The sequence below is a fragment of the Wolffia australiana genome, chromosome 1, assembly GCF_029677425.1.
Source record: "Wolffia australiana isolate 7733 chromosome 1, ASM2967742v1".
NCBI lineage: Eukaryota > Viridiplantae > Streptophyta > Magnoliopsida > Alismatales > Araceae > Wolffia > Wolffia australiana.
In genome coordinates this window covers 16,782,778-16,854,866 of record NC_135835.1, presented here as the reverse complement: position 1 = coordinate 16,854,866, position 72,089 = coordinate 16,782,778, and the positions used below count along the sequence as shown (strand labels likewise).

Sequence of the window (72,089 nt, the reverse complement as noted above, 5' to 3'; positions counted from 1 at the left end):
AGTTTCCTCCAGAAAATATTTAAAAGTATTATTCATATCTTCCATTGTTTTACAAATCTTGCCCATGTCTCTTTCCAATTTATCCATTCTGATCTCTGGTTCAACTGCTTTGGCATCAATGATTCCTCCACGCTTTGGGCCTGCATTTCGGTTAGTGTACAAAAAACTGTGTCTACATGTCCAATCTTCCACTAACTTTTCCATAAGTTTCATCGATTCATATGCATGAGTATCTAGGAACATTCTTCCACTAGATATATCTACTAGATGTCATTCCTGATCATTCAATCCCCCATAAAAGAATTGAACTAACTCATGAGATGGAATTCCATGATGTGGACACTTCCTAGTAAGGCCATGAATCTTTCCCACACTTCTCCAAGGGTGTCAGTTCCTTGATAGAAATCTCTTATAACCTTCCTAATTCAAGTGGTCTTTCCATAAGAATAGAATTTCTTCAAAAAACTAGATTGCATCTCACTCCATGATTGAAATTCTTGACCTATTCCTTTGAACCACTCTTTGGCACTATCTTTCAAGGCAAATTGAAATAGCCTAAGTTTGAGAATTTTGAGGAACACCTGCATAGCTATAAGCAGAACATATATGGTTATACTCTTTTAAAAACTCATAAGGTTCCTCATTGAATCGTCCATAAAATGTAGGTAGTTGATTGATCTTATTTGGGTCAATTCTAAAGTTGACATTTTCAGGTAGAGGAGCAGAAATTTTGGTGTAAGTTTCACTCTCTTCAGGATCAAAATACTCTCTCAATCTCATTCTTCTCATTCCTTGTTCAGCTCTACAATTTTGGTTGTCCTCCATTCTCTCAACAATTTGTTGATTTTCTCCTTTGGAACTCTCAAAAATATTATCGATACTAGGACTTCTTCTACTGATTGTCTCAAGATTCATAAATAAGGATTTAAAGATCTCCTACCATTCATGGAATGTCAATCACACAAATAATAAAGACATTCAGCTTAGACGAACGAGAGAAATCAACATAAGAGAGAAAGAAATGACAAATTTGCAATTTTTGCTATGCGTTTAAAATTTCAAAAGTAAATGCAAAATTGAATTGAATAAGAGAATGTATCAAAAACAGTTTAGCACATTAGATAAAAATATTCTTGATGTATAAGTGGTAATACTTACTGCGCTTCCCCGGCAACGGCGCCAATTGATAAGCCTAAAATTAATACGCAATTACATCGTTGTTTGGGCTTTTAGATTATGCAATAAAATTTATAATAACCCTTAATCACTAAATAATATATATAGAGCAAGCAAGGGGTCAAACCACAAGAGGGCACTGAGCAATAATTTTTATCCAATTCAAATCAATTAATACAAGAATAAATTAATTTTGCATTTCATAGACCTTAGTTATGTTTAATTATGTTTATAATTAATCCAAATTGAGTAGAAAATTAATTTTCATTTTAATATTTTCGGCCAAGACACTTGGATAGGATAATTTTGATTATAGGATCAGATTAATTCGGATTACCAATTTCCCAATCAAAAAAATTTTATAAGACAATTTTTATATATTTAAAATTGGGAATTAATAAGCACGAAAGGGGGTTTTCAAATTGGACATGAAGATGGAAAAAAAATTTATGAAATTTTAGATTTCAGTGTTTTATATGTTTAATTGAATTTCTAACAACAAATTTTAAAATCTAGAGAGAGAAAATTGGAGATCTAATCTAGAGAGAAAGTAGAAGAATTTGGGGAAAAAGTGAAATTCGACCCTAATCTAAAAATCTAAAAATGCAGAAATGATCCAAATAAATGTAGAACTAAAGATTAAAAATCAGATCTTGAATCAAAATCAAAATCCAATGCTAATTCCATTTCAAAAAAAATTCCAGGGCATGTACATTTCGCCCATGCCATGGCATTTTAGAATCTTTCAAGAAGAAGTTCCAAATACAAATTAGAAACTTACAACTTTCAATGATGAATCAAGATGTGTCGACTTCCAAAGCAACTCATGTGTCCATCCTGGCAAAATCCTTGGGGAGAGCTTAAAAAAGTAAATTTTGCCTTCTTCCTGAACTCTATTTAAAAATCCAACCATATGGATCGTAGAGGGGAAAAAGACAAACATGCCCTCAAAATTTCAGCTCAATCGAACGGCTAGATCTCAAGATATCATCATTTTATTGGGGATTAATCCCAGTCGTTGGATTAATTTTATCTCTCCTCCAAGTAGATAAAAATGGCATTTTCTGATTTGTCGAGGCCTTTTTCCTTGTTTTCTCCGCTCTCGGATCGTGCGCTCCCACGTTTTTGTGCGCTTCCAAAGGTTGCAATCATTGGTGGATGATTCTGCAATTGAATGGAGGAAAATGCGCCACGTTGCCAAAGACAAAAGACACTTTTTGTTAGAATTTATTACATGCAAGATCAATTTCTGCATGCATTTAATGCACACGGTGAATTGATTTTTGCGTGTAATAAATACAACGTAACCTTCTTTTCTTAAAATGCACGTGTGTCGGTTGCGCATGCAGTAAATGCATGCAGCTACCAAACTGCACGTACGAGGAATAAGTGTATGTCATAAATGCATGCAGAGATCGATTCTCCGCGTGCATTTGTTGCACGAAAAAATTAATAGGAAGAAAACAAAAGCGTACCTTTTCCTCACCGACAGCGCCGTTCCTTTTGAAACAATCATTTGCTCATTATGGTATCGCGCATTCTGATGCCATAATGAGCCAATAATGCTCTCTCTTATTATTATTTTAAAAAATGCATGCACTTATTCGCCCGAATTTCGGGCAAATGACGTGGATGCCATGTGATATATATATAATGCTTTCTAAAATGCCAAATAAGTAAAATATGTATTTTTTAAAATTCATTAAATCATTCCTTGGCTAAATATTGGTCCAAAAATTATAAAAAATATATGGAAAAATTTCAGCAAATTAGTAAAACCCTTACCAACCTTTAGCCAAGTATTCTAAAGCTTGTAAAAAGTATTTATTCAATGCAAAGAGGTCAAATACTATGTAAAAAATACTAAAAATTCAAAAAAATAATAAAATCAAAGTGTAAGTTATTTTTCTCCATTTATATATGATAACATGCAAATATGGCCATTAAAACACATAAATGTAATGTAATATTCATCAATTAAACATTATAATTTGCAAATTATCAGTCCACTAGCAAGATAACGCATCAATAGTGGGACAAGTCCTAGTTGTAATTCCTACAGCAATCATGATGAAACTAAAGCTAAGCATGGATAATTACCATAAATGGAAAAGCATGATGCTCCTTATGTGAAGAGGGCATGATTTAGTGAAAATCATGGGAGGGATTTCTCCTCCAATTTCTACTACAGATGCTGAAGGCAACGTGATGGAAAATTCAGAATTCAAGAAGTGATGGAGGACATATCAAAAAAATTTAGGATTTCTTTGCCAATCCGTATCTGAGTCTATCCTAACATATATTAGCAAGGCAAGATCATCACAAGAAGTCTGGGAAAAGTTAGAAAGCAATTTTGTGGGATGGAATCAAGTCAAAGTGATGGAGCTCCAAAGACAATTCCACAATATGAAGAATGGATCATTAACCACGAATCAGTACACAAGACATTTCAAATCTGTGGTTGAATCACTAGAACAGATGGGATATCCGTTAAATCAATCATCCGCTACACATACATTTCTAAGAGGACTGTGATCTGCATGTTCTCAATTTGTGGTTAGTACTGATGCAAATCTCTATCATTTAAAGTTTGATGATATCATTGCTAACCTAAAATCACATAAAGTGTTTCTTACGTTTGAGAAAGAAAAAGAAAGAAATTATTTTCCTCCAATGGCTAACAATATGCAGACTCAGAGGAGTCAGCAACTACACAAATACCAATGAACAGATCATAGTCAAAACAGAAATTTCTTTCAGAGTCGAGGATGAGGAAGAGGAAGAAATCATATATTCCAACCTTGATGTCAATTGAGCCCACAATTTGGATATAGATGAATAAATGTACAGAATTGGAAAGAAATTTTCAACTACAAAGATCTATGAATCACAACCGAACTTCTCATGCTCAAGCATATACCGCAACTACTGAAAATCAGGGATGGTACCCTGATAGCAGAGAAACTCATCATGTCACATCATATTAAAATACAATGGTTCAACAACATCCTTATCAAGAAAATGATCAGCTCGAAAATAGGTAATGTTACAGGTTTGAGAATTATGTCTATTGGTTCCTCAAAAATTTCTACTTCAAATAGAATACTCTATTTAAAAGATATTTTGTGCGTACTAGAAATTACCATGAATTTACTATCTATTTACTAACTTACTAGAGATAACAAAGTAGTTGTCAAATTTCATGACTTTTATCATCCTCTGAAAAACAAAACAAGTCATCAGATTCTACTCAAAGGAACAATAAGGATGGTCTTTACTACTCAGAGACTCACAAGCCGGCGAAAGCTACTTTCATTGGAGAAAGGGCTCATGGATATTATGTGGTCGTTAAGCCAAATCACACCATCATGTTTATTTAAGTTCATTGACTAAAATATTCAGTTCATCACTATTCCAGTGTGATGTTTATAGTGAAGTCCAATGAATATGTGCAATGACATAGTGAATTATGATAAGATCATAATACAGTGATCACTAGTCTTTAAAGATGTATTCTAAATATTCCAATTTGTTGGATAGTGGAGATGGATATTGAATTATCTGGATACAATAGCCCTAACTGATCTTACTTAAAGGATAAGTATAGTCGATCATGTGGCTAATAGCGTGACGACACTAAGGATAGATAGTGGGTGCTCTTTGGAGAAAGCGTTCACTAAAGTGATCTAAAGAATCCCTGAATGGTATTATACCTAAACGCTAATCAGGTTGATTCATGTAACAGTTGTATAAGTGATCCAATGATCTGAGACACCAAGGACATCTCATGAATGGACAACTACATTCTGACGATGACTTTCTAGCCTCTAATCATGGGATTCAAACAAGTCATTGCTCGCTTGTAGTAAGAAACTCAAGGGGATAATTGAGTGGTCAACAGGGAATCATCTTCCCTCGGTATAAGAGGAGAACAATCAACCATACCCTAATTCATTCTCTAATTGTCTAGGGTAGTGAGGATATTGGAAAAGGCATTCTCTAATTATCCCCATTACGCATCAGTATTAATCGAATGGTGGATTAGGGTTGAACAATCAACCACACCCTAATTCATTCAAGAGTCTCGCGCGGATGATGGATTATAAATATACTGTAACTGATGACGGTGAAGTTTCCATGAGAGAGTTCAAATATTACTCAAAATCTTCTAGAGCATGAGGTGTAGCTTGGCACCTCATGGGACGGAAACTTAATCTTCTAGAGCATGATCCTTCTCTAGTTAATATATATGTTAATATAGTTAATTAATAAGGTTGGCCAAAAATTTTTATTGGGTCACTAAAGTTATTAATTAGAATGATACATGGGCCTAGAGGGTCGTACGCATAAGATCACAAGGTCATTGGTGAATATATTTTACTTTATGGGCTTTTTGAGAAAAAGTAAAGTAAAAAATAAACAAGGGGCACTCATTCAAACACCTAGGCCAGCCAAAATTTAGAGCCCCCCTTCTCCACTCTACTCTCTTCTCCACTCAACCAAGGAGAGTGTCTTGATGGTGAGAAGATATTCAAGATTTTCGAGGATTGTAGAAGAAGAAGAGGTGGAAATTCAAGTGCACCATGATCGTGTGGATACTTCTAGAGGGCGGACACATGAACGGCTTCAGAACAATCTCAGCCTAGGAAAGTCAAGTGTGGAACAAGTTACCCATAAGGTACATGTGATGTATTATTTCATTGATCGATTATGAATCCATAAGACACGCATCATGGAATCACGTTTTCCATGGCTGAAACAATGCACAGAGAAACAAGAGCATCCTCAAGAACCTTGCATTCCAGACTTGGTCACCCTCAATTTTGCATTTTAATTTCAATAATCGATAAGTTTGAACTTCACGTTTCAGAATAAGATAGAATTCCATATGTGAATATTGCAACATTACAAAATCTCATAAATTGTCTTTTTCCCAAACTAATCATACTAGTACATGTCTCGAGATTGGCCATTCTGATCTATGGGGGCCTTCTCCAATCTTTTCAAATCGTTCATCGATGATTTAGCAAATGCACTTAGCTTTATCCACATTTATTGAATTCCAAAATCAAGTGAAAAATCAACTTAGTTCTAAAATAAAGTATTTTGAATCAGATTGGGATCGAAAGTATCAATGTCTCCACTTCCATCTAAAATCAAGGGAAATTATTCATAGGGTATCTTGTCCTCGTACCCCAGAAGAAAATGGAACTGTTGAAACAAAACATCATAACAATTAAAACATCTCTTGCATTGTTAAATCATGCTCATTTGCCTAAAAGTTTTTGGGACAAAGCTGTTAGTACAGCAGTTTTTCATTAAAATCATTTAATTGTACCGGTACTTAAAAACAAGTCACCATATGAAATCTTGCTCAATTACAAACCGGACTATTCTTTTTTGAGAATCTTTGGTTGTTTATGTTATCCTTATTTGAAAGTGTATGATCATAACAAACTTGAAGCCAGATCAGAAAAGTGTGTTTTCTTGGGATATAGCTCAATGCATGTTGCGATGTCGGCTGTCGTCTAGGACGTCGTCTGGTCGACACCGAGTATGATGCTCGGTGCTGATAAGAGATGATGGTATCGAACGTCGACAGTGTTGTTGTCCGACGGCTAACCCCAATGGGTCGATGTAACTACGATGCAAATATGAATGTCCTACGTGTCGTACGTGCAGGCTCTAACTCGAGGGAGGCACCGAGCTCCAAGCTTGGAGGGAGGTTCATTGGGTGACGGTGACGATGGCCCCTCGAACCTCGTCGGAGTGACGAAGGCATCTACGGCTGAACAGAATCTATTCCTAGGGCTCGCACGTAACGGATGGTCTCGTCCGCACCAGTAAGACACTCAAATGTCGTAGTTTTCTCTCAAAACCTCTCTCACCTACCTAGCCTGAGCTTGGTGCAGTCTAGACGAAAGTGTACTACAAAAGGTAAATGAACGACTGATGGGAGAGGATGGCGTACCTTGTCATTTGCGTGGCTCGTCATGCAGGATCGTCGACGGTCAGCAACGGTTGGAGCGGGTGTGGCGAAGAGGTGCGAGAGAGCTAACGGCAGCTCGACAAGCGATGTGCTGGAGCTGTACGTAAAGGTTGGAGGAAGGAAAAAGGAGCGGCTTGAGCAGCGGCAGTGATGGACCGAGCCAGACCCGGCGCCGTAAGGTCAACGCGAGTTCCAATTGACAAGAGGGCCTTTGGCGGGGTTGCCGAATCGGGAGCTTCCAACTCGAGCAGTCAACGTTATGGTGGGCTCGACGACTCGAGGGGCTTGACCAGGATCTGGGCGACCAGTTTTGGGGGAGGGGCAACCTTAATTGAGCCGAAGGGTATCCTGGGCGGCTCCCCTGGCAGCAAGTCAACCCACGTCACCAGAATTGGGCCAACGACATTGCCAAATGAGAATCTGTCAATTGGTCACCATCGGTAGCCCCAAATTATGCGATGCCTAGAGCAATCCTCAGATGATTGAGCACTATGGCATGGCCAGGATTTGTTCAAGGCGCTATCCTGCAAGGACAGCGCGGAATCGACTGGTGCTCCATGAATGCGTCGAGAGGAGATATCGATCTCGTTTGAGGAGGGTGCTGCGCCAGCGTTCCCGATTAGGTAAGACATAGGGTCAACGGAATCGGAGAGCAGTGGCGATATCAAGGAAACTCCACGCCAAGATCTCCACTCCCTTCTACCCTCTTCTTCCTATCCCCTTCTTCTCCGTCCTTATTTTCTAATGCGGTGAGACCAGATCCGTAAGGAAATTCCACTTCACAAAAACAAAACCGGGTCTGCGGGGTCCCTTATAACAGGGAAGAGGTCAAACGCCCACCCCCTTTAGTGGGTCAACAAGAAAACAAAGAAGATCCATTGGGGGCCTTTATAGAATGGGTCCCCATTACACATAGAAAGGGGTGGAGGGAATGTAAAATAAAACAGGGAAAAGGGGAAAATGAAGAGCCCTTCCCAAGACGATGAAAACGCAGTCATGGGACGCGTTGCGTTGCGACAAAAATGTGATGATGAACACGAACAAAACACAAAACACGACAAGAGACAATGAAAATCAAAAATGATAATGAGCATCTTCACCCGGTCTTCGATGACAGAGGCGGGTGACGTGGACGGCGTCGTTAACGATCCTTGAGGGCATGTGCCATCATGTTGGATACAGGTGCCTTTCCATACATGCAGGTAAACTCTTCATCTCACAACATGTTTTCTTTTATGAAAATTTTTTCCCATTTTCTTCAATTCATAATAATGATACAAGACAATTATTAGGATCCCATCCAAAATCTTATCACGATCACAACACTCATATTTTCATTTACCTTAGGATGATTACGTGTCATTAGAAATTACATTTTCAGCAAACTCAATATTTGACCCCCACTCTTGAATTTACTAATAATACACTTGATTTGCTGCATAATGATTCAACTATCGTTTCCCCCGAATACTTATCCAACAAGTCCTTTTCAGTTGACACTACAAAGAATAACAATTCCAATGTTCTGATTGAGAAGTATCCACATATTGTATCTACTTTAGATCATACTCTTGAGTCAGATTTTATCTTCAAACCTAAAAGTCTTCAAGATATATACAAACAAGACAATGCAGATATCTTCGTTAAGCAACCACAATATTATGCTATCTGTAAACAAGTATTTCATTGTTCAAGTAGATATCCAATTCCACAAAGTTTCACCATGAACAAAAATGACATTGTTGAACCTACTTCCTATATTGATGTATCCAACAACAGCCATTGGATGCAAGCTATGACTTCTGAATACAATAAACTTATGCTCAATTATACTTTGACTTTAGTTCCAAGAAATCCTAATTTCTACATAAAAGGATGGAAGTGGGTCTCTACACTGATAACATGCATTTTTAGTACCTTATATGATCATAATTACATGTTTATCGGCATTAAATTACTCATATTTGCATGTTATCAAGCTTAAAATGGTTAAATCTATTTTTAGAATGAATTTCTGAACTTTTGCATTTTTTGGGATTTTTATAACAATAGATTCTTATTTTATTTTAGACATAATATAATTTTTCTGGAATTTTTCAACATTAAAAATGGAAAGATATGATTTTTCTGAGACAAAAAATGTATTTATATGTATTTTTGGACTCTTATTTTATTTTATATGAATTTATAAATGTTTTTTTTGTTTTTTATTTTATTATATTTCTCGTCGCCATGTGTCACCGTTCAATTTGTCAAACGGTGATGAATCAGGCCATTTTATGATGATTGGCACCAGCCAATCATTAGTTGAGTTAATGATTAGTGACAACCAATCATTAACGGGGAAATCATCACTTCACGATTTGCGAAGCGATGATTGCTGTCATTATTAAATGATTCCCTTATTTTAGTTGGATCAGGGGTGACGTGGCGTGATCATCTCCACATGATTAAAACAAAATAAAAAAAGAAGAATAAAAGAGGAGAGAGAGGATGATGTGGCTTGGGCTGACGTGCCGCCACGTCAGCCCAAAAAGTAACTCATTTTTTAAGCATTTTTCTTTATTTTTTCTCCTACTTTGTCCTTTTCTCTTCTCTCTAGGAGCATGTGCACAGAAAAAGACAAACGCGCATAGAAGACTAAAAAGCGCAGGATATATGGCGTTGTGACTTCTTACTGGGCACGGAAAAAAAGGGCACTAATGAGGAGAGAGAAAAAAATAAAGGATAGGATTTCTCCAATTTCAAATGGCTATAACTTTGATATACAACTCCGATTTAGCTGAAATTTTCAGCGTTGCATTGTCTCCCCCTCCTCTTTCTATCCATACCTCTGATCTATAAATATATACCTAGATAATTGTAAAATTCATCTTGAACTTGCTTCCTACTTTTGTCGGCTGATTGAAAGATAGTGAGTTTTGAGATCCATCGAGAGTGTTCTTGGTGTCCTGGGTGTGTGGGGAGAAGCATTCAAGAAGAGGGGGGGGGGGGCTTACCAGAAATCATAAATCAACATGATCCTGGCAGAGCATAAGTATCTAAGGTAATTATCTTCGCCTTACGATCTCTCTTTCCCGACGCCATAGTTAATGTAATTAGGGTTTATCATCGTACTTTCACTCTCCTTTTATTCTCTTTTCTCGACTCTTTATCCTCGCCACCATACCATTCGAAATCCAATCACTAGCATTGTTCATACCATCGTCCATCATCATGTCCGTCACATGCACTTACTCTTCTCTTTAAGTTAAATTAACTTATAACTTACGTATTCTTAATCGATATCACTAGCTCACGTACTCGAATATTGTTTTCATCAATCCTCTCGTTGATCATCACTAGTATGGGAAAGTAATCATTAATCATCGTTCCCTGTGGACACGCTCTGTACTGATCACTAACTAAGTATTTTAAAGCACGGTTAAAGAAATTTTAATTGAATAATCTCAATCACCAACGACAAATTTTAACCCTAAAATTGAGATTATCATAGACTAAAGTGTAAACCTAAAGAGAAATTGATAAATATAATGCTCAATTAGTAGAAAAATTATATAATCAGCAAGAAGGACTAGACTTTGATGAAACCTTTAGATGATTCATTAATTATACTACTATTCGTTTAGTGTTTTCCATAGCATTTAGCAAAAATACAAACATGCATCAACTAGATGTATCTAATGCCTTTCATCATGGTTATTTACAGACACAATTTTCATGGAACAACCACCACGTTTAAAGGATAAATCATTCCCAAATCATGCATGTCATTTGATGAAATCTCTCTATGGTTTAAAACAATCTCCACAGGAGTGGTTTACAAATCTACTTCTCTAATTAATAAATCATAGATTTGTTGGTTGGAAAAACTGACAGATAAATAAAAATTAGGCTTCTTAATCCGTGCTTATACATGCGTAATTAAGCTACTGTTATGCATATTATCATGAATTTTATGTAATTTTCACCAAAAATAGATAACTCCATTAAATACTTAATTGAGTATATTTTGAGGAATGTATTATTTAAGTGGATAGTAGATGTAAAAGGTATTAATTTGGTGAAATTTTCATTCAAAAAGGATTTGTAAATTAAGAGATATTTAATTTAAAATTTTAGAGAATTTGATCATGGGCCCACGATCCCCCGGCAAATGTGGCCCGCCTACTTAGCAGGCACGCCTATGTGGTGTGCCAAGGACGAGTGACCAGGCTCACAGGTGGTATGCACACGTGCATGTGTGTGTATGTGGGTGCATTTGTGTGCACACACGTGAAGAGAGAGGGGGGTGTGCGAGCATGTTTTCAATCATGACACTTACTCTCTACTTTTATATGCAAAATGGTGAAAATTTAGTCCATCTAAGTCCAAACTCACCAACTTACCCTAAGTGCAACAAGGCATCAGGTAAGTGGTGAGCATAGCTCCCATTTTTGTATTTTTGTGCAAATTAAATACAGCAGATATGTGGTGAGATCTTGTGGGATAAACCTTGAGTCCATCGCATCTGATGAGTGCAAATGCACCCGATCGGATCGTTGATGATCAAACGGCTGGTCGGTATTCGGCATCTGATGAAGACAATATGATGGCCTTAAATTTCTCCTCACTTGATGAGATTAAGATCCAATGGCTGTGATTAAAGCTGATGATCAGGTATGATCAAACTGCTCAAAAAAATTCCAAAAAATAGGAAAATGCCTAAAAAATAAAAAATTGAGGCATTTTTTCACAAGCCATAGCTCCTCACCCCTTGGGAGTTTGTGGCTCAAATTTTTTTGGCCATTTCCTCACTTCACACTCTTCCATATGACCGATGGACACTATAAATAGGGGTTAGAGGGGCAGGAAAAAGTTGTAATTCTATTTGTCTCTTACCTTGATTAAGCATTGCGAAACAAGACACTGGAGTGCCATTCTAGGATTTTTGTCCTTTTCATAAAGTGAGTTTCTCTTCTGTTCAATCTTTGTGTCATTTCAACATGATGAGCCCCAACTGAAATGTGCGAGCTCACAAAGTGAGATTAGGGTTTGGGAGCATCACCTAATAAGGAGGTAAGTTCTATATCTTTTAATTAGGGTATGTTATTTTTTCTATTGCATTTTTCTCATCTTATCATCATTCACGCATCTAAATTTGCATTCTCATTCTCTGTTATAACTTCTTAATACATAAGAGTAGGAATTTAGAGCTTGTATATCCAATCTACCATCCATATTCATCATATATCCCTAATTATCTCTTCTTTCAAACTCTCCAACCTAAACAACTTTCTTAACCCACTTAATTGTTCTAAAATCCATCTAGATCACATACCCCTCACTGTGGTTCAACCCTATGCTCAACATTTACATTAGTTTATAGTGGATTAAGGGTATAATATAAATTTTATTGCATAAGTCATGAAATTACACAATCGGCTAGGTTAACCCCTAAATTTTGACATATCATTGACACATCCTTATATTTCAATTCGCAAAATGATCCCATTTTCATTTTTTTACATAGATGATATTCTAACAATTACTCTAGATACTTATGATATCACTAATATTGTGAATCATCTACATACTAAATTTACCATTAAAGATTTAGGGCACACGCATTACTTCATAGAACTGGAATTGCAAACATTTTTTTTGTTAAACATTATATATCTTTTTGTTGAACATCAGACATGTTATTTTATGACAATCCAAGTATATTGCTTCAATTTAAAAATATATATATGGTAAATTGCAAACAAGTTTCTACTCATATTTTTTCAAATTCTGCTGATGATAGTGATTTACTTGTCAATGGATCTATCTATAGACAAACTATTGGTGCTCTTCAATATCTTATTCTCACACGATCAGACATTGTTTTTGCAGTCAAGAATGGATGTCATAAAATTTACTCTCCATCAAATAGTGATTGGAAAGCCCTCAAGCGTTTGCTCTGATACTTAAAAAGGACCATATTACAACGTTTATTCATTCATAGATATTCATGTTTAACTTTAAATACTTTTAGCGATGCAGATTGGTCAGGTGATAGATCAGACCGAAGATCAAAAAATGCATTTCTACTGTATATTGGTAAGAATCTCATCTCTTGGAGCTCCAAGAAGCAAACGATTGTTCCAAGATCAAGTACAAAAGCAGAGTACAAGGCATTGGTGAATTATGCTTCAAAATCCTCTGGGTACAATCTCACCTTAAATAAATCAGCATCACCAAGATCAATCTCCAATTCTATGGCATGACAACATTGGAGAAACCTATCTTGTGGCGAATCCAATCTTCCATGCCACAACAAAACACACTGAGATAGACTTTCGTTTTATTCAAGAACAGGTGGCGTCTAAAAATATTCAAGTCAAGTTCGTTAGTAGTGAAGATCAACTGGCAGATGCTCTAACCAAATATCTTTAGAAAGGAATATTTGGTCTGTTGAGAATCAAGCATAAAGTCCTCGAGACACCATAGCACTTGACGTGGGGTGAAGAGGAGTCAGCAACTCCCAAGAAGCCAATAAGGAGCTGATGCGCATCAATAGGAATATTAATAAAGAGTAGCTAGTATAATTCAGACACGTACCCCTTATACTAGTTATGAGAATAATGGTTAGGATTTGTTAGTTTAGGTGGTGAATTATACTAGCTAAGAGGGGGGGTGAATTAGGTTTTCTATTTATATAATCTTCTAGATTTTTATACCTAAGAAATAAGGTAGGGGAAATGGGAGACACAGTTATTATTTTTTTAGACAGATTAGGCTAATCCTTTATGTTGTTTCGGGATATCCATCCTGAGTGATGATTTGTCCTAACCGAGTTTGTGTGAATGCCCCTCAAGAAAATCACTTGGAAATAGGGCTGAACAAGGATACCAAGAGAAACTAAAAGTTGATGAAAATTTGTCGTCCTCAACCCTCAAAGGCTTCCATGGAATGACGTTGCTTGATCTACTTCAAATTGGCCCCCCAGGCCTTCTTCTTATCACCCCCAAAGCCTTAATATGAATGATCCCAAGGATCTAGAAATAACAGTATATTTCTATATAATGTCTTCTCCTCAACACCATTTAGTATTGATAGCTACTTGAAAGTACTCAAGACAAGGACCAATTTTATGTATTTCAACAAGAGCTGATAAATAAGAGCTAATAACATGCAAATAAGAGCTGATAAACTGTTAATTTCATTATTTTTGGGTTTTTAATGCTTTAAAACATTAATTTTAATGCATGTTATCATGATTTAAGGTTAAAAGAAGAATTTCCTTAAATTTAAACTTAAATAATCCATTTAATAAATAATTAGGTCAATTTATACATTTTAAACATTTTTAAAATGAATTTTAAAAGAAATTAAATGTTTCAGTGACCTATTTCTATAAATAAAAAGAAAAGAAACAAATAAAATGAATTTTATAAATTAATAAAATCATTTTTTGGCATTAATACACATTTTTTAGGATTTATTTTAAGTGTTTTTTCAATAAAAATGTTTTTTATTGAAACTGGCCTTTATTGGGCCAGTTTAAGTGCTAAAGTGTGTTTAGTGCCCAGGGAAATACATCAAAGAGAGCGCCGGCCAATCAGAACGCGCGCTCAGGCTTCGGTACATGACACGCACGCACACACGGTCGTGCAGCATGAAGCCCACTGCATGTGTCACGATGCCGACTAATGAATGCGCAGATCGGTGCTTTCAGTGCGCGACATGCACATGCGCAACGCCGTGCGTGTCGCGCACCACACGCACCCGCGCAACGACCAACCGCGTGCAGCTTAACCCGTTGCATGCGATGCAGCGAGTTAAGCGCATGCATAGCACTGGGCGGGTCTTCCACCGTGCAAAGCGCGTGTACGCGGTGCGGTGTGCACGGAGGAAGACCCGTACACGGCACCACATTAGCGAATAGGGACATGTTGTACGCTCTGCATACAACGCGCATAAGAAAATAAATATAACGGAATTGGAAGAGCTGTTCTTCCTATTCCACGGCGATAAAAGGGGGAAAACAAAAATTTTATGGTTGTTCTTGATTTTTAAGCTCAACGATTGGTCACCTAGCCTCCTCGAAGACTCAAGATTCAACCAGGAAGGATTTGGAGCTCGATTAAGGGAAGAAATTTGCAGATCCGTCGCCGCAATTTTCAGCAATTTCAATTCAGATTCGTGGAAAATCTTCGGTGTTCGTTGCTCGAAGTTCACCCAGATTGATTCTCTGGCATTCCTGGTACTTCTAGGTTTATTCTGAATGCATTGTACAATTAATTTTACATTCAATTTTTCTCGATTTCGCAATCCCGTTCACGTTCGTCGTTTTTCCAAATTCCAATTCTAATTATCTTAATTCGTAAATTTTAGTTCGTTTCCAAATCAATTAGCATTGATTGATTATCAATTTCCTATTTTGAATCATATTTGTCCCTTAAATCATCAAATTCAATCCCGTACTTCTTAAAACTAAGCAAATCGTGAATCGTATTCACGATTTGCTATTTTAGGACATTTTAACAATTTTGAACTAATTAGGATAAAATAAAAATACTCTTAACATTTTAAAATCCGTGAGAACAAAATAAAATAAAATGCAAAACATTAGAAAACATTACCTTATGGTTTCTAGTCCATAAGAAATTTGGATCAACCCTTATAAAAAATATCGGTAATAACAATTGGGATCAATTTTCTTCACTAAATAATTCCTAATTGACTAAAAAAAATTTATTCAACCTGAATTAAGTAATTGGGTTAGATAAACAAGTAAAGCATGCTTAATGAGAACTGTTGATCTAGATTTTTGTCACACTCACATCCTAAAAATCTAGAATCCATTGGATACTTAAACAATCTAGTAGGGGATTAGTTAGTAATTCTTATCAAGAATTGCTAACTAATCCTAAAATCTGTTAAAATCTTTTAAAAAAATTATAGCTGTTAAAACCTAGAGTGCTAATCCCTAATTTGAGGAAAACTGAATTTCCCTATGGCCTCCCAAGGGTTCGACCCCTTTAACAATAAGGGATAAAATAAATTCAAAAAACGCGTAAAATAACGACATATAAACACATATTTTTGAGCTTATCAATACTTTTATGTGAAAATTTTATTGATTTAGAGATAAATATTCATAAATATAAATATGACTTTCCTTCAGTAATACCTCCTTGTTTGTAGTCGTTCTTTCTTCAGTCCTCTTCTCCTCCATATTTTTCTTTGGATAAAATTCTTGATTCGTGTTTCACCGTTGGTGCTTATATCTTTTCAATCCTGCACAAAATGTAATGATTTCACCTGGAGTGGTTTTTTGATACAATTTTGCAAAACTGTTATCTCACACAAAGTGTTCAAAAATAAATCAGATAAATATATAGAGATCAGTATTTCCATGTCCTTAGTTTACTGCTTGATTCCTCCGTGTCTGAATTTAAACCCATTTAAATCTTTCCAAACTCAACCAAATGATGTGATTCTAAGTTTTTTGGTTTTTTATGGATGGCAGAAACAATGGATATGTTGAAAAAAATCTCAAAATCAGTATGAAAGTCATTCTAACTATTGTAAATTTATCACAAGGTCAATGATGTGTGAAGTTTGGCTACCGGCCTTCTTTCCTTTGAATCTTGAAATACCCTACACCAAAAAACACATCTTCAAAGATTGCTCAAACGCTGCTTCAAATTTCTCCATGAATTGAGAGATCACTAGCTTTTGGACTGCGATTTTCAAAGGGCAAGGAGAAGGGAGTTTGAAAGTAAGGCTCAAAACTGTATATGACTTAGAAATCCGAATTAGCGTTCAGAATAGATTGTGTGTGGGCACCGTGGGCAGTCATGTCCAAGAGCAAGAACAGAAATGACAGCCTTGTAATGGAGCAGTGGCATCGATGACAGCCACCGTGACTCTTCAAGTCGTCGACAAGAGAGAGGCAAAGATTCCATGTTCCACGCACTGGTCATCTTCGCATAAGCACTATGGTAACCGGGAAAGAGGTTGGATAATTGGTTGGCAGCGACAATCGGGCTCCGGATAGACTGGTTTAATGGCTTATACGGTTGACCAACACACAAGATAGGAAAAAGTTGGGAGCGCTCCATGCCCGCGAACAGAGAGCAATGTGAAATCACAATGGCAAGCTTGGAGCGGACGGTTGATATCCGATGGTGCTCGATCGCCGGAATTTTGCAAAGAAGTCGACTCTTGTCGATGTAGAATATACAACCATAAACTCTTCAAACTGCCGGGAGAAGTCGGGTAAACTTAAATCGATCAAAAATTTTATAGCCCAATCGGAATCTCAAATAGGCACCGATGACTGCCACGTAGATGTCGTCGTGAGCGATACTCCAATGGTGCATAGACAACCAGCCAGCGATGGAGAACAGAACCATTTCGTGGGGATTGTGGGACCCCTGGCCAATGATACAAATGAAGACACCAACAGGATCTTCCCTTCCCCAATCAAACTCAAATCGATCGTGGCAAGTTCTCAAGGGAATCGAGGAGAGAATCTTCCAATTAGGGTTCGCCCGTCCCGATGCCGGTATCGGATGCCGGTATCGGGACTGATGCTGAACCGGATACCAGAAATGAATTTTCCGGTATCCTTTTTTTCGATATCCGGATACCGGATATCGGTATCGTATATCGGTTGCTACAGTGCCGATATCCAATACCGGTATCCGTCCCGATACCGGCATCCGTCTCCGTCTCAGGGGGACAGATGACGGTACCAGATATCGGATGCGGATATCGGTTTTCAATATCCGCATCGAATTATTTATCTCTCTCTCTCTTTCACTCGTTCACACTGGTTCGCTCTCTCTTCCTCTCGTTCTCGCTCTATCTCTCTCGTTCTCTCTCTTTCGTTGGCTCTAGTTCTCACTCTCTCTCTTTTGCACTTGTTCTCGCTCTCGTTCTCGCTCTATCTCTCTCTTCTCCTTCTCTCCCCCTCCCTCTCTCCCTCTCTCCCTCTCTCCCTCTCTCCCTCTCTCCCTCTCTCCCTCTCTCCCTCTCTCCCTCTCGCTCTAGCTTTTCATGCCTCTCTCTCTAAAAATATGTAAGCACATTAAAACCACGTTTCTCTCTCCTAAATTTTTGGTCGGCTGGCATCTCACAATTCGCAGAGGTAACGTGGGCAAGGGGATACCAGAAGATATTATTATTTGGTCACACAACTTAGTTATTATATACAGGAGACTATTTTTTATTTCTTCCATATGGGATAGAGGGATTCTGCTTTTGTGTTAAACTCGGAATCCCTTTATCCCATATGGAAAGATAAAGAAATTTGTGTTTCTATTTATTGGACGTACTGATTAATTAATAAATTAATATACATATATAACACTCTTAAAATAGAGATAATAGACATAGTTATTATTTTAATATTTAATAATATATCGACCTCATTTAATATATACTAATAAAAGTTTCTAAAATCTCCCATGTGGGATAACTGGATTCAGAGTTTACGTTAACTTTGAATCCTGTTATCCCATATGGAAGAAAAAAAAAATTCCACACTGTATAATAACGGGCATTGAATATATATTAACATCAAATAATGTGATTTAAACTAAAGAGGTATAATATGAAAAGGTTGATTATTTTATCGATCGATATCAGATATCGGTTTTCTGTTATGCAGATATCGAAAACCGGTATCCGGCATCCGGTATCCGTCTCCGACATCCGGGTATCGGAAAACCGATATCCGGTATCTGGTACCATATTCGTCCTCACCCCCCCGATATCCGATACCGATATCCGTCTAACCTCTTCTAGACAGATATCGACCGATATCCGATAATCGACACCGTCCCATTTTCTCCCGGATATCGGATATCGGTTGTCCGATACTGGATGACGGACGGATATCGGTTGGGCAAACCCTACTTCCAATCAACACAAATGATGATCTTCCTTCTTCATGCGATGAAATCTTATTTTTCTTCTCCAAGACAACAATTGCATTTGATAACTGATTGGTGGTCGAACAGATATCCTTGAACAAAAATCTCAACTCTGTTCTCTGTCCAGGATTGTTCTTCAACACAAGACAAACAACAAATAACTACCAACACGACTTTCAGATCTGGTTTCAAGACAACAAACATGCATTGTCCACGTCCAACCCCCCCAACCACTCTTATTATATGATAAAGATGCCGGTTATGGGTCTTAGTGGGCCTCTTTTAACTCATTGGTTCCCCCTTAAAAGGGGTTTTTTGGGGTTTCAAACATGGACTCCTCCCTCCCTAAAGAGGCAAACTAAAACATCAATCAAGCAAACACATATGAGGGGAAGGCCTGTACTCACGCAGGAGGGGCCTCCCTACAATCCAAAGATGATGAGAAGACACTAAAATAACCAAAGATGGGCCCGTACATGAGGATTGAACTATCAAAAGAAAAAAGAACATAAATGATCACAACATGTGCCAAGACGTCACGAACGCAGCTTCTCAAACCTGGTAGCGAAATGTGGGTTCTTCATGTTAGCTCGGGCTCCGTGAAGTGGCTGGTGACAAGTCTGGACACGATCGACTGGATGGTCCTCCGTCAGATAAACAAAACTAAGAAATACTATTTGGATGGTGAGCTCCTGATGAGAATTCACCAAGGGTTCCTCTCTTGGAATTATGTGAGCATAGAGAGATAGATGACATATAGATTGAGATATAGAGACCTGATCAAAAGTGAAAAAGACACATGGTCCAATTTTTATTTGATGATAAACATGGCATCATTGTTACCCATATTTAACCCTTTGTCATCATCGTCATTGAGGAAGCCATCTATGTTGCCCATAGACATCATACATGGGATTGGCTGTTTGTTTTTGTCATCATGACCATCCTTATTGTCATCATAGGCTGACAACTATGAACTTAATGTGTGATCATCCATGATTACAGTCTTAGGATTCAAACCGCATTAGGTTGGCCTTGTCTAGCTACAAAAAAGCCTCACTTATTTTGGAGAACAAATTGTGTAGTGTTTAATATTTTCCAGGTCAGGTTTATTATTGGTGCGGTCTTTTTGTGCTACTACAAGGGTTGCACCTGAATCTATTTGCATGAAGTTATGAGACTATTGATAACACGCAGTATTAATGTGTTAATATGATGATATTTACATATTTATTTGCATTAGATTCATTATATGTGTGTATTATCAAGCCTAAATTCACTAAATTTGTTGGTTTTTTAATTTTGTGCATTTTTAGGTATTTTTTGAGTCACAATATGATTTTTCCAGAATTTTTCAACATTATATTTATAAAGAGAGGATTTTTTTAATTTAAATACATAAGTATTTATATTTTTTGGATTTGTAGTAAATTTTATATGAATTTTAAGACAATTATAGGGTTCTATTTCTGCCATGCCATGAGTCGCCCTTCAATTCATCAAGCGACAACCAAATAGTCATTATGGTTAATGATTGGCAGCAGCCAATCATTAAACAGCTTTTATGATTAGTGTCACCCACTCTTTAAATGCAAACTGTTATGGCATCGTGATTAACAATGCCATTTGGCATCTAATGGTTCTCTCTCCTATCTCTTTCATTGTATGGATGATGTGGCCCAATAAAAACGTATTTTTCCACAATAAATGTAATGCAAGGACAGGTAAAAATAAAATAAAATTTTACATCATTATTTTTTATATTATCTCACTTTTGAGTGGTCAAAAGTGGTTGCGTCCAATGACGTGTCATGGATCCATGGTGCCAAATGTACACATGGTATTGATGTATCATTTACAGCCTCAGAAGGTTGAGAGATCATGCTGATGTGGCATGTGCTGACACACCGCCACATCACACGTCATCTTATGTTTTAAATAACATTATTATTATAAATATATTGCCCAATAGGAAATATGTCTATCTCCTCGAGGAGGAGGTAGATATATTAGACACAAGGGTATGCATAGGAAGAAATGAACTAACTAGGGGAGTTGGCTCATTTCTATACGTGCATGAGACTCCCTCCCTCTAGGACTCCTCCTGGATTGGTATGGAAAACCCAAAAATGAAATCATGGAAATTATCTTTTTCAGGAAGCGACATGTGGCGAGATCGGAACCATAAATCAAGAATGTCATGGGGAAATCAGAGGCAATGATTGCATTCAATATGATGACGAGACAAAACCCTAACAGAATGACATGAAGCCATTAATATTTGGATTCAATCAACGGCTAGGAATCGTCCAACTTCAAGGCCTGATAACCAACGATCCAGAACTTTGATTGAGCTGAATTTTTTAGGTTAGCTTCATCTTTGTGTCCTCTATCCATTCATATATTTGATCTAGAAATTGAGCCTCTTATCATTATAAAAAATATATTTGAGCTGACTTCCTCCGAGAGAGACGGATTGAAAGAAAGTGAAGTTTTGAGGGTCCATCAAAAGTGTTCTTGGTGTCTTGAGTGCTTGGAGAGGATCAACAGGGGGTTGGGGAGGCTGATATGTATGGAAGATGTCTTGATCCTGTCAGAACATAAGGGACTAAGGTGACTCTCTTGCCTTACATTGGTCATTCTTCAACACATTCATTTAGGTAGTTCATCTATCATACATATCCATCCATGTTTATCATCATCTACCATCCACCTCACGTGGAACCTACATCGTCACGATAGCGTTACATGTCCCCCTATCCAGTTGTCTAAGAAAACCTAAACCAATATCTTCCTCCATTTCACTCATTACTCTACTCCTACTTCTACTGCCTTCATCATGCTATCTCATACCATCATCTTTATTGTGTCTCATCTTCATACCCGCCTATCTCATATTAAACCCTATATCAGGTTCTCCTTATCATTAGTTCTCATTTTGCCTTATCATCACTCCTTCGCATCTTCCTTCATCCTACTCTCTAGCTTTCACTCGCTTTGATCATGATCCACCACTTGTGCATTACTCATCTCATGCTTCTTAAATAGGAGTTATCTCAATCTCTGCTCACTACCTTCATCCTAACGGTACCTCTTAAACTTGTATCCCTTCTCGTCATCTCAAATCCACCCTATGGGAAGAGTTATTTCTCAAAGATATGTTCCTTGCAGAGATGACCATTGATCATCACTATCTAGTCAAATTATTCATGAGGAAAGGTTTATAAATTTTATTGATGAAAAATAAATTTACAACGATGTAATTTTACCCTACTTTTGAGTTCATCAGCTATTCCTTGGACAAAAATGAATGGCATGTTGTGGTAGTACAATGCTTCTAATGCATCAAGGACTACAGCACAATCACGTAATGAAAGGTGTTTGAAGTCCCATTAGATGGGAACTCATTGAATGTATTATGATTTTCTGTACTACCACAATGTTGTAGTACAACTTGTTGATATTATAATCCCCACAATTAAAATGTTTATTTCCTCCCTTCTGTACATCCGAGGGTTGTATAGAATGTTCAAATTCAATGTGTGCCCATTCTAGGGCTAGTGATTTATTATGTGTTATCTCCTATAAGTGAACACTCAGTGAGGAAAATGAATATTATCTCATATGTACTATTTTACATGCAAACCATTTGATGGGCCAAAACATTGAGTGTTTATCTCAGAAACCAAATGACTGTTCTTAGGTAAGGCCACATAACCTACATGCAACAGGGCGACCATGCAGTTGAGTCTGCATTAGATATTGTTGTAGGGAGATTATGGAGTATCAGATATGAAAGGAAGATTCCACCAAAGTCTACTACTATATGCTATCCTCTTATGATCAAACAGTCATTGAGATGGCATAAAGACATTTAACATTAATTTATGATACTTTATTCAACACTATGATGTCATAAAAATCCATAAAATACCAAAGTATCATTTTAAAAATATATTTAATCACTTCGACCTTGATGTATGCATATATAACAATTTTAATCCAAAAAACATGTAATTTTAATGATATTAATATAATAATTAGCATTTTATCAAAACCTTCATAAGGAAAAACTCCAAGTTATTCCTAGTTTTAAGAGCCAACCAGAGGAGAAAGGTACCCAATGCCTTTAAAAGGTATGAGAGAAAGAACCACATAAAGACAGCTACAATGCACAAGGACACAAGCAGCAAACATGTCTGCTTTCATGGTTGTCGGAAGGAATTACCTAAATGATATAGCTCAAAGCAATATTAAGAAAGAAGAAGCTCATAAGAATTCAGATCACCTTAGAACGGTAAAATGATCAGAGCCGCGAGGAAGACACATATGGTGGCAATGTTAAAAAACATAAGTGTTCAGTGGCCACAACGGAAGTGAGAATCATAAAAAAAGCATGCACCAATGAGGGTTTCAAATAAAAAATTTTAACTCCACCAAAATCAACATCTCTAATATACATCATCTATAATAGATCATCAACATTAACATCATTGTAAATGGGTAACCACTCTATGTCAGCATTTGCATGGTAGATTGGATGCAATTCATTAGCCATCTCAACAATGATTGTTGAAGTTGACATGTTATGCAACATTGATAGTTATCAATTACTATTACTGGCTTTCACATGAAGCACAATTCCATCCTGCTGTAGTATAATTTCACCTACATTCATCCTCCTCTTCCATTCTCATCATCATTGCCACCATTAGTCTACCTCTTGGGTGAATACGAGGATGATGATTTACCATCATTGTCCTCATCAATGTAAAGGATGATGATGATATTTTGAAGGTGATCATTTGTGAAAATGAGTTATGGGAATAATGATTTTTTTATGATATCTATGTTGTTGTAGTCATGGGGAACAGAAAATGCTGCTCATATCTTATTTCACCATTTTACTGACATTTAACATTACCATGTAGATATCTTAGGGTTCATATATCAATATTTTTAATACATAACCGCTATAAGGTTCTTTGTTATTCATTCAAATCCTTTCTGAGAATTTAATTAAAAAATACAACTATACATTTCTGAGAAATCACATTAGCATGAAGAAGTAGTAATCTACAGATAATGTAGCTCAAATTTAGTAAAACTTAAAAGACATATTCTTTAAACATCTAAATGAAGATGCATTTCGCACACTAGAAGGAGTAATATTCTAGATTTAGAGGCAAATAATTATGAAACTTTTAATTTTAATATTGAATTTTATGCATTATTATTCTGACTTTATTATAATATCCAAAGTGGATACGAAATCAATTCATGATCATTAAATTCCATGATAATGGAATAATAAATTCTTTGTGATTAAAGATATATTAGGATTTATTTAAATAACTTTTAAATCTGAGACGATATTGATCTTTATAATTGATTTTATATTTATGTTTTAAATTTTATCATATGGATGAATTCATTAATGATGTTTCATCACATGTTGTCTCATAAGAATAATTCATAACCAATCTACTAAATTTATTTTAACATGGTAGCAGGTCTATGCCATCAGAAAATGGAATTTATTCTTGACAGAGGAAGATCACATCATGTGATAGCTTACATGAAGGTTGATACTTATCTCTTTAGAATTTCTTGGGGGCCCCATAAAGTATAATTTAATTTAAGGAGATGAACTACACGGGTTCATCGACCAAATCAACAATTTATAGATTTCCTCGTCCAGAGAACACGGAGATAACTCTTAATGTAATTTAACATACTCGATTTTGAGAGGGCTTGCTTTAAGAGTGCTTTGTCGTGCAAAGTCACTGACATATCCAGTGTCTTTTTCGTCCCCGGATCGAAAGGACTTTCCCGCTTTGAAAAAGGGACCCCTTTTTTTTCTGTATGAATCTCTGACCGCACGGAATCTCCATAGTCAATTTTCCATTTTTTATTCTAAAAGATGGTACTAATCTTATTTCACATAATCCTGGAACTTCCATAGCGTTGGTGTGATTCGGTTTGAGCAACAGATCTTGACGTGATACATCTTCGTAATGAAAATGGAGTGGAAACATTTGATGAGTTGTTCGGTTAGAATAAGCATGTGATAACTTTTCATTTATATTTTAAAAATTTTAAAAGAAACTTTTCGGAAGCAATTCTAATTATCCATGTATAGGAAAAAGCAGAATAATGTGGACTTCAAGAAATGGGACACTAATCTCACACATGTATTTGATGATCAAAAAATCCCCAAAGGACCTTCCAATTGATAAAAGAATTTATTTTTAAAACTTAATTATAAAAAATTACTTAAAATACACATTTTATTATTTATGTATTTCCAAAAATTATTCTTGATGTCATAAATATATTTGTGTGCCTTTTTTCATAAATTAGATAAAAAGTTTCAACCAAATATTTAATAAATTATCTTCAAATTTATTATAATAGTAGTGAATTTGTTCAAAAGGACAAGTAGGTCCACTGTATGAAACTGAAAATGAAATTATGTAATCAACACTCCTACATGATTCATTGAACTTTGAGAAAATTACATCATAATTAGGATAAAAAACTATTCCTTGAAAATCAAGATGATTTACTCATCCCTCGTTTACAAAATGTTTTGGAGATTTTTAGCTGATATGAGCTAAATTTACTTTTAACTATGCTAAATGTAAAATTTTTCAATTTAAGCTTTAAAAATATATTATATAAAATTAAATATCACATTATTTGGAATGAAGCATTTGTTCAAACCTATCCATGGACAGTGTTTGAAGATAATAAAAGCATAAGTAGTCATTTTGGAGATTTAAAGATTCTTTGGATATTCAAATTTCACCTGAAAACTGACAGAATGGTATATGGTGTCTTGTTAAATGGTGTAAAAAATTGGGGAAAATAAATATAAAAATATAAATTAAGATTGATGTTATGAAGACTGTTTTCAAGTTTCATGAGTCGAATGAATTAACTTTATACTCCATCTAGAATACAGGATGTAATAGTCATCTCCATTGGGATTTAATTTTCTCAGGCGATAATTTTATGAATGACGGGATCAAATGAAAATCTTTGGGGAATAGAGAAGAGGAAAGAAATAATGAACGTGAGAAATATAGGGTTGAAAAATCATACACACAATTTAAGGATTTATTTAGTCATTTGGAATATAAAGTTCGTTGAACACATCTTGAATTCCATAGTGTCGGGGTGTGAAGTGTTATTTTCATGTTTTTACATTCATCTGGTCTTATTAACCTTGAATTTATCATGTTATTCACTGTGTTAACTAAACATCAATTCATCCCATCTAAATATTGAATATTTTCCACTATGGACATTTTAAACTGATCCGTCTTAAGTTATATGAAATCAAGAAGGTTTAATACTAAGAAGGAATTTTATAATTCTCTGTTTTCAGGATATTGTGTGAATAAAGTTGTTTAATGAGGGGACATCCCGGGGAAGTTTTATATTTCTGAAGTTTTTAAAGAACAATAAGAGGAGCTTTCTCCATGAACTAGTCCACTCAATCCTACCTAATATTTATTCTGAAAGGAGGAAAATTCTAATTTATAAGGAGAAGCCACAAACTGACGAGAACATGAGGCAGATATGTCATGAAAAATAGAAGAAAATTCATGGAAGGGATATTTTTAGTAATTAAATCATATGTGTAGTACTTTGTCCCTCTCATTTCCCCTCACTCTGGACATTCTGTAGTAGAGGCTGACTAATTTGACAATGCTCTTTAGGATCAAGATGAGAAGCATGAAATTGTCGTTGCATACATGCATTAAAATGCTATTCTTAGATAATAAATCAACATTAAAACATGCATTTATGCCTATCTTAACATTGAATACTGCATTTATGTGAATTAGGTGTTTTAATCCCTAAATGCATCATTTTATGCATATTTATGTGTTTATTTTTATAAACTAACCCCATTTGACTTCTCTGAAGTCAAATGGTTCATTCTCAAAATTTAAATGACCACATGGATGCCAGGGATAGGTAAATTGTTTTGGTTTGGATGCAACAACAACAGTGTAGAGAGGAGACCAGACACGCAGTTGACTCTGGAGATTGATCAGTCAAGTCATCCAGCATAGAAAAAATCTCCCAATTCAGTTAAGTTCAGCTGGAAATGAGTGTGGGCCATCTGATCACCAGATCCATCTCTGGATTTAGCTCCAACATCCGATCCTAATTCGTCAATCAAGCAATCGTGGACCAGCCCACTGAGCCAGTTAATTCGTCATCCGATCCGGCGGTCCACCGTTAAGCCAGGGAGAAGTAAAGAAACGGACAAGGGCGCGCCCACTGAGGGTGTAGCCCGTGTCTCATTTCTGTTAGATCATTCGATCTAACATCAATAGTTCACGATAACCCGAAGGAGGCTGTTAAGAATCTATCCTGGTTTTCTTTATGGTTGTCGTTGGTTTTTCATTTCTCATCATTTGGTGACCAGAAGGGGAGAAGAGAGTCAAGACCCGCCCTCTCCATTGTTGGATGCACGAAGAGCATTGTGGAAGCGAGAATAGCTGAAGAACCTTGATCGTGGCAAACCAAACATTGCCCTGACTCGGACTGGCTTCAATCGGGTTTTGTGTTAAGGTTTGGATTCGGGATTTCTCTGTAATCGACTCCATGGATAGTGTAAGTTTTGCTTAGTAGCTCAATTAAATAGGTTGTGTTTCTTCCGTGCTTTGCAATTCACCCTCAACTCTAATCAACCCCAATTGCCTTTAAATCACTTCTACTCAACCAAATCTCCTTCGACTTCTATTTCTTCTCTACGTTAATAGTAGTCGTTAAACCATAGTACTCTCTATTATCACAACTTCTGCAATACACCTAATTCTCCTTCTCGCATCTCGCAACACTTCTTTCGAATAATCATAAATTCTATCATCAATCTCATTTCCTCTCACTACATCTTTCTCTTCATCCTTCATCTTCTTTCACATTCTAATAAGTAATAATTACATCGCTCTCATCTAAATTGAAATTATCTAAACTCATTACCTGGGCTTCCCGAGGATCGACCCTTGCTTATTTATTATACTAAGTGAGGATAAAAATTTATTGCTTGATACTCGAATCACAACGACGGCGTAGTCAAAAGACATAGTAATCGAGTTCATCACAAGGTTGTTCAACCAACTTAATGTGGGTTTAAGAAACCTTACATTCAATCTCTTATCTTTTTTGCATTGAAAAATTCCTAATCCTATCAGAAAATAAGGATCCGGAATTGAGAGAGGATGCATTGAGGGCTTATATGAAAATCACTAAGGTTATAGGAACTTAGATCCGCATTCTCTGATTATTTTCGATTGGTTTCACTCTTCATTCACAACATCTCCTTCCCTGATTATTCCCTTTTTCTTTTTATCCTTTCATATTGACATCCTTCTCTCTCTAAAATCATATTTTTCTTTCTCTAAACCTTCATTCGTACTTACATTTTATTCCCCTAAAATTTCATCAAAAAACTCAATCATTTGCTGTTCCAAATACCATTCCAATCACCTCTAACATTTCTTCACTTCCTTTCTCTATCTCTTCATTTCCTCTATTTCATCTCTAGAATTTTCCCACTCGCTATATATATATTCATCCACCTCTATTTTATTCACTGAAATTTCATAAAGAATCAAACATTTTCCACTCCCATCATCACCTACACCATTATTCACTTTTTCTCTGTATCTCCCCAATTCGATAACTCTTTCTACAGAAGACATCCCTTTCTCTCTAGACCTCACCAAAAGAGTCTTTCTCTTTTAAAAATACAAAAATATCCATTTTTTACCCTCCGAAATGGGGTTTATCTTTCAATCAAAGTTGCTTGCGCTAGCGTGTGCTACATAAGTAGCATGAGAGATGTGGACAAGCCCTTTACCACATTGCTCCATGCAGGGATCAGTGGAATGCCAAATATTCCAAAGGATTCCCCATTCGAGAAAGCCAAATTTTGGAAAACTCCAGAACTGGGTGAACTAGTTGAATGAAAGTGAACCAGTTGACGCGGTATGATGACTACAAATCTATGGTCATTAAGCTAGGGTTATGATTACAATCAAGTGTAGCAATGAGTAAAGGTTGAACACACAATGAATTGGGGATTATCCCAATGATTTTGAGCATCCGAAGGTAATTTTGAATATTGAACGAAAAATCGAATCAGATGGGAGAAATTGATCTAGATCTATATAGATAATGAAAAGATTTAACAATCCAAGATCACAAAAATTAGGCATAGATCAATGAAAAAATTGTAGAGAGAAGTTTAGAGAGATATAAGCATATGTGAAGAGATTTCAGGATTCATACAAATCAATTCAGTGAACTCAAATAAACATGGTGGTGGCGGTGTGATTAGTTTGACGGTCACATAATATCCATTAAAAAAATACCATGCAGATTAGTCCCCCTTGTAGAATGTGTAAAGAATTTTATGATTATATAATAGTTGTTCTTTATACATTTTTGAAATCGTGCAGAAACATGCACACTACCTATCTGACTGCAATGCGTGTGTGCCATGCATGTGCACTACGAGCACCCACATGGGCACCATCTCAGCACTGCCTAGGCGGGCCCCCTAGGAACCACTTGGACCTTTGCAAACACCCTACATTGCAGACTCTACATCGTATTAGCCCAAATATGTATAAAGTGTGAGTGCCACGTATGTTTTTATGGAGAGATGCAATGTAGTATTGGGTTCTAGAGCTATAATTTTAATGTATGAAAACTTATTTTCATTAGTGGAAGCATTAGATCATTTCATAAATGATCTATAAAATATGTAATACAATGACTACCTTTAGGGGAACTTTTTCCACCCTTCACTTGCTTTCAGGGAGATTTTATTCAAGCAAACCACTTGCTCGGCATCCAGAAGTATCCACATAGCTTGAAGGTTGCTAGATCTCCTCTCCTTGTTCACCACTCCGTGAAGATCTTGTGATTCTTCTCCCAATCAAAGAGACTTGTGGAATGAGTGGAGAAACTAGAGAAAGAAGAAGGGGCTCTAGATCTAGCTTACATGGATATCTAAAATGGGTGCCTCCCTTTTTTATACTTATTTAAGATTTTTCATAAAAACCTTTAAATAAAGTATATTTTTCCAACATCCTTTTGGTATTATGCCTTTGACCCTCTAGATCCATTAATCATTCTAGTTAATAACTTTAAGGCCTAATAATATGTATTGACCAACCTTATTAATTAACTCTATGAACATATAGATTAATTAATAGAGGATTAATTTAACCCAATCAATAGGTTAAGTTTCCAGCCCGTGGGTTGCCAAGCTACACCTCATGCTCTAGAAGATATAGAGTAGTCTTTTAATGCTCTTATTGTACCTTGTATATTCCTTCTTCCGCGTGCGACTGAAGTATGACTTAGTGTATTGTTAATCATCAAACCCCAATTCTTCATTTGCTTAGTACTGATAAGTAACAGGGATCATTAAAGAACGTCTTCTTCAACTCCTCATTACCCTGGCCAGGGATTTAGATGTATTGTCTTTCTTGAGTCAATCTCCTCTTATACCAAGGGAGGATGATCATGTCTTGACCACACAATCATCTCTATGGATTTCTTTATATATTCGAGCTAAAACTTGTTCAAATCCCATGATTAGAGACTCATTAAGTTATAGTCAAAACATAGGTGTCCATCCACAAGATGTATTTGGTGTCTCATGTCAGTAGATCACTAATACAACAGTGACATGAGTCAACGTGATTCATGTTTAGATATAATATCATTCAGGGATTCATACATATTAATTCAGCGAACTCTTTCTCCAAAGAGCTAATGGTCTCATGATCAAGTATACTTATCGTACAAGTATGATCAAACAATGCTATTATATTAGGATAATCCAATGCCCATCTCGATAATCCATTGAATAAGAATGTTTAGAATACATGTTTCAAGACTAGTGATCATTATATTATGATCTCATCATAATTCACTAAATCATTGCATGTATTCATGGACTTCATTATAAATTTCACACTCAAATAATAATGAACTAATTTTTTATTCAATGAACTTAAGTAAAAACATGGCGGTGTTATTTGTTTTGATGGCCACATATTATCCATCAATCTAAAATTATTGATAGTGAAATTTAGCATTTATAAAATCAGGAGTCTAAAAATGTAGAATTTATAAACCTCGCTACTATCTATGTACTAAGGTTATACATATATTATCTAAAGAATGGAGGTAAGATCAGTGGATAGACACAAAGATTTATGCTGGTTTGAACTAATTGTTAAATCATATTTTTCATAGTCACTTTTCCCCATATCCTTGCGCTTGATATGCCCAATCAAGTGTTAGACAAAGAAAGAATAAGTCTTATGAGTAAGACATATATAAAATGAAATGATCAAATCTACATTGTTACCCTAGAAGATATCACTTCCTTTCATTGGCCAACAAGACTTCCCACAGGTGGGATTGATTTCCCTTTCCTTTCAATCTTCTATCATCAATGGTGTATCGTTGGAGAGGGCTCCATAACTATCCTTCTTCAACTTTACGTTTTACTTAATTTCCAATATAAGAGAAAGAAAATTTAACATAGTAAATCTAGGTATATTTAGTAGATACCTGCAGTGAAACCGGATGTAACAATTTAACATCAACTCTTCTAGTTTTTTCAGATATTAATCCTGAATGCATACTTGAATTTGTATTATCAAAACTAAAACAGCAACGTGGACTTCAATGTGTCTTCCTTTTCTTGAATAGATACAACGTGATATTTCTCAATCTAATCCACCCATTTCAAACTGATTAAAAGACAACGTCTCTAATTCACTCCATCCCTTATAATATAAAATATTTTTTCTAGAAAATTCTTAATTAATAATAATTTGAATTTCATCTAAAATTTTTAATAGATAACCCCAATATTTGATGGAAATTTTGGAAGAATCAGAATGATTTATATAATAATAATGATTTTATGAATATCTGGAAAAATAATAATAGAGTCAAAGAAAAGCCATCAAGAAATTTATAAAATAGGTAGACCCATAGGAAATTTGTAAACATGTAGCAAAACACTTCATTTTCCACCTGGCATACCTTTTGTAAGAAAGTTATCATGTTCACTTTATATCAAGTATTCAAACCCAACAAGCATAGCAAACATTCATACTAAGGAAAATGAATCCAGATATACATACCTTTTTGAGCTATAAGGTAATCAGGGATCCTTTCTATGCTTCTAGAGAACATGCATCACAACATATTTTAGATACATGGCTTAGATAAATACCCAACACTTTGAAGTCATAATTGATGTTTGCATAAACTTTTGATCAATCGATTGAAGTCTATAAAGCAATTAGCCTTTGAGACATATTCAAAATGTTCAATTTGTCCTGGTACCTCACAGCAACAGTCCAGAACTTTGCATGTGATGGCAAGAAATCCAATAATCAATCAACCTTATAAGTATATACTTATAATTCCCAGGGAACAATATAGTTCACTGTCCTCTCTGACCCTCACAAAAATAATTAATCCAGTACTGTAATATTACGAATCTATATTAATTTGATGTGAATTATTCCTTTTGACCAACAGCTGTCCCATTACGTTGGTCATACGCAAAGCAGTTTGCCAAGCTGGCTCGAATAAATAACAGTGTTTATGGGCCTACGCTATTGGGCCGGCCTCGCCAGTTCAAACACTATAAATACCCTTACCCCCTCTGCGAAGTAAACTTCATAACGTTTGTAATTTCTCTTTCTCTCTCTTCCTCGCTTTTTCTCTCTCTTCATCTCGATCTTTCTCTCTCTTCCTCCCGCGCTTTCGCTCTCTTCCTCTCGCTCTTTCTCTCTCTTCCTCTCGCGCTTTCTCTCTCTTTCTCTCGCTCTTCCTCTCTCTTCCTCTCGCTCTTTCTCTCTCTCACTCTCTATCTTTTTTCTCTCTTCTTCTCGCTCTTTCTCCCTCTTCCTCTCGCTCTTTCTCCCTCTTTCTCGCTCTCTCTCGTTCGCCCTTTCTCGCGCTTTCTCTCTCTTCCTCTCACTCTTTCTTTCTCTTCCTCTCGCTCTTCCTCTCGCTCTTTCTTTCTCTTCCTCTCGCTCTTTCTCTCTCTCTCTCTCTCTCTCTCTCTCTCTCTCTCTCTCTCTCTCTCTCTCTCTCTCTCTCTCTCTCTCTCTCTCTCTCTCTCTCTCTCTCTCTCTCTCTCTCTCTCTCTCTCTCTCTCTCTCTGACGATCTTTCTCTCTCTTTCGCTCGCTCTTTCTCTCTCTTTCTCTCGCTCTTTCTCTCTCTTCCTCTCGATCTTTCTCTCTCTTTCTGTCGATCTAGGCGGTAGTGAGAGAAAGCTTCGGCGGAATTTGAGCGATATCGCCATGACGGATCGCCGCATTGCTTCAGCGATGGGTGCCCTAATACTCGTATTGGCGGCCCTCCTCGTTCTGCCTCGTGGAACTTCGGCAAACGCTGAAGGGGATGCCCTCTACGCTTTCCGGAGTAGTTTGTCCGATCCTGACAAAGTGCTTCAGAGCTGGGATCGGACGCTGGTCAATCCGTGCACCTGGTTCCACATTACGTGCAACAGAGAGAATCAAGTCACCCGAGTGTGAGAACCCTGCCTGAATCTTTTGATTTGTTTATTTTCTGTGTGATTTGCAACTTAGAAGAACTGGGTTGATTGTAATTTATTAGATGGCAGTGATTCCCATTGATTTGAAAACCCGATGCTTGCCTGCTTAAAGTTTTGTCGAAGTTTTGGCCTCGGATTTTTGGAAAAAAACGGATGTTGACATATGAGTATGTTTGCATCTTTTCCCGGATCATCTTTCTCGTTTTATATTACATGCATATAATTTTCAAAAAATATATATTACATGCATATTACTTTTTTCTGTGGCTTATTGGTTGGAGCTTAATGTAAAAACCTTTTAATTTATCTTCAACCTGCAGTGATTTGGGAAATTCTAATTTAACTGGGCCGCTGGTTCCTGACCTTGGAAAGCTTGAGCACCTTCAGTATCTGTAAGTCTAATTTTCTATTTTAATATCCGATACGACAGCTTACCCTGTTATCCTGTGTTCATTCTCTCACTCTTTTGATGTGCATTATCGGTGTACTCGTTAAATACATGAACTTCTTATTTTTATTTTCGTCAATCGTTATCTTTTATTTGGTCTTTGTTGTGGACGTATTAATGTATCATTATTTCTATGTTTTAATAACTTTTGGTGAAATCTCTTTTGAGTTAATTATGAGGTGACTTAATATATTTTGCCGTCTTCTTTTTTTTGGTTGACTTCACAACTTGGATACTACTGGAACTAGCAATCATGCGTAAGAGTCGCTAATTTATTCTTTGTGCAATGTAACTTTGCCATATTAAATTTCCCTGAAATAATTAAAGTCCATCATTTTAGTCTTGTTGTCGATTGAAAGATACTGGGACTAATTTTTCAGTTTTCCCATTTTCCCTGAGGTTTAAGTTTCTGCTGTTCTCTTATGTGACTTTTATTCTCTACCTGTAAAATTTAGAAACATGTCGAGAACTGTTATTTCAGTATTATCTCAACAGTGAATGTAAAAAACGGGTTTAAAGGACGACATCACCGTTGTTTCTGGATGATGGACGTTAAAAGAGTCATCTGGCATTCCCAGGTGTAATGAAAATTTTCCCCTCGCCTCTTTCTGGCGTACTTTTACGAATCAAATATTTGCAAAGTGAGTGTTCTTTCTTGTATGTGCTCAGCACTATGAGTTTCTTTCTTGTCTTTCCGCAGTTTGACAATTCCATTGGCCGTTGAAATAGCTGACTAACATAGATAATTATATGTGAATCTGTTTTCTGTAACGTTGTCCTTTCTGCACACTCTGAAAAAATAATAAGGAGCCGTGCTTTATCTTGATTTGGGCATCTTTGTCGTAGTTTCTGTTATCTCTCGCGTAATAAGGCTCAGAGATCAATGTTCAAGTATTTACATTGGATGGAGGGCAGTTGATGTCATTCTGTTCATTTACTTGTCTTATTAAAATTAAGGGAAATAATTTCGAGTTTTTTCGAATTGGTACTTTGTCTTTGCGACTATCACTTTCTATAAGGTGCTTTTTAGAATCAAAGGTCTCTTTTCTTGAAGTTAACCAATAAATGTTCCGCTATCTCATGGCAATTTTTTCTTCCCTGGATGTCGGGGAAATATTCTGTTACGGATTTGGTTCCATCATGCATTCTTATTATATAACTCGTACAGTGAACTTTACATTCAAGAAACAACGAGGAGCATCTCCTCGGGATAATCTGAACTACCTTAATTGTCTGGAAAGACTTATGTGGAATCTTGCCATCAGAATAATCTCCTTTAACAATCAGACTTTTATTCGTGAACTGATGTTGATGTTCACTTTTATAAACTGTTGTCGTCCTTTGTGATAGCTTTTCTTCGGGTAAGACAGTTTTTTACCAATATAGGAAGCAGGTAATGACGATAGGATAAGCTTTCCATTACCGAACAATAACACCCTAGCCGTTCAAACCTTGTCTTGAAGAAAGCTACTGTATTATGTAACTCTTCTAGAATTTCATGAACATCAGTAACAGAAAAACATAGTTATGGTAGAAATACTTTTTCTTAACTTTTAATTTGGGTTCGCAAGAACTCTTTTAGATGGACGGAAATTTTCTTGCTTTTTCCTACACACTCTTGGTCAGTATCTTTATAGAGGAGAATTAGTAGGTTTGGTGGCACTAATCTCATGGATCTCAAGAACGTTTACCTGGATAGGTGGTAGTTCTTGTATAGTTTTCCAATCTTTCCGTAAGAATCTCTTTGTTCTTGCATCAAGGCGATCCACTAGCATCACTAATATGATAGTCATAAATTAGTTGTAGGATTATGGTGCTCTATCAACGGCTTTCGTTGAAACTCCTTTTGTGTTTGTGTAACGCTAGAGAGGTAAAGCTACTTTTTTTGTTGGTGTATCTCTGACGTTGGTTGTATAAACTTTAGTTGGATTTCGCATACCAGAATAGAGAACCCCATGAACAAAAAATATGTAGGGAGAAAGGGTTTCTCGCTATATTTTTTAGAAGTTAAAGAAATAGTTTCACCGAAGAAAACGGTGCAATTGAATGTTGACGATCTGGGTCCAGTTCATCATCCGTCCTTGAAGTTGTCAATTTTTAAAAAAACTGTTGAATTATTTTTTTGGCTAGTTACTAGATTTTTCATTGCGTCTGCCTTTTTCCTTAATTCCCCTGGGTTTGATTTTTTTTTCCCTTTTTTTTTCTGGCACAGCGAACTATATAAAAATAATATCGAAGGATCAATCCCATCTGAATTGGGAAATTTGAAGAATCTCATCAGTCTGGACCTTTACAACAACAACCTTTCCGGCACTATTCCTCCCTCACTGGGCAATCTAGAATCTTTGGTATTCCTGTAAGCTCACTTTTCGATCCTCTTCTCATAATAAACTTAGATTTTGCGTGCTAATTATATATTCTAACGCGTTTCTTTATCTCTGCAGGCGACTTAGCGATAACAAGATCTCTGGGAGGATCCCCAGGGAGCTGACAAAGATCTCGACTCTCAAGCTTTTGTAAGCGCTGAGGGCTTTAATTGAACATTGATTTTTATTTTTTATTCTTATACTCTCTGATTTTTTTTTTGGACTGGAAATCTCTCCAGGGATGTCTCGAATAACGATCTTTGTGGAACAATTCCCACATCCGGTCCCTTCATGCGCATACCTTTGAGCAAGTAAGTATTTACGTCACTCTATCTTTTACATCCAAATTTGTTTGATTTTTCCTCTTAAATGGATCTCCATATTCACTTTTCCAAAAAAATATATTTGTTGATCACTCTTTGATTCGAATCATCCCATCAGAATTAAAAAAGGAAAATATTTTTTCAGGAAGAAATCAAGTTCCGCTTCCTTCTTCCTCTTTAATTATTTTTTCTTTCTGCGTTTTCTAATGATTGTAAACTCTGTAATTTTTCCCTTATTTGATTTTTATTTATGAAAGATGGTCCTGATTTTGTTTAATTTGGCTTCTTTTGGGTAGCTTTGAGAATAATCCTCGTCTGGAAGGCCCCGAGCTGGAAGGTTTGGCGTTTTACGACACGCACTGCTGACCGCTAATCTGACATTAATGGTATCTAATGCAAAACTATACTTAATTATCTTGTGTACTTTGATTACCGGATATATTAACCCCTCTAGTTTGATTGTTGATATATTTATGTTGTTGTCAAAGGATGTGGAAGCAGCCACTGCTTATCCTGGTGTTGGTTTTTTTGAAATCTTATGCATGGCCATGAAAGTTGACTCAAATTGAAGTTTCATAAAATTTGCTTTAGTCCACTTGAGAGAGGGAGAGAGATAGAGATGAATTTCAAAGGTTCTGTATGAAAAGCTAAAGATACTTGCTTCACATGGTAGTCAAATGATAAGATGCATAGTATGTATATGATGATGAAGATGAGAGACATCATGGTAGTAATTAGGTTCTGAAAAGATATAGATGAGACATGCCATCGTACTAAAAGGTTATAAAAAGGACTGCTGACTAACATGTTTACATTATGGTATTCAAAGATCTGTCAGCCAAATGAAGTTAAGTTATTAAAACAATTGTGCAAGATTTAATGTTTCAGGGGAAGGCATTGTATTTACTATTTTTGTGGTAAATCTCTTGCCAACTATATCTTATGGTTATGTTGATTAAATGTATGTAGAACAATTTTACTCTTCCTCTCAAGATTACAATATGAGAGATTAAGATGCTGAAATGGGAGAGTTGAATAATGAATGTGCTTGCGGCATGGTGTATCTGCATGTTTTTGGTTTTGTATTTTGATATAAAAGGTCATATATTTTCATCAATTATAAATCATAACCACTGGATGGGGCTAATCAAACATGAAAAAGTCGGAGGTATTTTATGTATTTTGACTAAAATATTTAACAATTCTTTTGATCGGGCTGAAGTCATAGTTTATAGATTATTTCTCCACGATCCATTTGATGAATATTTAAATTCGATTCACCACGTCCGTGACAGTATACTTCATATCAATGTAATTTATCCTGCGACATTGAGTTTGTTTGATAATAGGACAAAAAACTCGAGAATTTCTGAATTTATTTATGTTTTGATTGAACCATAAATTGGAATGTGTTGTTCAATTCTTAAAGATAAATCCATATAGTCAGATATTTTAAATACTCCTTTAAAAATACAAAGAAATTACAAAGTGAGAATTGGTAGCAAATTGGTGTCTAATATAAATTTTGGTACTTTTCTTTTACGTCTTACTTTATATACAGTTAATTTAGATATTACAATAATTACGGTATGCGATTATGCATTTTCAAATAATTTTTAATAACTTATAAAATACACAACCTATATGTTTTAAACATCGCTTTATATTTTTAATACTTCAGATATCACCATGTGGTTAAAAACGTATAAAAAACTATTCCTCTAAGAATATATTAGATCAAAATTTCATATTAAATATCATATAATGTTTCCCCTTATAGCCAAAACTCAATGCAACCTTTGATTTTTTTTCTAACAGTAATATCTCAACAATAAATGCCAATATTAAAATGTGCAGAAACTAAAATTTATAAATGTTAGGGTCACATTTTTAAGGTTATATTCCATGATCAACAATTCGAAAACTATCCATAATGTGCAGAAACTAAAATTTATAAGTGGTGGATGGGTATTCTGTTAACCTAGATAATAACATGATGAACCCAATGTTAAGGCTTGTAAAATCATATAAAATTTATGAAAATAAAAATATTGAGGATTATACTCCCAAGTGTAATTACGATAATATTAGGTAGTATATTTAATAGTCTCACATCCCCAAGGAATTATTCTTTGTATCATAAATTGAACGCATAATATTTGATGTGAAATGAAATCATACCGTCAATGAATGATGATACCAGAATGTAAGGGATGAATCCAATTCATTAAGCATATGGATGATGTTTTAGCTTCATGATTCCCAATTTTTCTACTATTTTTTTATTCAAAAATATTGATGATGGATGACTAACAGTGATGATGAAAACCATAATAGATGGTTGTCAATGAGGATGATATGATGGCTCAATAAAACTAGATCATAACGCCAAGACCACCAAATTGGATGCTTTGCATGATGAGAAATCTAAACAAATACAATATTTTCAAACCCAAGATGTTGTAACTTTTTTAAAAAATTAAGTTTTTAACCATGTCATAAAAAGCTATTATCAAAACTACTATTCTCTGTCACTACTTCTATCTCTGTCTTTCAATTCCTCACTCAATCATTATTCTTAAGTCTCCTTTTATTATATATCTTTACATGTCTATGTATCTCTGTCTCTCCCTCTTCCCAACCAGAAATACATATAACTGATTTGATAAATATCTAGAATATACTTCATTTTATCTCATCTTCAATGTATCTTTACATTACTAAAATCCAAGCCTATACAACTGTTGAGATTTTCAATTTGATCAACAAAAAGTGAAATGAAATTTGGATCCGAGCTAAGTGAATTTAATTTATTCATATATTAGGGTTCAAAAAATAAAGGAACAAATCTCCTTCAGCTTATATTTCACCCTGTGATTTTTTATTGAAATTTATCCAGTAGCTAAGGAAAAAAATGATCTTTAAATCTATTTTATTTGATTCTTGTGAAATAAAGACATTTTTCTCTATTGAATATTTTGATTCATTTAAGAGTTTTCATCATTTCCATTAGATAAATTAATAACAACTTAGCCCCAGTCTTACAGCTAGATTTTTCCCTTATTTTCTCCTGATTTTCATATTTTCAGCCACTTTTGATGTAAAAATAGAGTAAGTAGAATTCAGACTAGAACATACAACATACATCAATGGTTCATCCCTTCATTGGCAATTGTTTAAGGGTGAAAATAATAATTATTTTTATTTTTTTCTCCTCAAGTAATAAAAGTAAAAATTATTATTGTTTCTTTGTCCATTATATCTATTGGGAATTATAGAGTTGACATGGTCATCTAATCTGAATATTTTATCAGTTATTCCGAAATATAGTTGTGAATATACAATCTTAAATTTAATTTTCGAATAAATTTAATATTTTCTAATGATCACACATCTCATAAGTTTTGATGTCTCATCATTGCCAATAAATCCAACATTAAGCTCTGATATGATTCAGAGGAGACTTATGAATCCTTCACGGTATGTTCTGATTCTTTCAATCACCTCAGGAAATGTAGATGGATTTTGTCTCTGCTTGCACTAATTTTTTTAACACAAAAGAGATGATGAATACCAATCTAAAATGTAGTATTTTACTTGATTGTGGCCACTAGATCTGCATGTCCATATGAATCTGAATCATATTCTATTGAACATGAATGCTAAATAGTTTTATCAAACATAGTTGTGCCATAATTTAGAGTTTTAATATGCCTCATAAATTGTCAGCATTTAATTAATAATAAATTCAAAATATATTATTGATTACATAACACTACCCAACATAAAATTGTAAGTTATAAATTGTAATTCATAACTGAAGGACTTGCAAGTCTTGAATAATGTTTTTTTCATTAGTAGTGTTGGTTATATAATTAATCTTAAAATTTCCCCGTTTTAATTATTTCTAATGAAGTAACTAATGAAATTTTATTTAAGACTTAAGAATTTTGTAAACTGTGAAAATATTATGTAGATTTGTTTAATTACCTACACAGTAATGTGTGATATCATATTGAAGACTTAGAAAAATTTTCTAACTAAATTTTCGAAAATTTTAAATTAGCAATTATTATTTCACAAGTTAGTTATTAAAACACTAAATTAAAATTTCTGATGAATATAAAATCGTTTTAAAATATAGAGACATTTTATAAATTAAATTTATAAATTAATTTAAGTACTATCACATTACTAAAGGACTTCAAGTCATGAATAACACACCTTTTTAAAGTATTCCTAAGTAAATAAATCTCCAAAACTATATACATGGCCCCAAGTTTGGAAAAAGTGATGTGTTTTTACTCCACCTTGAACTGATTTATTTTAATTAATATATACTGCAGAAAATTATAACTTGTTATTTACTCATATTTGGAATCTATATGAATTATGTTAGGTAGTTCCTACTCCCACTCGATCCATTTTAGGCCTCTAGCTTAATACACCATCACCCTCTATCTGGCCTCAATCTTGCCTTGCCCTTGAATCAGCCTCACTCTCTCCCTCTTGGAATACTCACCTTAACCCATAGTCACACCTTCTAGAACTTTTCCCTAGCATTAACCTTGGAATATCTCCTGCTCCATCTTGGCATTATTGCAGACCAGTAAAATGGATCCAATAACCATAACTACATGGAGGTATATTTCAAATAATGTTTAAAATATTTTTAGAAATACCATATCGACTTTGGGAACAGGAGACATTTTTCAGATAATATTCAGCAGAGGGTTGCCCTACTGAATGATTTCCCAATGTAAAGTAAAACATTCTTATTCATAGCATATTAAAAAATAAAATGACATATCCTAATAGAATAGCACTATCTGCCATCGCTTCATGTCATTAGTGTTTTCCCAGAATCATTCGTATGAAGATTGGAAGCAGAGATACTGGGTGTTCTATGGGAAAGTTTCTGTAGTAATTGAAAATATCATATTTCATCCATTCATATATCTCTTAAATTTCACTTGATACAAATTACCTATTAACTGAGACTTTCTGCAGTCACATATTCAACTCTCGACGAACATAATGTAATAGTCCCCTAATTAGTTTATATCTACATATGCATTTTATATTACCAGAAATAATAAATACTCCACACCACATTTATATTTCATAATTCTTCTGACTGCACCGAAATGATGTACAGATCGATCATAAAGCTTGAATCTATACAAAAATAATGCATAATATCTGGATTTGAGTTGTTATAATATATTCATCTATCCCATCAAGCTGATATAACTTCTGAAGTCTCATAGTCATTTGATCATTTAAAGTCAAATCCAAGTAATGTATGATAAACCCGCATTAAACTTCTTCAACATTTATGTTCTGTATCTTTATTCCAAAATGAATATTCATTCTTACTATAGAAATAATTTAAGGCAAATAAAGTGTTGAATCAAGGAGAGTTCATTTATCTCTAATTAAGACCTAACCAAACTCTTTCACTCCTTAATAATAGAATAAGAATGGACCAGATATATCAAATCATCGACATAATTACTCGCCATCATTTTATCCCCTTCATTCTGTTGATGTGTAATGTATTATGATTTTAGTTCTTTGAAAGTCCTACCTTATCAAAAATTAATGATATCTTTCATACAGTATTTTTGTTGCTTGTTTCAAGCTGTATAAACTTTTCCTCAACGTGTAAGTTATATGTTCTTTCCTTTGATCTCAAATCATTTATGTTCCATAAATTAAACTTGTTTATTCAAAAGACCATTCAAGAAACCATGTCAAAGATGAAAATAATCTACCCTGAATGTTTTTTTTAGGTTCAATAGCAATTAAGATTTTTTTTAAGTGGTTCAAAAGTTAAAATGCCTTGAATTAATAAACTTATTAACTGTGTGCATAGCCTTTCGATACCAACTCTGACTTTTCATGCTTCCATCTTCTGCATGGTTGATTTTGTACACCAAATTCACACCAATAGTCTTAATTGAAGATGGTACAGTCACTGGCTCATGTTTTCATTTTATTTAATAAAGTTGATCTCCTCTTCCATTCCTGGCTTTCAATCATCGCCTTTAGCTTATTTCAAACATGTTGGTTCATCCTGTGAGAGATTTTCAAAATCACAGGCTTCATATAATTGTCATACTAACCTTATATTTATTTCTGATGATGGGGATTACTCACCAATCACTCATCGTCCTGAAGCTTCATGTGAATCAGATATTGAATTACATTCTCTCCATTTTTATCCTTCAAAGTGAATTCTTTCTCATCATTAACTGATATATTTTTTACCCCAATCCCAAAAGCTTTCTTCATCAAAAAGATTTTATTAAAATCACCTTCCCAAAGAACATATCATACAATATTTACCCATTTCTTTCATTGATCTCCCTACAAAATACATTTCTCATTTTTATTATCCATCTTTTCACGTTTACTTAGATCAGCTAAAGTATATGAGATGCATCAAAATACTCACTGCCATAATGACCAAATATTCTATGCCATAACCATGTGTCATTAACCTTTTACAAAATATTTTTTTGTCAAATAAATTACTATATTTCACATTAAACATCATCTTACAAATCCCTTAATATGCTCAGTGTCGTATCCTTATTCTTTCCAACAAGATTTATCTTCATTATTCATATTCGTTCATTTATCCAATAATTGTCCCAATCTCGATAATTTCTTATAAAATCTTGGAACTAAATTCAAATACATAAGTACCTTTAAGTTCAATCTGTACTCTCTTTCCATCACCCAACTTAAATTCTCTTGGAGAGTCACCAAGCTCAAGGAGTGACATTTTTTCCACTGCCATCTTCTTCATGATTTTATTTTTTCAACATAGGGTTATATGTGACATCTGAGCATTCAACTTCATCCTCATTGACATGAACATGATTCATATCATGGAAATCATGACAGAATGATCCAATATTTCTCAAATGATCAGTTTTTCCAGGCAGAAGATGGTAATATTTTTTGGCTTTATTATACTTCCTAGGCTTAGATTAATTATTTTAAATTTTCACATGATAATTCTCAACTCTCGTTCAAGTTACAATTTCATGTTTTACCATTAGGATAATATCTTCTTCATTTTTTCCATACCTATAGCAAGCGTCAAATATTAGATGTCAACCAGAGCAGTTTGATGGAGGCAGCTTCGAGATAAGGAATTTTCGTCTTTTGGGAAAAAATCATACTATTAATGAAAATTTACAGATCTTTGCCTTTGTTCATGATACTAAGGATGGAGGAACTGTGGTACTATTTTTGGGGAATATATTTTGATAAGTAAATATTTTTTGTTCGAATTTCAATTTATAATGAGTGAGCCACAATTAAGTTCTGTAGGACCTTGAATTTTCATTGCTGGAAAATTATCCTCCCTAGGATCAAAACTAGAGCATGGAGGACACAAGGTTGTGTCATCATTATCCACCAAACGTAGTCCTTAGGAACAATTTATCATACTTGCTCTAAACAGAAATTGGCTCTAGCTCAAAGGTAATTTATGGACCCTATCTAAGATGATCCCTGACTCCATGGATTTTTTTTCCAGTCACTCTATCCTTCCTTGGTTGTGAGGATCTCCCATTTTGTTACATATTCAACCTTTAATGACTACTTTCTGAAATTCCATCATTCAGCTACAATTCTTCATTCTCGTATCTAATCATCAAATTCCTTGCACTAGCCATCTTTTATGTACCTATATGCATCCTCTAATCCCTTGTGAAATATTTGTAGTACCCCAAGATCAGGTACTCTATTGTGAGGGCACTGCTGTATTCTTTGATCCAATCCTATGCATCATAGTTGAATTCTTGTATGTGCATGGACAGTGCTTCTAAAGACAGTCCTTAAACACAGACAACTTATTCACAAAGTGATGATGCACTGAGTTTCTCGGTCATTGGTTGTGAAATAATCTATCAACTTTTTCAAACTCTACCTCTCTTTTGCTCTTTGGTTATGAGCCATAGGAGGTGTAACTTTACTGAACTCCCTAAGAAGGCATGGAAGATGAAGAAAAAGGTTAAGGACAAGGTAGTGGAATCAAGATGTATGTTCCCTGAATTTTTTAACTTTATCTAAGGCCTAGAGAGAATTGATGGTCGCTTTCCTGGTCATCTTGGGTGCTTGCAGGACCTAAAATCATCAATTACTATGCAAATAATTAATGTTTTATTGTCAGAGGGATCTCCACTTATGGACAGTCATGTCATTTTTGTGATTATGGATGTTTTGTTAATATAAGTGAAATTATGTTAACTATCCAAGTTTTTAAGCATGGTAAACAATAACCCTCATGGATTGCGGAATCATGATGCAGGTTAACAAATTGACATAAATAGAGAAAAATAACTTAGAGATAAGTAAAAAAAATCATGAATGTATTTATTATGTAACTATAAAAAATTCATTATTCATTTAATAATTATAAAAATTAAAAAAATTAAAGCATATATGTGCTTAGATTTTTATGTAAATAATATTTAGTGAATCTAGATAAATTGGAAATGAGACTTATCCTAATGATAATTAATTATAATAATAAATATTATTTGACATGGAAGTTAAAATATTATGCTATTCAGGAATTAATGAATGTAGATGGTTGAAAATATATAGATAAGATAGCTACTATTTATATATCAAAATAGTGGTGGCAATGAAAGATATATTCTCTAGTATGTTAGATATATTTAAAAATTGATTATGCCTATTCTCTTAATTTAATTATAACTTTTAATTTTTACATTTCAATATAAAAGTTAAACTATTGTGAAAGATAAGACTTATGTATATATTTAATAAAAAGTTTTAAAATACGTACCTTACAATATTTATGTTTTTATGTATACTTTGAATTATTCTAATTATATTTTAGCATAACTAATATTATATAAATAGTAAATTTTAATTTCTATGATTTCGAAATAAATTTCAGAAAAATATTTCAAGAAAAAACAAGATTAATATATGCTAAAATAATTAGAGTTGTGTGAATATACCTATTATCAGAATGAATACTTAAAATAATAAAATATGCTTTAAACCATAAAATTAAAATTTTACGTAACGCAAAAGTAAAACTAGTTTCACCTACCAGTAATGCCTCTTGAAACGGTAAAATTGTTTACCATGATCAACCATGAACATTTTATTTTGGCTTTGAGTTGCCTCTGAGTGCTCTTTAGAAACTTGATAAGACTTTCAATGCCTCACATATGAAGATAAGAAATTTTACACATGTGTACCTGGAGTAATCATCAACATGTATTAAATTGTACAGAATTTCACCAAGATTTGAAATATGTCTCTATGGAGAAATTCCAATGGTTTCTTCATAGATTTTAATGCCTTTGGAAAAATATTTATTTTACTTTTTTATCATGAAGGCAAGTCAAGCATGGTCTGAATTGTCTTTAAGCTACTTGGATTGCGATCAATGATTCGATATGCTGATAATTTCAATAAGGCACCTTTGGTCATCATGATTTATGATGTCAAACTGAAATAATCATGGAACTAAGATTTTGTCTCCATAAATGAGTACATGTACATGACATCCTTTGTTCCCCCTTTGAAAGCCTGAAAGCTAAAAATCACAACAAATGTGGTGAAGTGTCAACACTTCGCAACATTGGAGCCCTTAAAAGCAAAAAAATGAGGATTGAGGATAACATTTTGGCGCACATTTTAACGAATCTGAGGATGTAGTTTTCAGATCATGTACACACATAAATCTGCATTATTCATTAAGTTTCTAGAGATTATATTAATATTTTACAATTATTTACTGCCCATTTTCCCCTTCATCACATCATTTTCTCTCTATAAACATTTGTTCCCCCTTTTATCTCTCTAGAATCATCTCTTTATCCCCCTAAACTTCATACAATATCTCTACTTTCTTCCCCTTAAATTTGAATCATTTTCTTTCTATATGGGGCTTCTCCCTTCAAAACTAGGCTTGCATTGGCTGCATTGGTAGCAGCCCTTTGCCTGTCGGTCCACGCAGGAGTTAGTACTACACCCGTTGATACAACAGGGGGACCCAAAGTTGCTATAATGTTTTTCCTTGTTCATCATTTTCGTACAGAGAAATATTCCTGACTCTGTAAAAAATATAAGCATCCAAGTTTTGAAAGATGCATTGGGGTCTTATGACAAGAACATCGGCACTCAGGAACATAGATATAAATTTTCACATTCACTCCTATCCATTTCGTCCATTTTTCCTTCACTTGCATCATTTGCTCTATCCACATATTTACTATTTTCTCTCTGTAGAATCATTCATTTTCTCTCTCTACAATCAAATAATATATATTTTTTCTAAAATTAAATTTCCATTAAAATATTTATTGTTAAAAATCCAAATGTGTGTCACCATGTTGCTGGGGAACAAGCACCCTCAGTTGCCATAGTTTCTCCCAGATGTGCTTGTGTCCACTACTACAAACGTCTAATAGGTCAACAGGACTTGGACAAAACATTCATATTTTGTGCTACATCTTAATTCCATTGGACTAATCTGTGACTCGGGCAGATCCCTTTGATCCAACCACCCATGTCCATATGTGCCTAAGCCCAAGTCGGACACCATATATGTCCGTCAATTGCTTCTCTGATAATTTTATATTTATAAATTCTTAATTTTTAAAAAAAAATTGAAACAGCATCTAGTATTTCTCGTATTTTAGAATGAAAATAAATAGCATGTAAATCTCTAAAAGTCAGATTTTTCATCTCAAGCCATTTTTGCTTTCAATTTAACTTATAAATATGAATTCCAAATATTTTTATTTAACTTTCATAACTGTAAATAAATTAGGAATATTTATATACATGTATTACTAATTTTATTTTATTTCTTATTGAATATAAATCCTATAAATTTAAATAAAATTATAAAAAATATAGAAAAATTAAAAATATATGTTTTTTGAAACCCATTTATTTCATTTCCAAAATAAGGGAAAAACCATATTTTAATTCCTGCTTCAATGTGGATAACCATTAACCCAATTTAGTTACAGAGTATTTGAGTAAAAATTAAATTTAAATATTATTTATTAAGTCCAAAGTACAACAATTACATAAAGCCCCTAAATTTAGACTTATCACAACTATACAAGGTGAAGTTCTTGCCTCCATATTGTCGTCATCTTCTCGACACCTATTTAATTTAGATATATGCATTACAAAGCTTTCCAAAACATTATCCAGGTCCTAACCACTTTATGTACACATATCTATCTTTATTTATCCATATTATCATCTCTTAATTATGCATGCATCACTATCTATATCTATTTATTAATCTACCTATCAATATTCATGTAATTATATCTTTCCACCTTTCATATAAATATTCATATCATCTATAAATATTTATTCTCATCTCACCATTTCCCACTTATATCTATTTATATCTTACAAAATATTATTTTCATCCTCATAATCACAATTTAAAATATATTAAATTCATAATGTATGTTCACAATGGAGATGACCCTTTTGATGGAAATACATGTGGCCGGAAAGCCAACCATAAATTTCATATCTCAGTCCATGTTTATTGATACAATATATTCATTTTAGTGCATGTGTGATGCTTATAATGAAGGCTATGAATATATGATCAAACTTAGTGAATATTATGAGAACCTAATACGAGGCTCACTGGTGTTTAAGCATGTGTAATAAATATTTGTATTTGAAGGATCCTCAAGAAGGACGACAAAGCATCCAAATAGAATAGCACTATCTAGTCTCACTCATATGATGAGTATGGTGGTGTTGTAGTCCTGTGATGAGTATGGTCGGTCTTAGTGTGGAGACACTAAGGATAGATAGTGGGTGCTATTTAGTAGGAAGAGTTCACTGAATTTATCTGTATGAATCCCTAAATGGTATTAAATAAAATTAACAATCATGTCGATTCACGTTTCAGTTGTGTAAGTGGTCCTTAAATCAATGTAAGGCAAGAGTCTCACCTTAGATCCTTACATTACACCCAGATCATGGCAATTTCCTAATGTAGTTTGGTCTCTTCATTGTTGACCTTCACCAAACATAAAGACACCAATAAAACCCTTGATGGACCCTTAAAACATCACTCTCTTTCATTTTCCTCTCTACGAGGAAGTGAGTTCAAAGATGCGTTTTAAAAATATTGGGATAGTGGGTAGGAAAATGAAGCTGCCATCAGAATTCCAGTTTGATCTGCCATTTGGATCATCAGATATCAATCCCTGAAGTTGGATAATTTATACCATTGATTTAATCCAAATATTACTCTCTCTCCTCATCCTCTTCAGTACCACCACATCACTTTTGGGGTTGATCTCTTCAGGATTGCATTAAATGCAATGATTGATTCAGATTTGCCTGCATCATCCACGTGACACTACATAAAAACACAAAATAGAGAAATGACAATATCTTTTCATATAATGATAATGATAAATAAAGGGGTGTGACATGGCAGCCGTTAGTAGACCACATCAGCATGCTCTATAAAAACTCTGATTAATGAGTGACACAACAACATCACCTGTACACAACAAATCAAAAGAGGACACGTGGCATAAAGGATATAAAAACCAACATTACATTAATAATTCATAGAAATTTAAATGTAAATTCAACATATATGTATGTTCTGACTTAAAATTCATAGCTTCATGAATATTATGTCCAACAATCCACCAAAAAATCATATTCCAACTTAAAAAATTATTTCATTTAAGAGTATGACATGAAAAAATCCTTAAAATATTAAAAAATAATTTTGAAAATGGATTTGATCACTCTATGCTTAATAACATGCATATATAACCAATTTATTGAAAATAAACATGTAAATATCATCATATTATCCAACTAACCATGTGTGTTATCAGGAATTGACAATTGACCATATCCTAAGTCGTCATAGGAGTGTCTAGTGGATGAGGGACTATACCAAGGACAAAAAGGACCCATTAGTGAGTCCATTAACACTCCTTTGTATCTTCTATAGCATGTGGTGTTGCTTGGCACCCCATGGGCTAAAGACTCCACCTATGAATTGGGTTACATCAATCTGGCTTTAATTTAATATATATGATGATATAGTTAATTAATTTGGAAGGCCAATAAAAGTTATTGGACCACTAGAATTGTTAACTGGGCTAATACATTGGGCTAGTGGGTCACACACAAATGGTGTTTTGGACGTCAAAAGATGTACTTCAAGTTTGGCGGTTTATGACAAAAATACACTTAGTATAAATAGGGAAAGACCCTGAGTGAAATTCACTCAGGCCAGAATTCTTCAGAGCTCTTCCCCTTCTTCTCCCTTCTCCCATTAGCTCATATTTGTTGATATCCCCTTAGCTCATCTATAACATGGAGTGTGAACACAGCTCGTTACAGACTGCGTGGATATGTATAGAGGTTGCACACATGAGTAGCTCAACATGTCTTACTCGATGATCCATGAAATCACAAATACAATTCGTGCCTAATTGATTTGATTCATTATTTTTTAGATTGTGTTTCTATTATGTTGATATCCCCTTAGCTCATCTATAACATGGAGTGTGAACACACTTCGTTACAGACTGCGTGGATATGTCTAGAGGTTGCACACATGAGTAGCTCAACATGTCTTACTCGAGGATCCATGAAATCACAAATACAATTCGTGCCCAATTGATTTGATTCATTATTTTTTAGATGTTGTTTCTATTATGTTCCAAGTTTTCTACGACATAAATAACATTTATTTCATCTAGATCAAGGCCTTAGAACACAACACCTTTCTCATCCTATACAATCAGGTTTATAGAGAAGGTTATCATGAAACAATTTTGATAAAATTTAATTGATACTATCAACAAATAGTCACTGTATAATTGAGTTTATTATAAATCAGAATAAACTATTTTTTTCAGCAAAATGACCTTTTCATGGAGTCTGCCATAATGGACCAATTTCATAAGGGGCCAATGTTTGGGAGTTGAGACCATGTGAAGGGAGGCAACAATAGCATATGTCAGAAAATTTTTGTCTATTCCCCCTTTGTTGTTGTTTTAATATTGATTTCTGGATTAGATGCCCAGAAATATTGATTCTGGATTAGATAAATTCCATCATCGAAGAGAATCACATTGATGGGGAACCATCTAGCTTCGAAGACCCGGACTCAACCACTTCGTCGAGTGAGGGCTGACGCGTGAGATCCAGCCTTCAAAGTACTTGACCTCGTCAACGGGCCTCTAGAGGTTTGACATTATCTTTCACTTATTTTTTCCTTGCTAAGTAGGCCTTGCATGTCGGTCGCCAGCGTATGTTTTGTATTTGTTTGCAGCACTTGTTTGGGCCGCTATACGGACCTACATGTTTGTGCGTGCGTGGTCCCATGTGTGGGCATGTAAGTGGGTCTCTCTCCTATTAGTGGCTCCTAGGACACTTTAATTGGGCCTTCTCCCCTTTATTTCTAAGGGGGAAGGCCCATATTAACCTCTATAAGAGGGGGGCACCCATAGGAAGAGGTGGAAGAAGAATTTTGAGAAAATGTGAACTTTTGAATGCCTTTTTCCCTTTACTTAGGTGTTTATTTTATATTTTTATCTTTTCCATATATTTACCAAAATACCACTGCATATTGGAGTCAGAAACCCTAGTTTAGAGTCGCTAGAAACCGACGCCACCTACCGGTGCCTTGCAGCCACCGCACCTTGCCACTACCGTGTCGTCACACCTTACCGCTGGCGCGCCGCCTCACCGTGTTGTTGTCGTGCCCTGCCGCTACTGTTCCGCCATGCCGCCACACCCTGTAGGCCCCGCATCATCGTGCCCTTTCGCCACCATGCTGCCACGCTGCTGCCATGCCCTACTGCTATTGTTCTGTCGCAGTCGTCGCACCATGCTGCTACTCTTTTGCCACCCTACCGCGTGCTGCTGCCGTTGTGTCCTGTTGTCACTACGCCTTGCTGCGGCTGTGCCCCACCACGCTAGCCGTTGCGCCCATTGCCGCACCCATTGCTGCACCCATTGCCGCGCCCTTCGCTGCGTCCACCGTCACACCGCCGCCGTGCTTATTCGCGCTACCGTAACTACCCGCCTTGTCATCGCGCCTACATGTAGCTCGCCTTCCACTGTTGTCAAATCAGGCATTTCCCACCCCCCGCCGTTACTTGTACGCTCATAAACTCCCTTCTGGCATTATATATTTATTTCAGTGCCTCCCAACATTTTTTCCACTGTCGAGGTTAGGTTATTGATAGATAGGTTTAGTGGGAATAGGTTTCTATCGGTATAAACTTGGTTGGCGCGTCGAATGGTGCACACGACCGACAATATATGTATTCGCACCGTGGGTCCTCAACCTATCGTTTGGGTTGTCGGGAGCCTAGTGGCATTCCCAGGCCATACTTACCGTAGCCTAGTGGTCGTTGGTGTTCGTCGACGTCAGATTTATACTTCTCAGTGATTCTATCATCGTATTATCACTGGCATTATGTCTGCATTATTTGTCTCCGCTGCATAACATGACTTCCCCCGCCCTCCTTGTGGTGTAGCACAAGCCGTTCGATCCTCGCGTCCTTCGTGTTACATCACACGTTTTCTAGTTCCTCATAGCCACCAGCACAAGATCAACGCATATCTTGTTAAGACCCTAGTGACTTGGTGGGCCTTATTTGTTTCCTTCTTCCTCTTCTCCTCCCCTTCTAATGAGATATTGAGTTTGAATTTGAATTTTTTGTGGTTTATATTTAATATTTATTATTTTAAAAAATCATAATTATTTATTAACTGAGTGACATGCCATTAAAACTTATTTTGAGTAATTATTATTCTTTTCAAAATTAGCAGATTTTCCATGTGTTAATTTTTCCTAAAGATTAATATATTTTTGTTTTGATTTTTATTCATTCTATTATTGTTCCCACTTTTATTCTCTATCTGTCATAATTTATACCCACAAATATGATTGCCTTTTAATAATGTCAAGAAGTATGACTTCAACTGGGAGTAATGTCCCATCCCAAGGCACATGAGTCCAAAAAGTATGAGTATGTGTGCAGAAAAACATCATTTAGGACTTTCCATCATTGTTAGGGCCTTTGATTTTAATCAATTAAAAATATAAGCAAGTACTCCTGTAAATAAATCGAGTAAGTACTCCTGCAACTGGGAATAATGATTACATATCAAATTCATTGGGAATGGTAATTTAATATTCTTTAAATAATTATTAATGAGATAAGGGGAGATACATATAAAATGGAGTGGGATGAACATGGAAAAGTGAGACCAAGAGGTGGTATTTGTTAATAAAATTAAGATGATTATAGTAGATCGGATATAATGATATGAATGATATTATAAGAATGAGTGACAAAGAAGGAAGTGCTGATAAGAAGATAAGAAAGTAAGTAGAAAGATAAAAACATGGTGAAAGAGTGATTCACATAACTAGGATGATGGTAAGATGATGAAGATACAGTAACATGAAAGGCATAAAACATGATAAAAAAGTGTAAATGCATGATATGATGGTGAGATCAGAGGATAAGATGAAACCAAGCTCTTGACTATGACGAAAAGAATCAATGTAAGGTGAGGAAACTTAATGTGCATCCTTATGGTCTGCTAAGATAATGGCATTTTATGACTGCATGTAAGATTCCTCTATTCTATATTCCCTTCTCTCAAACACCTAAGACACAAAAAACAAGCTAAATGGATCTCAGAATCAACCCATAAATCTAGGAAGCAATTTTAAGGATGATGTTCCCTAGATGTTTAGTTTTTAATCGTTGGCACTATCTTCTTGTCTTTTTTGTCCACAGAATAAGAATAAAAAATTAAAGGAATTGGAGTATTAATTTATGATGTGGCAATGGGTTGCCATGCGCCACATCAACGTGTTTTCTCTCCAAAAAAAATTTTAAGTGATGCATTGATTCATGTAGTAACAGATTCAAGAAAAATATATTGATCATCGGAATGATGTGGCAATGCGAATCCATGTGCTACGCCAATGTCTTCTTCATTTTCTGCCAATCACTTGTTGCCATGTATGTGTGCCATTTTTTTCACTTTCCAACTTCAAGAAATGCATCAAAACAATGATTTCTTTTCTTGGTCTTCATACACATTTATTTCTGCTTTTAATTACTTCTTGTTTCCACTGGACTGCAATCAACAAATTATTGGCCCTTATGGCATCCCAATTTATGATTCCATAAAGGCACATTTTTATACTGATTGGATGTGATAATCATTGTCTAAAGTCACGACTGGTTCCCATTATATCAAGTCCAATGCAACCATATGGAAAGGCAGGAAAATAGGAGCAAAAACATTAAATAACCCCCCATAATATAAATTCAAAGGTATAAAAATATAATAAGTTTATATTCTTACTTAGAAAATTAATGTCCAACAATTCATAAAAAGTATATTCCTCAGAAAATCAATTTCTTTAGAATTAGATGTCTGATGACTCTCAAATATGTCATCAAATAATTAAACCTTTTAGCTTTCATTCATCAAAATTATAATGTTAATTCATGCTAATATCATGCATATGCATCATTTTATGAAATTACTAACCCCACTTGATCCTTAGAATCAAGTGGAATATATTTAACATTTTATGGTTAGTAAACATTCAGAGACAGGTTAAGAAGATCAAGGAAAGAGACGAGGATCAAGAGGAGCGGGCGAAAATTCAAAGACGCAAAAATTACGAAAATGCCCCTGGGCATGACTTAAGAGAAACCTATAAATACCCTCTTGAGAGTTGATTTTAGGTTGTCCAGAATTTCTCTCAAGGAAGCTAGGGCTTGGAGAGAAAGGAATTCTGCAGACCCTCCAAGGCTGATGAGCATCGGAGCTGGGAGAGAAGCAAGCTGAGGAGTAGCTGGAGCACGACGATCGTCGCCTTGCCCGGAAGGAGTGACACGAGGAGGCGTGAGCGTTTCAGTTTCAGTACAATCTTCTTCTCCCTTCTAAGACAATCAGAGTTGGGTTGAAGATCACAAGATGTGTCTTCAGCATTTCCAATTTCTGTTGTTCCTTTGGTTACGCTTGATTTCGAATTTCATAGTTGATTGAATCGTTTCCCATTCCGTTCTAGCAAAAATTCCATTGTTCTCGCATAAGATCGTGAAATCCATCCCTGCAGAACTTCCCAACTGCTAGCAACCCAGGCAACAGCCTGGGTTGCCAGCAATCAAGCCGCGGAGAACAACGCCAAGACGCAGCGCTGCGCGTGCAAGCTTCGCCCGCAGCAGCGCCGCGAGCAGGGTCGCCACGCGCGGCAGCGCCGGAGCAGGGTCGCCAGCGGCGCAGCGCCGCGAGCAAGGTCGCCAGCGCGGCGCGAGCAGGTCGCCAGCGCGGCAGCGCCAGGCAGGTCGCCAGCGCGCCGCCCAGCGAGGGTCGCCAGCGCGGCGCCAGGAGCAGTGGTCACCAGCGGCAGCGCCGGAGCAGGCACGCCTGCGCAGGCGCTCGCGCGTGCACAAACACCCGCTGGGTGTTTGTGAAATTTCCCCAAAGGGCAAGGCAAATCCTCGAGGAAAGCCTTCAAGATTTGCTGCACCGAGACTTTTAAAGAAAGCTCTGTCGTTTGTACCGAAGATCGTTTACCAGAGTTTATACTTGAGTATTGAGATCCAAAAGAACTGATTTGATAGAAAGAATTCTTCTGCTGTTTTTTTCCGTCTCCCTGTGGATCGACCCTCACTCACCCTAAGCTGTGAGGTTATAAATTTCATTGTATAAGCTCAATCCTCACACGTATTAACTGCTAAACAACCAGTAAAAAACACCCCAAAAATTGAGTTTATCAACTGGCGCCGTTGCCGGGGAGCACGGTATTACAGTAGGAATTTTTTTTAATTGTTAAGTAATGTTTTCTTGATTCTCCTTAAGCTGCAGGACTTAAAAATCCTCAGCTCATTGTTCTGCTAACATTTGTGCTGAAAATCTATGGTAGTTACACGCTCAGGAGCTGGTGAGAAGTCTGCAGAAAAAATTAGTAGAGACGCCACCCCGGATTCTACAGTCACAGAACCAGAAATTCAGCAGAGAAATATGGCTGACGAGATACATCAGCAGAATGAAAGGAGAAGAACTATGTTGGATAGGTCTACACCGTCCGGAAGCTTACGACAAACCGATGTAAATCTGAACATCGGTGAAGGTATCTTGTTTCGATACGATAATGCATTGATCAATTCTCTACCTGAATTTAACGGATTACCTGCACAGAATCCCTTAGAATTCCTTGATGATTTTATTAGATGCTCTTCTCAAAATGTTCCGGGAATATCTACAGAGATGTTAAAAATGAAATATTTTCCTCTAACTCTTAAAGATAAAGCGTTTGCATGGTATCGTAATCTAGGAATCACTTTTAATTCTTGGGAAGAGATGCAAGGAAAATTTCTGCAGAAATTTTACCCTCTCTCCAAAACGAATTTTTATAGAAGAGAAATTCACAATTTCCATCCTCATGACGGAGAAGCCTTTAGTGAGTCATGGGAGAGATTCAATGATTTGTTGAGGAAATGTCCTCACCATGGCATTGAGCAATGTCAACTAGCCCAAATATTTTATGAATCTCTCTCTGATTTTATGAAAAACAAAGTAAATCTCGCTACGGGTGGAACGTTTTATACCGCATATGAGGATGAAGTTTTCGATATTTTGGAGAGAGTTGCAGAAACTGACTTGCAGGAGATTGGGGCCAATCAGAATGGGAGAAACCTGCAGCCAAAAAGAGCAGGAGTTCTGCAGGTTAACGCCAAGGAGGGAGAGCTACAAGCGGGCCTAAGGGAGATTAGCCAGAAATTGGAGGAGCTCACCTCCACCTTGAAGAATGTCTTTTTAGGTAACTCCCCTATCATTAAAGCTAAGATCTGCTCTCTCTGCTTCAGCAGGGAACATGAAGATGGAGCCTGCCAAGCCATGGAAGAAGAGGTGAAGGCCTTCAACCAGCCGCAACAACCGTGGGCAGGTCAAAAGAGGCCAAATTTCCAAAACGGAGAGACCTTCCACCAAGGGAACAAGCCGGCAGCTCAACCTCCGTTCCAGCAGAGACAACCATTCCAGCACAAGCCTCCACATCAGTATCAGGTTCCATCTCAGAACCAACCTGATTTTTCTTCACTTACCCCCGTCATTTCAGATATGATAGAGAAGCAAAACCAAAAGTTGCGGGCGGAGATGGAGATGAAGATGCAAATGATGATGGAATTTCAAACAAAGCAAATGCTGGAGTCTCAAGAGCAGATGAGGAAGATGCTAGAAACCTTCAGGCCTGCACAATCCGAACATCAAGGTATATCTCTAGACCTACCTTGCACATCTTATAAATTTCCCACGAAACCATTAATAAATCCATGCAACTTGCATCATGTGCAGCACTCCATTCCTGATGAGACGAATGGAGACGATCCTGAAGTTCTAGCAATCTCAAAATTGAGAAATGGAAAAGAACTTCAGGATCCCTATCAGAACTCTAGAGAGAATTCTAAGAAGGGGAATGAACCACGAGAGGAAGAAGGAGAGGATTCTCCCTACGTGGAGGAACCTCTACCTTCTACGAGTGGGCAACATGTTCCTTACCCTTCCGCTTTAAATAGAAAAAAACCGATCCTTGATTATGAAAACCGATTGCTGGAGAATTTTAAAAAAGCCACCATGACTGTAACTGTAGAAGATATGCTTAGGTGCGCACCCTCCCTAAAGAAGTACTTTAAGGACTCTTGCACCATTAGGAAGCCTAGGGAAGTAGTTAAATTATCTGAGAACGCCTCTAGCATCCTTAATGCCATCCCTATCAAAATGAGAGACCCCGGAGCCCCTTTCATCACATGTGAAATTGGAGGAAACACATTTTCTAAAGTTTTATTAGATACGGGAGCAAGCATAAGCATCATCCCAACGGCATTATATGAGGAGTGTGGGTTTGGAGAATTGGAGGAAATACACATGGATTTACTCCTAGCCGATGGAACCGTGAGGCAACCCGAAGGAAGGTTAACTGACGTCATGATCACTGTAGAGAATTGTGAAATACCTGTAGATTTTATAGTGAATGATGTGAAGATATCGGGAAACATTAGCTTAGCTCCTATTATCTTAGGAAGACCATTTCTAGTTACGGCAAAAACGATAATGGATTGGGAAAAGGGGACGGTGGAGTTTAAAATTGGAAAGGAGAGAGTTCAACTTGATATATCAAAAATGATGAAGTGTCCCTTAGGAAGCAATGAGGAGTTAAAATTGTGTGAAGAGGGTGACGGAGAGGATGTGATTAAGGAATACTTGTCACAAGTAGAGGGCAGAGAGCTAGAGGAAGAAGTCATAGACGCCCCTTCGGTAGAGGTAGGACCAGAATTGAAACCCTTACCCTCATCCCTCAAATATGCATATCTAGATGAGAAGGAAATCTTACCGGTAATCATTTCCTCATCACTCACTCCTGAACAAGAAAGTGACTTGCTCGATGTACTTAGGGAGCATAAAAATGCTATAGGTTGGACATTTGATGATATTAGGGGAATTCCATCTTCGATTTGTGAACACATGATATTTTTAGAAGAGGAAGCAAGACCTTGTAGAGAGCATCAAAGGAGACTCAACCCTTACATGAGAGAAGTTCTTGAGAAAGAAATTATAAAGTGGTTGAATGCAGGAATTATTTATGCCATATCCGACAGTAGATGGGTGAGTCCCGTACACATGGTACCAAAGAAATCTAGAATTACAGTAGAAGTGAATGAAAAAGGGGAAGAGGTGCAGAAGAGATTGACCACTGGATGGAGGGTGTGCATTGATTATAGGAAATTAAACAAGGCGACAAAGAAAGATCACTACCCACTGCCCTTCATAGATCAAATACTAGAAAAACTGTCAGGGCAGCAATATTTTTGTTTTCTTGATGGTTATTCAGAATACAACCAAGTAAACATCCATCCTGATGATCAAGAGAAGACAACATTTACGAGTCCCGTAGGGACATATGCCTTTAGGCATATGCCTTTCGGGCTATGCAATGCCCCCGCCACATTTCAGCGATGTATGAATGCCCTCTTTTCTGATTTAGTAGGAGAATGTCTAGAAATCTTTATGGATGATTTTTCAGTTTTTGGATCTACCTTTGAAAACTGCTTACTAAGCCTCACCAAAGTATTTAAGAGGTGCATTGAGTCCAACCTTGTCCTAAGCTGGGAAAAATCCCATTTCATGGTGCAGGAGGGAGTAGTGTTGGGACACATGGTCAGCAACCGTGGATTGGAAGTGGACAAGGCCAAAATCGAGATCATCCAGGGCCTTCCACCTCCAACCAACCTAAAAACCCTTAGGGTTTCTGCCACTGTGGGTTTCTATAGACGTTTTATCCTTGATTTTGCTAAAATTTCTAAACTTCTTACAAATCTTTTATCGTCTAAAAATAATGATTTTGAACTAACATTAGAGGCTAAGAACGCATTTGATAAATTGAAAGAAGCTTTAGTTAACGCACCTATCTTGCAAGGGCCCGATTGGACCCTTCCTTTTGAACTAATGTGTGATGCTTCTGATTTTGCAGTAGGTGCAGTGTTAGGTAAGCGAATTGACAAGAAACCCGTGGTCATTTACTACGCCAGCAGAACTTTAGTGGATGCGCAGCTGAATTACACTACTACCGAAAAAGAGCTGCTGGCAATTATTTTTGCTTTAGAAAAGTTTAGGTCTTATTTACTAGGTAGTAAAATAACTGTTTTTTTGGATCATGTAGCTATTAGATACTTGTTAACGAAGAAGGAGGCTAAACCGAGGTTGATTAGATGGGTACTTTTATTACAGGAATTTGATTTAGAGATTAAAGATAAGAAAGGGTGTGAAAATGTAGTAGCCGACCACCTCTCCCGAATCATAGGCGCCCCAACTGAACAAATTAATGATGCATTTCCTGATGAATTTGTCCTAACTGCACAAGGAACATTGGTTCCTTGGTACGCGCACATTGTCAATTTTTTGGTTTCAGGAAAAATTCCCACAGGATGGACGTCTCATGAGAGGAAGAAGCTGCTTAAGGATGCACGATTTTACTTTTGGGAAGATCCGGAGCTATTCCATCAAGGCCAAGATCAAATTTTGAGGCGATGTGTCCCCGAGAGCGAGCAAAGAAGCACTTTGGAATTCTGTCATTCCAAACCCGGAGGGGGACACTACTCGGCCAAGGTAACAGCTCATAAAGTTGTTGAATCAGGGTTCTTTTGGCCTACATTATTTCATGACGCCCAGAAATTTTATAATACTTGTTTAGCATGCCAAGCATCCATCAACATAAATAGGAAAGATAGAATGCCCCTACAACCCATACTAGAAGTAGAAATATTTGATTTATGGGGAATCGATTTTATGGGACTCTTCCCTAGTTCTAATGGTTATGAATATATTTTGATGGCTGTCAATTATGTCTCCAAATGGGTAGAAGCCATTCCCTCCAAAACCAATGACAGTAAGGTAGTGACTAATTTTATTGAGAAAAACATCTTTTATAGATATGGATGCCCACGAGCTATCATTAGTGATGGAGGTTCCCACTTTACAAACTACAACTTTAGGAACCTCCTCAAGAAGTTTGGTGTCCATCATCGAGTCACTACTCCTTATCACCCTCAAGCCAATGGCCAAGTGGAATTGTGCAATCGGGAGGTTAAGAAAATTTTGAGGAAAATAGTGTGTCCGGATGGGAAAGATTGGTCTAGGAAGCTAGATGAGGCATTATGGGCCTATAGGACCGCTTACAAAACTCCTCTCGGCATGTCTCCCTTTCGACTTATCTTTGGGAAGGCTTGTCACCTACCACTTGAGTTAGAACACAAGGCCCTTTGGACTATTAGGAAACTCAACCTAGATTTGGATAGAGTCGGCAAGCATAGACTTCTTCAATTGAATGAGTTGGAAGAGTTAAGAAATGAGGCTTATGAGAATTCGAAGATTTATAAAGCCAAGATGAAGATGTTTCATGATAAGAGCTTGAGGAGAAGAATTTTTGTAGAGAATCAAAAAGTATGGCTTTACAACTCTAGATTAAAACTCTTTCCAGGAAAATTGAAAACGCGATGGGATGGCCCCTTCCTTGTTCGGCAGGTTTTTGAGAATGGAGCGGTTACCATTTTTGATCCTACATCTCAAAGACAATTCACTGTGAATGGGCAACGGCTCAAACCCTACTTAGAAGAAGAGGATCTTAATAGCCCCATGAATATTATTTTAGAAAAGCCACACATGCAGCATGATCTGATCTGATTAGTTTTTGCTTCCATTGTCTATTTTCTCTGTTTTGTTATTTTGCCGTGTTTTGTTTTTGTTTTCTTCGTTTTTGTTTCTGTCTTCGTGTGCAGCAACTCCTATCCAAGCTAGGTACACCGTCACTGGACAACACGAATGCTGATCGCAGCCTTTCCTTCCATGGTTTGATCTCTCTTTCTCCTTTCTCTTAATTATGATTTGTCATGTAGGAACATGCCTTTTTATTGGGGGGGAGGGGAGTACAGTTGCATGCATCATCCATTAAAAAAATTTCGTTTTGCATTCACAAACCATGGATATTTGATGATCCTAGGAGATACTTGTCCAATGATATGCATGATAATTCGATTCTTTTCAAAAGGGTAGAAGAGCAAGAGTGGCCAGCTAGGAAATCCTAGGTGAAGTAAGCCTAGCTAGGTGCACTATGATCCATACTATTACAGCCATATATCTGACCATTATACGTATCTCACCTCACCATCCACCTCGGGTTGAGTTAGCACTTGCACGAAAATTTTTAGCTTTAGTGGAGAGTAGGGTTAGTGTTAGCTCATCGGCAATATTATTATGACGTGAGTGAAGCTCCCTAAACCAAGAAGGATACAAAACTTCGTCGGGGGAATAAGCTGCCAGTCTACTAAGGACGGCACATGGGTAGTGGATAAGCGCCACCAAACTATAAAGTGAAAGCTGCACTGCGCATAAACGAGCAAAAGCTTGCATCATAGTACTAAAGTTGATTGTCATCAAAAATGACCAACAAGCAGCAAATGCCAAAGAAAATAAAGGTGGAAAAGCTGTCTCCCATGTGTTTGAGCCGATGCTACTATAGCCATAGTATTGAGCTAGCCTTAGCACCACTCTCTCGCCTGCTCAGTAGTGCGCTTGGGGTGTTAACTCGATCTTACTCCATATACTATATACTTACTATATGTACGCCGTAGATCAAGTGCACTTAGTTGAGGTAGAAGGCTGCGATAGATCCTAAATTTCTCCTGTGCTGGTCAAGTTCAATTGCTGAAAATACTCCTTGAAAAGAGCATGAATCAAAGCTATCGGAAGTCGAAAGTCAACTTGAGATCATCTTTTATTCTCACCTGCATTTCATTACTAAGGGACTAGTAATGATCTAAGTTGGGGGGTGTTTGATGACTCTCAAATATGTCATCAAATAATTAAACCTTTTAGCTTTCATTCATCAAAATTATAATGTTAATTCATGCTAATATCATGCATATGCATCATTTTATGAAATTACTAACCCCACTTGATCCTTAGAATCAAGTGGAATATATTTAACATTTTATGGTTAGTAAACATTCAGAGACAGGTTAAGAAGATCAAGGAAAGAGACGAGGATCAAGAGGAGCGGGCGAAAATTCAAAGACGCAAAAATTACGAAAATGCCCCTGGGCATGACTTAAGAGAAACCTATAAATACCCTCTTGAGAGTTGATTTTAGGTTGTCCAGAATTTCTCTCAAGGAAGCTAGGGCTTGGAGAGAAAGGAATTCTGCAGACCCTCCAAGGCTGATGAGCATCGGAGCTGGGAGAGAAGCAAGCTGAGGAGTAGCTGGAGCACGACGATCGTCGCCTTGCCCGGAAGGAGTGACACGAGGAGGCGTGAGCGTTTCAGTTTCAGTACAATCTTCTTCTCCCTTCTAAGACAATCAGAGTTGGGTTGAAGATCACAAGATGTGTCTTCAGCATTTCCAATTTCTGTTGTTCCTTTGGTTACGCTTGATTTCGAATTTCATAGTTGATTGAATCGTTTCCCATTCCGTTCTAGCAAAAATTCCATTGTTCTCGCATAAGATCGTGAAATCCATCCCTGCAGAACTTCCCAACTGCTAGCAACCCAGGCAACAGCCTAGGTTGCCAGCAATCCAAGCCGCGGAGAACAACGCCGCACGCAGCAGCGCTGCGCAAGAAGCTTCGCCAGCAGCAGCGCCCGCGAGCGTGGTCGCCGCGCACGGCAGCGCCGGAGCAGGTCGCCAGCGCGCAGCGCGCCGAGCAAGGTCGCCCGCATGCAGCGCCGCGAGCAGGGTCGCCATGCGCGCCAGCGCCGAGCAGGGTCGCCATGCGCAGCGCCGCGAGCAGTGGTCGCCAGCGGCAGCGCCAGAGCGTGGTCGCCGCGCAGCGCCGAGCACGCCTGCGCAGGCGCTTCAGCACAAACACCCGCTGGGTGTTTGTGAAATTTCCCAAAGGCAAGGCAAATCCTCGATGAGGAAAGCCTTACTGAAGATTTGCTGCACCGAGACTTTTAAAGAAAGCTCTGTCGTTTGTACCGAAGATCGTTTACCAGAGTTTATACTTGAGTATTGAGATCCAAAAGAACTGATTTGATAGAAAGAATTTTTCTGCTGTTTTTTTCCGTCTCCCTGTGGATCGACCCTCACTCACCCTAAGCTGTGAGGTTATAAATTTCATTGTATAAGCTCAATCCTCACACGTATTAACTGCTAAACAACCAGTAAAAAACACCCCAAAAATTGAGTTTATCAATGTCACAAAAATCTTTAAAAAGCCAAAAAGTCCGCACAAATCAGAACATCACTATAAAAATAGATTTATTCATTGTAAGCTTGATAGTATGCATGTATAATGGTTTAAAGCATAAAAAACATGTAAATTTCATATTATTAATCCAATAATTTGTGTGTTATCATGGGACTAAAGTTTTTGGGTACAGTGGGCTTGGTTGACTGTTTGAAATTTCAGTCCAGATCATACAAATTCAATCGTATTTAAGCTATAAAGCATAACATAATCACATCACCGTGTGTAACTGATTCCACTCCCACTTTCCCCCCTGGAAGACTATCTTGAAGTTTCTCATGTGTTTGACCTCTAGAAGTGTATGTGTGAGTGTTCTTTTTCAATCATCCTAGAGGAAGTAAACAAAGTTGATTTTCTCATCATTCATTCTCATTAAAAGGGGTATATATCTGAGAAAAGAAGAAGACAGATCTTCTCATCATCCCAGATCTGGCTGGCATGGGCACCTAAAATGGGCACCCCCTATTTGTACTTATTATGGATATTTTTACAAAATTCCTCATAACTTCAATAGATCTTGTGTGCGTCCCTATAGGCTCACATATCATTCTAGTTAATATTTTAATGGTGAAATAATATTTATCAACCAACCTTTTTTTAACTATATATGTCTAGAGATTTAATTGAATAAATAGGTTTAGTTTCTAGCTTGTGGGTTTGCAAGCTACATCTCCTGCTTTATGATATACAGAGTAATAAATAAAATATTTCATGGAACCTTTACCATCATCCGCTATCATATATGTACAATCTTTCATTTGCGTAGGACTCCCAAATGACTTAGAGTATGGTTAATCATCAAACCTAATATGTCATTCTATTTAATTTCAATGCATAAAAAATATCATTGATGAATGATGGAACCAAATTATGTATATAATTTTGATGTCATTTTTAATTTTTTTAATTTTAAAATTTTTCTTCCATAAAATACAATTTATAATTGTTAAAATCACAAAGAGATGTCTAATGGCGGTGAGCTCATCTCCACATATACTAGTACTTAGAGATGTATCTGATATGTTAATTAGAAATTGGTAGAATAAGATGGTCATAAGATGATTCTCATAAAGATAATAAGGATATGTTTATATACTAATATTGGCTGATTATTATTGATATAAAAACTTTAATAAAGATATGAGAAGCATTATATTAAGAGTAACTACGATTAGGGATTAAGTGGATTATTGAGAGAAGAGAGAAAATAGGGATAATATTTTCAGGATGTACTCAAATCATATTGGATTTGTTGTACTCAATAGGCAAAATCCCAAGAAAATGAGTTGGAGTGTTGGTTGTAGAGTACAATGCAAAAGGCCCATCGACCCTTGATTTCTACAAGGTTAGCTATGAAGGAGTTCAAGACATATCTGGCAGCAGTCCTGCTTGACAAAATAGTTTTTACATCCCTGTCTTGGTGGGCCAGCAAAGGAGAAAAATGGCTTCCCTTTCTTGCAACTGATCAAGAGAACTTTTATCTATTTATGTGGCGAGTGCTCTAGCAGAACGATTGTTCTGAGGCGGTGATAAGCCAAAAATAGGGGTAAATTTTATACAATTTTTAACCCTTGTTGTTGTCAATTTTAGCTTATACAATAAAATTTATAAAAACTCTACTTAAGATGTGTAGTGATAAGTACGAGTGTCGTCCAAGGGAAGCTAGTAAGGAATTCAATTTGATGGTTTTCTTGGTAATTGAACCCTAATTAGAGTTAATTTGATCTTCAATGAAGATCAAATCACCCTAATTTGATGAGAAATTTAGAAAGGGGGTAGAAGAGATGGGATGAATAGAAGAAATAGGGAGCTCTAAATTGGCTTCTTTGATCCAAAGAAAAGGGTCCAAGGGGCCAATTAGAGAGGTTGAGAGGAAAATTATGATTTGAGTTGGTTGGTTTTGTAGGTCTTATAATTCAGAAATAACTACACAATTAGATAGTACAAAGGGAAATTTACTCTCCTAGAAATTGAAGTTTTTTTATAGTTTTTAATATGCACTTGGAATAGCTAGGTAAATCTCTCATTCTCTCCTCTCAATCTCAGTAAGGGCTTGTACCTTCCGCTCAAGCCTAGCGATTTAGAAGTTCAGACCAAGATCAAGAAGAATGAAGAAGAAATTTCACTAAAACATCATCCAAAATACACTAAAAGTTCAAATACAAACAAGAAAAAGGTACCAGATAGGTTGATCCAAGCTAAAGCTCCTCTGTCTTGCAGCTGTGATAGAGCACCATCAAGAATGACCCTCTCCTCTCGAAATTCGGCTTTTATACCTACGTAAAATAGTAAAGATTACCATTCTACCCCTAATTAGTAATTAATTTTTATCTATCAGTGTAGGCAATCTCAATGGTCCAACCATACAGATAGAAAGAGGGGATCAATACGAGCAAATCCATAAAAAATCGTCTCAATCGGACTTCTGGATCAAAAGTTATGAATAAATGAATTTAAACCAATATTAGCCATTGGATTTAAATTCATTTATTTATATTTTTTTTTTCGCGTGTTGAGGTGTCTTCTGCTGATTGGCTGACGGCTCTTCAACTCCTCCAGGCGGACGCATCCTCGTTGCGCCACATACCCCCTGGCGAAAATAAGAACAAAAAGAAATGTCAAACGGCGCGTTTTGAATACATTTTGATACGCACGTACATGTGTGTTTCTTCATCGCTCTGTCCACTCATGATTCGCCACGTCACCGCCCATACACGCGCATTGTATGCGCTGTGCGGGCGGTGACTTTACCTCCCAGCGCTGGCTCTCATCAAGCACCGTCGGATTATCATCTGATGGCCACGCTGAGGCCACGTCGGTCGGACAGAGACTTCCTTGCAAATTTGTAAGAAGGCCCCTCTTAAAATCTGGCATCGCTGTATGACGCCGTCCACAGGTAATTGCGTATATACCCTTTGCGCACTCTCTCTCCTCCAGTTTTTTTCCTAAAATATTAAGACAAATAATCATATGCAAATTTGACAAAAAGGCCTAGAATATTTGCAATCATTCTTTGCGCCTGCAACCACGACCGAGAGCTGTTTTGGGGGTATCATTGCAACAAAATTTTACAAAAAGGCCCTCCAAAGTTCCAAATAACCTTAATACTCATTTTTTCCTTATAAATATACTTTTTTTCTTAGAAAAAAATACATTTCTTCTTCAAATAAATCTCAGAAAATTCCTAAAAAATCGTAAAAAATCCTAGAAAATTCACTGATTCATCGTTGTACTGATAAATATCGAAATCAAATATTAAACTTGCCATTTTCATTCAAAAAGCAATTAATTCAAGCTCAAATAATTCCCTTAAAATTCATAGAATTAACAGAAAATTAGGGAAAAATTAGAAATCACTTGAAAACAGTTTTTTCATGTAAATGGATGATAACAACACAATTTTAAGCTCTTTAAATGCATGAAATTGTACTAATAGCATGAAATAAATACCGAATTTAGGTTGTTATCAGGCGGGCATGTTATCGTCACGTACAAGAGAGCACACATATCCCCTACAAACATTGAGTCGCCATCACCTGTAAAGTGCTGGCTCCGTGTCGACAATAGGCGGTGGTACAACGCCTCGGCCTGGACTCACAACATCAAAAATGGGGTCACTTAATCATCTTGGGTTTTGAATCCCTACTATCCTAGCCTTGTATTGTAATTTGTTCTTAATAAACATAACTTCTTATCCATCGTCGTTGGATATACAGGTGACGCCCAAGTCAATGCAAACCTCTGATGGACTCATCTCCAGGTCCCTCGAGAAAACTGCATCGGCAATTGAGAACATAGTACTCATCACTTAGAATATGGAGCAAGCATTTTTCCTCAGAAAGAAGATATGCCAAGCTTCGTGAATATGATGACAATTTCTACTCACCTCTACGCCCTTGAAATTTAGTAAGACTTGGATTCTATAAATAGTGAAGGAGAGAAGGCCCAATAATTTTTTTCCAAAATACAACTTTAATTATTCAACTGTCATCCCAAGTAGGGTTGGACATTTAGGACCGGTAACCGGGACCGTAGGTCCTCCGTTTGAGGGTGGATCAGTTTGTCAAACAGGTTTAGGTCCATGGGTCAAACCGGACCAGAACCGAAACTATATTATTTGATATTTATTTAATATTGTTTACAAAAATTCAAGAAAATATCAAATCCAACTTGATGGAGAGATTTCTATTGAGCTCAGCGTAGATGCCATATATTTGACCCTTTGTGGGCACCCACTTTATGTAGTGGATGTTTAACATTACCATGAACATAAATTTTCTACTTTGACTTTGACATTGACTAATAAACATGACCAGACCGGGTCCAGTGTGGACCGGAGTGGGACCCAAAAAGAACGGACCGGAACCGTAACGAAGTTCAGGTAAGTTTTAGGTCTTTGCTAAAAACCCGGACCGGACCGGGACTGTCAAACCTTAATCCTAAGTGCTCCATATATATGAGTTCATTAGGAAAGGAGAGCAAGAAAATTATAAAATTCATGATAACCAATACTAGTAAGTACATGATATATTATTACTAGGGAAGACCACGTCTGGGACATGACGGAACGAATGATGAACGTGACGAACGTGATGTGACGAAACTTTCATCACGTCATCGTCGCGTCACACGTCCCAGCATGTGTTTTAAATAATACAGTATTATAGTCATAGGTGTGTTTTAAATAATACAGTATTATAGTCATGGGTGTATTTTAAAAATAATACAGTATTGTTTATATAATAATACAGTATTAATCCCGTCACTTACCCTCCATAGAGCGTCCCGTCTCGCCCCCGTCACCATGACGGCGTCACCATCACCGGTCACGTGAATAAAACCCTATTTGAACGGAGGGGTATATCTCTAACTATTAATAGAGGGTGTCAGTTTGCAAGTGCAAAAAAAAACAGGGACTTCTGTGCAAAATGCCAGGAAATCGAAATGGCCACGTCGCGTGGCAAAATCTCAGCCGTCGGAAAGATTAAAAATAATAATTTTCATATGTATTTTCTGTCCATTCTAACCTTCCAAAAATTCCAGCCGTCATCCGTCACGTCACGCCTCCTGGGCACCCCGCCACGGTCACATCCTCGTCACTACCACTTCGTCATCCGTCACCGTCACGGGTCCCTAAAAACGTCACCGTCACGTCATCCGTCACGTTTCCGTCACGGTAACGTGTGGTGTGACGGATGACGCGTGCCGATCCCTGAATTTTTATTAGCAAGAACTTGTAGTTCTTCGTGCAAGGCGACGACGAAGACGACGAGCGACGAGCGCTGAGCTGCGCGATCCGAACGCGGTGGAGGAGCGATGAGACGAGCAATGGCGATGGCGAGAAGGATTTCTCACTGTGAATCTGCGCCGAAAGAGACGGCCGACGCGGTGGTGATCGGCGCCGGCGTCGTCGGGATCGCCGTGGCGAGAGAGCTCGCCATTAGAGGCAGGGACGTGCTTGTGCTCGAGTCTGCTCCAACATTCGGCACCGGCACGAGCTCTCGCAACAGCGAGGTCGTCCACGCCGGCATTTACTACCCTCTCGATTCATTCAAGGTGAAAAAACGCGAGATCCGTATCTTATTTCTGCGATCCTACTCGTCTGAGGAGAAAATCTGTGATCTTAATGTTGTTTTTTTAAAAGGGCAAACGTCGTTTTGTGAGTTGATCTTAAATTTCCTTTCAAATCCAGAGATTGAAGCAATTTTCATCTCATTATGAGGAACTGTTGTCTGATTGCTTGTTCGTTGAAAAGGGCAAGCATCGTTGCTCGATGCAATCGTAAATTTACTTTCAATTCTAGAAATTGATGCAATTTCATACACATCAGGATGAACTGTTGTCTGATTTCTTGTTCATTAAAAAGGACAAACATCGTTGCTCGATGCAATCGTAAATTTACTATCAAATCAAGTAATTGAAGCAATTTCAAACACTTCAGGATGAACTGTTGTCTGATTGCTTGATTTTTTTTTTGGAATGAACTGATTACTTGATTGTTAAAAACAATCATGTCCAGAAAAAAAAGGCAAACGTCTTTTCTAATGTGCTCATGAATTTACGACCTTTGTCTGATCATAGAAAACATGATTGTTAAATAAAAGTTGATCATAAACTTTGCGATCAAACAAAAAATTGAAGCAATTTTCAGCTCATCATGAGGAGCTTTGTCTGATTACTTGAATTATCCCCCCTGAAATCTTCTCGCAGGCGAAATTTTGTGTTAGAGGGCGGGATTTGCTGTACAGGTATTGCTCCGAACGAGGAATACCTCATAGCAAGCTGGGCAAGCTAATTGTCGCCACAGGGACCGCGCAGATCCCAAGTCTGGAGAAACTCAAGAGACGGGGAGAAGAGAATGGAGTCGAGGGATTGAAAATGCTTGATGCCAGGGAGGCAATGCATATGGAGCCTGAGCTTGTTTGCGTCAAAGCATTGTTGTCGGCTTGCTCCGGCATTGTTGATTCCCATTCTCTGATGATTTCGATGTTGGTTAGTTTCTTGATTCCCACTAGTTTTTTTGGATTTTTAATTTTTGTGTTTACTTGTTCGAATATATTTGGAAAACATATTAAAAGTTTGAAACGTGAAGGAGATTTCAGAGTAGACGTGAAAGGTTTTAATGGATCTTTTCTCTGAAATAATTTGCTCTGTAACTCTAAACTTCTGTTGAAAATGGTTGCTGACTTAGACGAAAATTTCTCTATTGGGGCTTAATTTCTATTTGCTCAGAACATTTTTTAACAGTGAGCTTGAGAAGAAATTAATGTTAGTACCATCCAATGACAATGACTCGTGAACATTTATAACTCTGTCCTTTTAGAAAGCAAGCTTATTTTTGAGAAATCAATAATTTAATTCAGATATTTCGATATACAAAAGGAAAGGTCTCCTTATTCCTCGACCTGGTTGAAGCATAACCAATAATCATGATTCATGTTTGAATCTGAAGTTTTACTTGTGGGTCTCAACAGTTAAATGAAAGGTCAAGCATTGGTCTTCTTTTGCGTTAGGTTAAAAAAACTCAAATGAAAAGACCAGGGTTAACTTTTTTTTTACTTAAATTACTCGAAAATTCAAAACGCTACCTAAGAGGCACACCGAGGTGAAAGTTAATTCACATCTAGAATATATGTTTTTTGTATCTTGATGTAATTACATCTAGAATATATGAATATATGATGGATAGCAGTCTTTCCAACGACAAGTGCATAGATTGTGTTCATATTTTACCGTGTGACCAAGATATTCTTGAAGTAGCTCCGCAACCTATTCAGTCGGCACTTCGATTTTTTTCCGTTTTTGAATTTTTTACGGTATTTCATCACATCGACAAAATCCCAAAAAATCATACTAAATTTCTTTTCTTTTATCTTATCCTCTCTTTCTTCTTCAGCTGATTAAGTATTTTTTGGGCTCAGGGAGAAGCTGAGAGCCATAAAACCATGGTATCTTTCAACACTACGATCATTGGAGGGCATGTTGAAGAAGGGAAACTTCATTTGCATATCTCCGAAACAGAAGAGATAGACAAATCCGTCTCGGCCTCTCCTCTCAGACCCCAGCTCGTGGTGATTCCAAAGCTTATTATCAATGCTGCTGGTCTTGGCGCTGTCTCCTTGGCGAAAAGATTTCATGGATTAAACCACAGATTCATTCCGACATGTTACTGTGCTCGCGGTTGTTACTTCACCATGAGTGGGATGAAAAACCCTTTTAGACGCTTGATCTATCCAATTCCTGAGGATGGAGGCCTTGGCGTCCACGTCACTCTCGATTTGTGCGGCAGCGTCAAATTTGGACCAGATGTGGAATGGATTGATTCTCCCGATGAAACATCAATGTTACTCGGCAGGTATATGATTTTTACAATAATCTTTGAAAATTTGAAGGTATTTATCAACTTGTAGGTATCAGTGTATCTTGCAATACACTGCCAAGTTTGCTTTTGGTTTTCGTAAAAAGATAATTATTGTTAGGGTGGCCTAATTCTTATTGCAGCATTTATATATCTACAAAATGTGTAGAGATCCATTGTTCTTTGTAAGGGTTAGTTGTTTTTTGCACAAGGTATTTATCAACTTGTAGGTATCAGTGTATCTTGCAATACACTGCCAAGTTTGCTTTTGGTTTTCATAAAAAGATAATTATTGTTAGGGTGGCCTAACTCTTGTTGCAGCATTTATATATCTACAAAATGTGTAGAGATCCATTGTTCTTTATAAGGGTTAGTTACTTGTTTTTTGCACTAGGTTATAAAAAGCGACATATTTAATATTTCGATTAATTTACTACGAGAACTGTACTGAATTGATGGAAATTTGACACATCGGTTCTTCTGGGCTATCAGGTTTGACTACTCCGTTGACCCTAG

At 36.4% G+C, this 72,089-nt stretch overlaps 2 protein-coding genes and 1 non-coding gene across 3 annotated transcripts in view; 2 read left to right on the top strand and 1 right to left on the bottom strand.

The window, feature by feature from the left end:
* The first annotated feature begins 32,809 nt into the window (after positions 1-32,809).
* Positions 32,810-37,353, top strand: LOC144708808 (leucine-rich repeat protein 1-like). Its single transcript, XM_078582248.1, has 6 exons — positions 32,810-33,681; positions 34,026-34,097; positions 36,366-36,509; positions 36,598-36,669; positions 36,759-36,830; positions 37,139-37,353. The coding sequence occupies exons 1-6, from the start codon at positions 33,452-33,454 to the stop codon at positions 37,206-37,208; spliced, it is 660 nt and encodes a 219-aa protein (XP_078438374.1). The 5' UTR covers positions 32,810-33,451; the 3' UTR covers positions 37,209-37,353.
* Positions 37,354-56,325: 18,972 nt separating this feature from the next.
* On the bottom strand, positions 56,326-56,434 carry LOC144714352 (small nucleolar RNA R71). Its single transcript, XR_013584329.1, has one exon. It is a non-coding gene; the product is annotated as a small nucleolar RNA R71 (small nucleolar RNA).
* Positions 56,435-68,969: 12,535 nt separating this feature from the next.
* The window catches only part of LOC144708799 (FAD-dependent oxidoreductase family protein), a 5,627-nt gene continuing 2,507 nt past the window's right edge, over positions 68,970-72,089 (top strand). Inside the window, exons 1-4 of the mRNA XM_078582238.1 lie at positions 68,970-69,271; positions 69,926-70,207; positions 71,137-71,570; positions 72,066-72,089. The exon at positions 72,066-72,089 is cut by the window's right edge and continues 136 nt beyond it. Coding sequence (XP_078438364.1) covers positions 69,032-69,271; positions 69,926-70,207; positions 71,137-71,570; positions 72,066-72,089 — 980 coding nt within the window. The 5' untranslated portion in view covers positions 68,970-69,031. The remainder of the gene's footprint in view (positions 69,272-69,925; positions 70,208-71,136; positions 71,571-72,065) is intronic.

Bases quoted from the DNA above. Each gene is read 5' to 3' on its own strand.
- LOC144708808 (XM_078582248.1), top strand. From the start codon at position 33,452: ATGACGGATCGCCGCATTGCTTCAGCGATGGGTGCCCTAATACTCGTA. The intron at 36,510-36,597 runs GTAAGCTCACTT...TTATCTCTGCAG, and splicing joins CTAGAATCTTTGGTATTCCT to GCGACTTAGCGATAACAAGA. The intron at 36,670-36,758 runs GTAAGCGCTGAG...AAATCTCTCCAG, and splicing joins ATCTCGACTCTCAAGCTTTT to GGATGTCTCGAATAACGATC.